At 33.3% G+C, this 72089-nt stretch overlaps 2 protein-coding genes and 1 long non-coding RNA gene across 4 annotated transcripts in view; 2 read left to right on the top strand and 1 right to left on the bottom strand.

The window, feature by feature from the left end:
• LOC128549689 (OTU domain-containing protein 1-like) overlaps positions 1-1126 on the top strand; it is a 14240-nt gene extending 13114 nt beyond the window's left edge. For both annotated transcript variants that reach the window (XM_053526981.1, XM_053526980.1), the window contains exon 2: positions 1-1126. This exon is cut by the window's left edge and continues 1023 nt beyond it. The gene's annotated coding sequence lies outside the window, so the exon portion shown is untranslated.
• Positions 1127-42577: 41451 nt separating this feature from the next.
• On the bottom strand, positions 42578-68782 carry LOC123540534 (uncharacterized). Its single transcript, XR_008367865.1, has 6 exons — positions 68081-68782; positions 55731-55826; positions 54987-55120; positions 53995-54088; positions 51456-51576; positions 42578-45166 (listed from the first exon to the last, which is right to left on the bottom strand). It is a non-coding gene; the product is annotated as an uncharacterized LOC123540534 (long non-coding RNA).
• Positions 68783-69163: 381 nt separating this feature from the next.
• LOC128549329 (uncharacterized) lies at positions 69164-71062 on the top strand. The gene is made up of 3 exons (XM_053525925.1): positions 69164-69178; positions 70125-70314; positions 70719-71062. The coding sequence occupies exons 1-3, from the start codon at positions 69164-69166 to the stop codon at positions 71060-71062; spliced, it is 549 nt and encodes a 182-aa protein (XP_053381900.1).
• The last annotated feature ends 1027 nt before the right edge of the window (positions 71063-72089 follow it).

Below are 72089 nucleotides of genomic sequence, written 5' to 3'. Positions count from 1 at the left end.
ACAACTATGTATAAAAATAGGGGTTTTCGACGGCTTCAGTGCCATTCTGTTAATGACCAACATGGAATATTTGGGTAATATTATTAGCAAAATATCAAGCACTTTACATGGTACCCTATTTTTCTTAAAGTTTAAAGTAACCATGGCAACAGAGATGTTTAAAATAGCTTATTTCTTGCTTTTTATCGTAATTTCTTATAAAAAATATTGAATAAGATTATCTTTCTGGTTGATGTAGCTTTAAAACATATTATTTCTAATGTAAGTTATATTTTCGTGTTATTTGCATTTATTCAAGCGAATTTCACAGCTTAGAATACTTACAGCAGTACCCCTTGTCTGGCATTTTTCATGGAAAAATCGTTCAGCATGCTGCTATTATTCTCATGGATATTGTTGAAATGAAAATAAAAAGCCGAAGTTGTGTTTCTTAAACAGACCAGTGTCAGCGCTATTGAATTTCACATTTAGATACATAGGTCACGGGCTTCGTTTCCATGGTAACATCAATTCAATTCAAGAAACCATAATTTTCTACTGAAATTTGAACAATTTTAGATCTTAGTTTTAGTATATAAGTAACAAATTATCAACGGAACCTGAAAAATAGGCATTACAAATCAAACTGCTAGATTTTATATTTGAAAATGGCCGTAACAAGTAACCTTTCACCCAGCTATATTCCAAAAAACATTGGTTACCATCATCCATTTTCTTACATTCCGCATAACATTTTAATTTAACTACATAAAAGCAGCAAAATATTGATTATTATTCAGAACAAAAGACTCGTAAAAAATATTTCAGCAAATAATGGTTATTTGAAAATAGTTAAAATAAAGAAAATGCACAGAATTACGCACTTTTAAGATAAAAGCTATTAAATTTGCGCGGTAACTGACACGTAACGTCATGACGTCAATGACGTCATTTTAAGGCAACATTGTTTTGAAGCGTTTCTGCGGCATTTTATTCATTATTTCTGCATTATTAAACCATAAAGCATCAGATCGAAGACAGGTTCATGATTTGTTTTCAGAAGAATGAATATACAAACACATTTAGTTTGTCGTAAACGTCGTCGTAAATCGTCACGTTAGCTTCCGGTTGGACATGCGCACACACAAATATGAAGGTAACCTACCTCCTTAAGGCATCAGATGACTCTCATTCATATGATTGTAATAAAGTTAAAATAAACAGTGCTGCGCCTCAAGTTTCATCAGTTTCCATCAATAGCCAGAAGCAGCCAGGGTCAAACACCCAATCACAATATAGGAACTGTCACTCCAGTCAACATATTTGCATTACATGTAACCTTTCATTTTCATCCAAGTCAAACTTAAACAGACATTTGAAAAATAAACATTCTTCAGTAAAAGATATAACAGATCAAAATAAGGAGAGAAAAACAGATAACATGTGAACACTGTGAAACATATTTTTCAACTAAGTCTTCTTTAAATAGTCCTTGAGCCAGACCCAGAAATTTTGTCTAGCGGTACCATCTGAGGGGATTAAAGCTCAATGCTATTTTTGGATAGGTAAACATCTGACAAGTCAGAAACTATGTGATAGCATTGTAGTGGTGGTAGCTTTTTGTGCGTTATTAGCCATCTAGTAACACCACCCAAAAATAGACTTTCATCAAACTCAGGTTATATATAAACAGACTTTCCATTTCAAATTAATGGTTCTCTCTTATTTTTGAATATATTTACTTGGAAATTGATAGACAAACAGCTCAGTTTATGTATTTTATGTATTTAATAGAACTGTTATTAAAATATTGCCACTTTAGCGTTTAGTGATTGCAATTACAGACAAACATAGACCAGTGTTTAAACATAATTAAAGAACACAAATATTGTTTCATAATATGCAGTTAGGAAGGTATTTTGCTCATTCTTGAACTAATATGACATGTTTAAATACATAGAGTATAAGGTAATAGAATTCTACATATTACAAAACCAAGTTGTCTGCCATTGGCTGTTGGGGGCGCTTGTAATTTACGGCATATTTATGTGCGTTACCTAATTGTTTGAAATTAATTAATACTTCTATACATGATATGGAATAGAAAAGTATGAAAATCGTTAAATCAAAGCAATTTCTAAACTAGTTTTGATATGTTAAATTAACAATTAGACAGTTATTCGCAGACCAATAGTTTTTAATATCAAAGCCACCTTGTTGTTATTGTAATTTACTTGACAATACACGTGTAGACGAAAAACACAAAATATGTTGTTTAAACATGATGTTTTACTATCTGATCTGCCTAAAAGGTGCATATTCATACCTACTTCTGTATCAATAATCTTATGCTTAAACAGTAAATATTTTTATGCTGAATAATACCAAATGGTACTTTTTATACAGTAAAATACGTTACCATAAAATCAAGATTTTCATAATATTTCATATAAACATGTTAAAGTCGTTGTTATTTAGTATTATGTTTAGAAAAGAAATGTTTTAACTAATCAATAAAATCATTCTTCGGTTAGATATCAAATGCCATGTAAATTAATAGAATGTAAAAGTGTAATTTACGTTACAATATGTTACCTTAATCAGTAATATGCCGCCGTTATTATTTTCAATTATTATCTTTCTATATCATGTCAAGGTTATTCTTTGTTTTCCATAAACCACATTTTCTATGTATTCAACACACGGGAACATTCTTAGTTATGATTCTTCATCACTGTCTGAATCTTATAAGATATCGTCAATATTGGTACGCGAATAATCTTCATCAGTTTCACTGGTTTCGTTTACAAGTTCGTCAGGAACGATCTTTTTGTCACTCAAGTTGTTCACTAACTGTTGTTCGTCATCAAAGTCCCAGCAATTTTAACATGGATAAACATAGATAAAGGCTATTCTCATGGGCATGTAGTCAAATATACATCTTTAAGAAAAGATCAAGGTTGTTTGATTTTGATATGAATAAGAGTTAAACTACAAAATTATTAATTTAATGTAGAAAAACATGAAGAAATTTATCAAATTTGAGTATATTATGATAAAGTTTTCCTATTATTTGTACAACAGCTAAGCAGATATGTATATTAAACATTTTGTAAATTAATATAAATAAATGAATAAGTAACTGATAGTTGACTGGACTGATATGGTGGCATCAGGGTCATGTCTATGCCGTCAGAACTATTTAGGACGCCGTCTTGGTTGTCATTCTTGTTGACAAACATTTCGTATCTAACCTTGTTGAAGTTCCGATATTTTTAGTGACCATTATACTGCAAATATAAATGACTCTCCGTCTCCAAAACGTCGTCGGAGCACACATGTTGACGTCCCAACATTTAGCTGTCTAAACATAACTTTATTTTGTTGTCATCATTACCCATAAAATATTTCCAATTCTGCGCATGTTTTGGTATTTTTGACCAGAAAACAGACGTGTTGGTGCAGTTCCACGTCGTTTTCTTTCGACAGACTAGATTCTTTTGGAAAAGTATGTATCTGCAATGAAATCTACTATCAAAGCATCACCATCAATGATGTAAGATACGTTTTCAATAGAACGGTATGGTGGCATATTTCTGCATTCACTTAAGCAGAAAGTTTTCGCGAACAGTTTACGTGAAAATCTAAGAGATTTTCACGAAAAGAATCTCTTATTCTAAGTGGAAAAAATTCACGATAGTGCGAACTTCTGCATACGATAACATATACCGAATTAACAGAAATAATAAAGGGAGTTAAAAAATACGTTAATTTTGTAACGCATATGAATGTTATAATAAAATATCTATAGGTTTTAAACACTCTTAGGGGTGGTGGTTGGGGACTAAGGTTGATATAACCCGCTTCATTCCGTAGAGGGGACTATTGGGTTATCTTTATGCAGTTCAGTTCACTATTTTGACACATTGTCTCGTTAACAAGATAATTATTTCACGGAAACCTCCTACTTTCACGAAAATTTATTCCATTTTTCGCAAAAAGTATTGGTTTTTTTTTTCGGGAAAGTTCATAAAATGTTCATGAAAACTGTATGATTCTCGTATGAAGAATGCAGAAATATGCGCAGGTTCCACTTCTTTGTGTGTGGAATTGTCTTCTGAAGTCATGTCTGTTTTCTGTTGTGTAGCTTCAACATATTTAACTCGCATGTGCTGTGTCAAACAACACCTGTAGTATGAAGAATATTGTTTGCTGAAGCTTATGATGCTTCCCTTTTTCTTGGCATGAAGATTGATCGTCTGTTCTATAGTAATTTACACATTCTGTGATGCTGTTGCGGATGATCTAGACACACTGAAGCCACGAACCCTCAAAAGCTTTCCTGCACATGGGTGGGTTACTTTAAGATCCATCATTAGGAGTAGATAGGGGAGCGGTGGTCTAAGGTCTCGGCTCAATCTAGGAATCGTAGGTTCGACAGCCCCACTGGGGTCACAACCATGTCTTTTCTAATCACACCAGTACTGGTTTTCCAGGAAGCAGACTCGAGGGTGATACCAATAAGCTTGAAGCTTTCATCACAATCGAGCTAAAACTAATTAGTATAAACTAACGGATAAGCAGGTAGATACATTGCATTGTTTATATGAAGAAGAAGAAGAAGAAAATCTGTTTATTAAAGTGACATGCGATATATACAATATAGCAAAATATATAAATAACAAAACAAGAATCACCCGGCCCCATGGACCTATAAGTCACTATCGAAATATAATAGTAATAATACAGTGTAAATTTAAGTTAACTATAACGTAAGCATATATATATATTTATGAACAACTTAACTAAGATTATGTAGTGGTAAGTCATACACTAAAACCCTGTGTGATCATTTATACATTTAGATAAATAGATTTACATCTATACAAATATGCTTGAACTAGATATTTTGCAAACTTTCTCACATGGTGTTTTGTCAGAAAAGTCATCTTTTCAATGTCTGACAAGTCTCTAAAAGCAAAATCATGTATTACATCACCAAATAGTTGAGTTCGTAAGTCATTGTATTTTGAACAGTGTAATAAAAAATGCGTCTCATTTTCAACAGTATTGCTTGAACAAAATTTGCAAAGTCGGTCATTGATGGCTTCACCTATATACCTTGATATGATTAAACGCAAATAATAGTGGGCACAACTTGTGCCAGACTCCTATTTTCATATCTAGGTCGTTGACATTTGTGGCCTGTATTAATGCCAGTATATCATGAATAATATCAATAAAGTATATACAGAAGTGTGCCCTTTTCCGTGATGTCTCTCTCTGACACTTTTGAAGTGTTGGTACTTTTGAAAGTACTCTTTGAACGCTGATTGACTTTCAACAGATTTTCAAGGCTTGAATTGTCTGCAAGTTCCTTTACTTGTTTACATAAACATCGGTTGAAGGTCAAATAATTAAGGTTGAATATGTGTGTCATCTGTTAATAAGTAAGTGTCAGGAGATTTCTAACATTTAAACTAAGAATGATTCTGTCCCTATAAAGCCATGGTGTTCAAATGAGTATCAGTTTGTTTTCTACTTGTTTAAGGTCCATTTCTAAAATGTATTTCAGTACATATACATGTATAATTATGTTCTTGAACATTTATAATTGATTTGTACTGATTTTGGTAACACATATTATTGTCACGTAAAATTCGCACAACTATTGAAATGAGATGGTGATTCACTGCATTCTAGTAAATATCTAGTTCAACAACACAAATTATGTATAGTTATTATAAAATGTTATAATTTATTCCCGATCTGTGCAGGGCATTTTCCTCACTTCAGAAATTTCAGTTTTGTACATTTTGGTAACATAAAACTTATACGGAGATTACATCATGGAAAAGTTCCTACCACTGCAGAAAAATAGTTATAAGAAACACTATTCAGTCTGTACTTTCAATTATATTGAAGAATCATAAACACCTTGGTCATTGGGTGATTAGTACAAGTAAAATATCTATAATGTTGGAATAAAATCACTGTTACGTAAATTACACTAATTAAGATGTTAACGGGTACGTGAAAGATATATTATTTTAAAGCACATTCAATTCATTGTTATACATGTATAAGGTTGTTAATAAACTACAGACTGCACTTTTTCTTAATCATTGTGTAGCACTATTTCATCGTCTTAAATGTTTTAGGAAACATATTAAATGTTACGTAAGTTACAAAAGCCCTAACGTTTAAACGGCATTCAGGTAGGAATAAAAAGCATTCGTTATGTACTTTCCGAAAGTCATAATGTTTCCTTGAATCCTTAGGGAAGGCAGGGGGAGATGGTACCTCAAGGTCTAACATCCATCGGAAGAAAATCTAATTATGAGCTATAATTATGCTTATTAATTGTCCATGCTATTAAGATGTTAAACATAATCATTATTTTAATTAACATTTATTAAAAGAAGCAAACCCAAAAATGTCGAAAATTAAGGAAATGTTTTGTTTGTTTTTAAATACTTGTTACAAATACATCAACTATTCAAACTGAAAAGCATATGTTCCATAACTCGTATGCCTACATTGGCTATATTTTAGCTCACCTGAACTTGTATCTAAGTGTAGGCATATATCAAGATGATATCACACCAAAAGCTACCATCGATACATTGCTATCACATATTATCTTACTCCAGGGTTGTATACCTTTCCAAAAATCAGTATAAGAATTAATCCCCCGAGATGGTACCAATCAACCCTTTGGCTCATGTACTAAAAGAGGCACATTAAAACTAACAAATGTCGGGTAAAAAATCTTAGAAAAACTAACTTGTTGAATGGGCATGAATTGACAGTAACTGTTTCAAATCATTCTTATGGTTCCAATGAAAAGCTTTCCGACAATGAACCTTCTTTGAAAAGTAATTATGTCTCCCCCCTTGTGGGGGAGACATATTGTTTTTGCCCTGTCCGTCCGGTCGTCCGTCCGTCCGTACGTCACACTTCATTTCCGAGCAATAACTGGAGAACCATTTGACCTAGAACCTTCAAACTTCATAGGGTTGTAGGGCTGCTGGAGTAGACGACCCCTATTGTTTTTGGGGTCACTCTGTCAAAGGTCAAGGTCACAGGGGCCTGAACATTGAAAACCATTTCCGATCAATAACTACAGAATCACTTGACACAGAATGTTGAAACTTAAGGTATTAGATCACTAATAGTAATGTTTACAAAATGGCCTTTGCTTGGTATATTCTGAAAGGTAACCGTGTTTTGCACTATTTTGCAATTTTTAAACAACTTTTACCGTGCCCTTTTTTATAAATTTTGTATAACTTATGGTATCTCCTCAAGCTCAAGTAGAGACAAATTTCAAAGTGATAGCCACTACCCAAAACGTTTGCAGAGAACTCATTTTACCATTAATTTTAATAAAAGAAACATCAAACTATTGGTAAACACTTATAAAACACAAAATAAAAATGTCAATATCATTTTTTCTATGGTGCCTCGAGTAAAGGGATTTAATGAGACAGAATTCATACTTCAACATTGAAAAAATAAGGTCGAATGCTGTGTTTCTGTTTTGAATTTTGCTTACTCTATTTAAAAATAACCTTAGGGCAGACGCAAAACCTACCTAAATTTCTTCCACAATATATAATCTAAGTGTGAAAGCAAAATAGAGAACTTTCACCGCGTGTAACTCAATATTTTTAAAAATGTGTAACTCTACTCCTTCTGTTTAAGTAGTAAATTCACTTTGAACACCAAGAAATCGCTTATAAGATACATCTTTTTTCATTTTTGTACAAGAAATCAATAATAAGTCTTGAAAGAAGTAAAAAAAACATACTAGAAAAAGGAAAATAAGAAAAAAAATTTTGGTCCCAGTAGGGCTTGAACCTACGCCCCCTAAGAATTGCAGTAAAAGTAGGTTTATGGTAAGAATTGAATACTCTTCAAAAAGGAGGTTCTCTATTAGTGATCTAATACCTTAATAGGATGATTGGTCATGAAGAATAGATGACCCCTATTGATTTTGGGGTCACTCTGTCAAAGGTCAAGGTCACAGGGGCCTGAACATTGAAAACCATTTCCGATTAATAACTAGAGAACCACTTGACCCAGAATGTTGAAACTCAATAGGATGATTGATCATGAAGAGTAGATGACCCCTATTGATTTTGGGGTCACTCCGTCAAAGGTCAAGGTCACAGGGGCCTGAACATTGAAAACCATTTCCGATCAATAACTAGAGAACCGCTTGACCCAGAATGTTGAAACTTCATAGGATGATTGGTCATGAAGAGTAGATGACCCGTATTGTTTTTGGGGTCAAAGGTCAAGGTCACAGGGGCCTGAAAATTGAAAACCATTTCCGATCAATAACTAGAGAACCACTTGACCCAGAATGTTGAAACTTCATAGGATGATTGGTCATGTAGAGTAGATGACCCCTATTGTTTTTGGGGTAACTCTGTGAAAGGTCAAGGTCACAGGGGCCTGAACATTGAAAACCATTTCCGATCAATAACTTTAGTACCACTTGACCCAGAATGTTGAAACTTCATAGGATGATTGTACAGGCAAAGAAGATGACCCCTATTGATTTTGGGGTCACTCCGTTAAAGGTCAAGGTCACATGGGCCTGAACATTGAAAACCATTTCCGATCAGTAACTACAGAACCACTTGACCCAGAATGTTGAAACTTAATATGATGATTGATCATGAAGAATAGATGACCCCTATTGATTTTGGGGTCACTCTGTCAAAGGTCAAGGTCACAGGGGCCTGAACATGGAAAACAATTTCCGATCAATAACTTGAGAACCACTTGACCCAGAATGTTGAAACTTCATAGGATGATTGGTCATGTAGAGTAGATGACCCCTATTGTTTTTGGGGTAACTCTGTGAAAGGTCAAGGTCACAGGGGCCTGAACATTGAAAATCATTTCCGATCAATAACTTTAGTACCACTTGACCCAGAATGTTGAAACTTCATAGGATGATTGTACAGGCAAAGTAGATGACCCCTATTGATTTTGGAGTCACTCCGTTAAAGGTCAAGGTCACAGGGGCCTGGTCATGTAAAATCATTTCTGGAAAATAACTCGAGAACCACTTGACCTAGAATGTTGAAACTTAATAGGATGATTGGACATGCAGAGTAGATGACCCCTATTTATTTTGAGGTCACTTGATCAAAGGTCAAGGTCACAGGAGCCTGAACAGTGACTTGAGAACCACTAGGCCAATAGTGTTGAAATTCAGCGGGATGACTGGACATGTAGATGATCCCTATTGCAGCCAACCATCAGTGTCTCTTTGACAACAAGAACTGGCCATGTGAATTGTTTAAACAGGAGATGTACAAGCACATTCACAAAAGTTAACTTCTTGTTGAATCACCTTAAGAAGGCTCATGGAATGCTGATCTCTGTCTCAAATTTATACTTCAACAGTTCATTTTCGAGTCGGCTAAAGGCTGAAAGCCTTTTGACGAGTCCTTGCTATCCAACGATTCTCTAAATGGACCAAATAACACAGTGAAGGGATGTAATTCCATTAGATTTCTCAAACTTCAAACAGTTCACTGCATGAATGAAGTTAAGTTGTGTCAATTCCCTTTGCTATGACCAATATACGATGTAATCTGTCATATTTATGACTTGTAATTGTGCAATTCTCGAATGTAACTCATTAAGCATAAATGTGCATTTTAAGAATTGCGCAGGCTTACAAAGCTTGGGTAACATCCAGCGAAAGACAAAAAATAGTTCCAGCAGGGCTCCAGATAAGATGCGTATTAGCGTAAATTACGTATAGAAATAATGCAAATACGCATGTCTAATAATTTCTAAGCGTATAAAAACGTATATAAAATTACAGAAACGCACACAATGCTTTTTTAAAAACAAAATCTGAATCGTCTGGATGCGTTAGGTAACATAGCCGATCAGCCTTAATTCTCCCACATTGAATGTAAACACGCATCGTATGATTTCTATAAACTTTGCGTGGGTTGAATTTTGCAGTCAGTAAACGGATAAATTATCGGAAGAAGAAGCTCTTACTGGTTTGTTTAGTTACTAGTGATATTAAAAATGATTTTAATTCTTATTTTTCGAGAAATAAACAAATCGGCGAAACATTAAATTGTATTTTCTTATAGTTTTTGAAATCGAAAGTAGATCGTCTATGTTTGGCGAAACGAAACAACTTTTTTATGAAAAGATTTAAATAAGAGGTAATTTAACCATAAACTTCAATGTCAGATACTGCCAATTGCTGCTAAATGTCTTCGTATCATCACAATTTGTAAAATATATTGTTCAAACTGGAGAAAAGTGTAATCGTATCCGGATATAATATTTTGGGTAAATATCGAGCTGTGTTATGAAATTTTAAGAAAAAAACTAAAAACAAACTGAAACTGGCAGACTATACTGTCAGTACATCAATCATTAGCCGACTCAGGCCATTCAGGCCTTTGATTTTTGGTTGGATTTAACGTCGCACCGACACATGATAGGTCATATGGCGACTTCCAGCTTTGATGGTGGAGGAAGACCCCAGGTGCCCCTCCGTGCATTATTTCATCACGAGCGGGCACCTGGGTAGAACCACCGACCTTCCGTAAGCCAGCTGGATGGCTTGCTCACATGAAGAATTCAACGCCCCGAGTGAGGCTCGATGAGGGGCAAGTGATTTGAAGTCAGCGACCTTAACCACTCGGCCACAGAGGCCCCTTCAACAGTTCAGAACAATTCTTTAGCTGGAAGGAAAATGAGGAAAGAAATAATTATGTATTTTACCAAAAAATAAGAAAATCACAGCAAAACAAAAATCATAAATACCTTCAATACATCTGTAATAGAAGTGGAAAATCCAAACCATATAAACCTAGACTAGGGAAAGGGAGGTTTGGTAAATGTAATAAGAAAGGCTCTTGCAAAATAAATAAAGTTTGTCCTGCACGAATGTTAGTGAAAATTTATAATGATGATAAAGTCAATGTAAAATACATTCACACACACACTCATGCAACATCTGTTAATGAAACAAAGTTCTTGCCCATTCCAAATTCATTGAAATCTGAAATCGGAAGCAAACTTGCACTTGGAATTCCGGAAGATGTAATTCTAAAGCAAATTCATGGAAAAAATTGTAGTTTTGAAAACAGAGAAAAAACAAAGTTTAATAAACATCATTTTGTAAATAAAAGATCTGTGAGAAATATTGCCTCATGAAGAGTAGATGACCCGTATTGTTTTTTAGGTCAAGTGGTTCTCAAGTTACTTTCCAGAAATGATTTTACATGACCAGGCCCCTGTGACCTTGACCTTAATGCTAGATAAAAATCGTGATTTATGTAATGCAACTTCTGTTGATTTACTTGTTAAAAACTATAGTACCAAAGAAAATAATCCCGTGTTACTGTACAAACCATTTAATTCCGACGATGAAGATAAAATTCTTGATTATTCTGATTTCATTCTGGTTTTAATGACGAAGTATCAGAGGCAGATGTTTGAACAGTTTGCACACAGAATTATATGCATTGATTCAACACATGGTACAAACAGTTATGGTTATAAACTTATAACAGTTTTGGTTGTTGATGAATTTAAAAAAGGTTATCCAGCTGCTTTTTGTATTTCTAACAGAGAAACTGAAAACAATTTATCAAAACCTAAAACTTATGTCTGATGATGACATGTCTGTATATAAAGCTGCACGAAGTGTATTTGGAGACAGTATTTCTCATTATCTTTGTATTTGGCATGTAAAGCAGGCTTGGAATAGGAATTACAAGAAAATTCAAAATTTGGAAAATAGAGAGAGAATTAAAGAGGCTTTGTCACATTTAATGTTTTGCAAATCTGTTGAAGAATATTATGAAAGCTTAACAGCATTTATTGAAGATTTCAGTGAAGAGACATTTTTCATTGAGTATTTCAAGAAAATGTATGCATCCAGGCCAGAGAAGTGGTGTCTTGCATTCAGAGATAAGGACCTTCAGTCTGAAATTACAACTAATAACTTTGTAGAAAGCTTCCATAAAACTCTGAAAAGAAAATTTTTTAACAAAGGAAAATATAATAGGAGGCTGGATGACCTTATAAAACATTTAATTGATTTAGAAGAACATTATTTCATGAGGAGAACACAACTAAAAACCTACAGCAATCCACCTCAATCAAATGCAGATGACCAAATACGACACTCAAATAGCCTTAGCATTTCCAATGAAACTATTTCAGCTGTCAATGAAAACACGTTTGTCTTGCAATCCAGTTCTGGCAATACATACACTATTAAAAAAGTATTAAACAGATGTTTATACACTTCATGCTTTACGAAATGCAACCTGTCACCATGTAATAACTTATGTAAACATATGTACACTTGCAGCTGCCCAGACAACAGAAATCAAAGAACTTGCAAGCACATACACAAAATACACTCAACCTTCAGTTCTGCAAATGAAATAGATGATGATGTGGATGAGGTTCCCATTGTTTAAACATCTGAAATAACTCAGTGTGAAAATAATGTGAATTCCTGTTCAAGACAGCTTCAAATATTTCATGAACTTATTGAAAAGCTAACATCAGATATGACATCTCCAGATTTGGCTGGTAGGCTTACTTCTGTAAATGCAGGACTGAGAAATATTCTTGCTGATAATGCAGGTTACCAGCTGGCAAACAGGATTAAAAGGTCCATTCTTCCGCAAAAAAGGAAAATTGCTCCAAACCAGAAGGTTGAAAAGCAACCTAAATTTAAGAAGGTCAGCAAAAAACATAATGAGCCTATTAGTGGAAGAGTAAAGCCATATCCCCTTGTTCAAATGCAGACTCGAACCACTGTTCCACAGCCGGTGTCTGAAAACCCTGACCCTTTTGTGTTTAATGGTGGTATAGGAATTCCAAATAATTTGCAGGGGTAAATAGAATGACCGGAAAGCACCGGATAGCACCGAAACACCGGAAAGCACTCAAATTTCTTATAAAAAACATATAAGGGATGTTCTGGGCGAGTTTTCAATGGTTTAAATCGGTTTATTATTGAAAAAAAGATATAACTTGATGAAATGTTGACCAATTAACTTGCTTGTATCAGGATAGTATGATAATTGACATTTCGCGAGTGCTTTCCGGTTCTGCGATCCTGTTAAATTATGAGAGATTAATAATATTTGAAGGAACTTCGAATGTATAAGAGCAGCAGAAATTCAGATAATTATTTAAAGTTTTATTATATTAATTGATTATAAGCGAATTTATCAATGTCTACATGTGATTTGAGTCGAATCCAACAATTAGCGGGTGGAATTACTGACACTTAAGAAAAAGAATAAAACTAATATAACATACAACTATATATTCCTCTATATGTATTTTCCGATAAGACCACCGTGATGATTGGATTAACGGATTGGTGTTTCGGTGCTATCCGGTGCTTTCCGGTCTTTCTATTCACCGAATTTGCAGTGTCCACCAGATGTGTACAACATGCCTGTTCGTGTACAGTTCCCAAACGGCTCTGTAACTTATTTCAAAGCTGGATCAGGAGTGATGTCTGATTCTGATGTTGGTTCCTGAGTAAGAGATAATCAGTATGCACTATAAATGTTTGTTTTCATGATACTTACCGAATGAAAAATATCGAAGACCGCGATCTAAAAAACAAGAAAAAACAACACGCAATTTGAAAAACAACAGAAAACTGCATTAGTTTTAAAAATGATACATACATAATGAAAATATCGGAAAAACAAGAAGATAAAACAACAGCATTAGTTTTAAAAATGATAGTTACTTAATGAAAAATACAGAAATACGCGATTGAAAAAACAACAGAAAACAACACGCGATCTGAAAAACAACAGAAAACTGCATTAGTTTTAAAGATAATACATACATAATGAAAATATCGGAAAAACAACAAGATAAAACAACAGCATTAGTTTTAAATATGATAGTTACTAAATGAAAAATACAGAAATATCTGATCAGAAAACAGCATGCGATCTGAAAAACAACAGAAAACTGCATTAGTTTTAAACAAAGAACTATAATACACAGAATGGCAACTGGCATGATCTCGTGTCAGAGCTTGAATCGACGTTATCTTAGTAAAAATAAACATCGGCGAGCATGAAGTTACAATTTGCACCTTTAAAACTACATTTAGAATAAATGTAAGCTTCTAAAACAACATTAGTTTAATGTGAAATAGTCTTAAGACACAAAGTACACGTTTCTTGCCATCAAAAAAAGCGTGGTCATATGGTGATAATTAATTTACCGATCAATAATTGCTTTCGCATACAAAATGGTGCGTGGAGAAAGCACCACTTCCGGTAAACGAGATCTCATTCAGTTATCACAGTATGTTGGCGAGATTTGCACTATATGCCTTTCAAGTTGACAATCTATTTATTTTTATAGCTCTTTGTTTTAAAGATGATACATACGTAATGAAATTCTCGGAAAAACAACAAGATAAAGCAGCAGCATTAGTTTTAAATATTATAGTTACTAAATGAAAAATACAGAAAAATGCGATCAAAAAACAACAGAAAACAACACGCAATCTGAAAAACAACAGAACACTGCATAAGTTTTAATGATGATACATACATAATGAAAATATTGGAAAAACAACCAGATAAAACAACAGCATTTGTTATCATAAGAAATAATTCCCAACTGAAATGAATTATGATTATTCAAAGAAAAGTTTTGTTCGTTAATAAAATCACATAAATAATTGTTGGAAAAACCAGCCCATTACTATTTTTAGAACAGGAGTGTTATTTCCCCTTATGCAGTAACCCATTTTCTTCCAATGTTTACCAAATTAATTTGCTACTAAAATTGGACTTATTTCATTGAAATTGGATGAAAACACACACTCATTTATTTGATAACATCAATCTACACTATTTTGGTAAGGGTAAATACATGTTCATGCATTTCTGTTTTCTGTTTTTCATGTCAAAAATAATCAGTATTTTTATACGAAAGTGGGTGGGGTAAGGAATTTACATAATTTATGAGTTGTGTTCAGACTAAACTAGAGCTTCATTTTTTTTAGTCCTCGAGTAGAATAATGTTAATGCATGTTCACCACCATTTCAGACCTAAATTGAGACTTTGTTTCTACAAATTTAATCTGTTAAGAAAATTTAAAGCTTTGAATGTAACAGAGATATTAGACATTAAATAAAACTTTAACAAAAAAAAATGTAAGTTAAAAAGTGGCATAACTCTGTCAAAATTCAAATCGAGAGTTATGAGGATTGTTTTTTCTGGTGTAGACTTACATACGTTATTATTGTGTGGCCAAAAATGTTGGATTTTGTCTCTAAGTTAGGTGTCCGTGCGCTTAATTTATGTCGATAAAAAACCTCCAGTTTTGAGACCCCAACTCCAGCTAAAAAATGGCAAACCTCCAGTTTTGGAATTCTGAACTTATCACATGTATGTAAAGATGATACTTACTTAACGAAAATATCTGAAAAACAACAAGATAAAACAACAGCATTAGTTTTAAAGATAATACTTACCGAATGAAAAATATCGAAGACCGCGATCTAAAAAACAACAGAAAACAGAATTACTTTTAAAGATGATACATACATAATGAAAATATCGGAAAAACAACAAGATAAAACAACAACATTAGTTTTAAAGATGATACTTATCTAATGAAAAATACAGAAAACCGCGATCTAAATAAACAACAGAAAACAACACGCGATCTGAAAAACAACAGAAAACAACAGCATTAGTTTTAAAGATGATACTTACCGAATGAAAAATATTAAAGACCACGATCTTAAAAACAACAGAAAACAAGACCCTTGGTTTTAAAAAAAAGCATAAAAATAATAAAATAGGGAAAAAACAAGATAAAAAAAAAGGGCATTAGTTTTAAAATATTATTTTAAAAATGAAAAAAAGAAATCCCGGCCCAAAAAAAAACCAAAAAACTACACCGATCTAAAAAAAACCAGAAAACTCCCCTTTAGTTTTAAAGTGATACTTACCCAAAAAATTTTATCTAAAAAACAACAAGTTTAAAAACCAACAGCTTTAGTTTTAAAAAAGTTTTTTTAACTTAATAAAAAAAACTGAATACGCGAGGGAAAAAAAAAACAACTGAAAACAACACGCGATCTGAAAAAACACAGAAAACAGAATTGTTTTAAAGATGTTTACATACATAATGAAAAAAAACAAGATAAAACAACAACAAATTTAAAAAATACAAAAAACCCCACGATCTAAAAAAACCGGGAAAACAAAAAGCGATTAAAAAAACAACAGAAAACAACACTTTGGGTTTTTAAAAAATTTAACAAGCAAAAAAATTGTTTTTTAAACCGATAAAAAAAAAAGCTCAAAGAGGAAAGGGGGCGAAAAATCCCTTTCATTTTTTCGGTTTTTTTTCCCTCCTTTTTTGGGGAAATAAAACTTCCCAATTTTAATGTTGAAAATTTAAAAGATTTTGGGAAATTCAAACTAAACCCCATCAGGGGTTTTCACATTGCCAAATTTGAAGAAAGGCTTTACCCTTTGGGAAAAAAGTAATAAGACATGAACATACTTTAATATGATAAAATAAAAAATACTAAAAACCGCGATTTAAGAAAAAAAAAACCGCGATCTGGAAAACACAGAAAAAAAAACTGCATTTTTTAAAGATGATGCATAATAAGGGAAAATTTGGGGAAAAACAAGATAAAAAAACCCGCATTATTTTTAAATTTGGGACTTTTCCTTAAAAAAATAACAAAAATTACATGATAAAAAAAACAACAGAAAAAAACACGCGACAAAAAAAAACAAAAAAACGCTTTTATTTTTAAAAGTGATAATACAAAATAAAAACCCAACAAGATCAAACAACAAGTTTAAAGCAAAAAGCATTTTGTTTTAAATATTATTTTTACAAAATGAAAAATACAAAATCCCGCGAAAAAAAACAACAAAAAACACTTTAAATTTTTAAAAGATGATGCAACATACTAAAAACCAACAAAAATAAAAAAAAACCCTAATAAAAACCCGAAAACCAAAAATCAAAATTTTTTAAAAACCCAGAAAACAACACGCGATCTAAAAAAACAAAAAAAAAAAAAAAAAAAAAAAAAAAAAAAAAAAAAAAAAAAAAAAAAAAAAAAAAAAAAAAAAAAAAAAAAAAAAAAAAAAAAAAAAAAAAAAAAAAAAAAAAAAAAAAAAAAAAAAAAAAAAAAAAAAAAAAAAAAAAAAAAAAAAAAAAAAAAAAAAAAAAAGAAAACAGCATTAGTTTAAAAAGGAACGAGCTGAAAAAAAAATTGTTTTTTTGACCGAAAATAAAAAAGCCAAGGGAAAAGGCGCAAACCCCCTTTCGTTTCTTCTGGTTTTTTTTTCCCCTTTTTTTGAGAAAAAAACTTGCAATTTTATAATTTTGATATTTTAAAGAAACTTAAAATTTCAAACCAACAAAATCATTTTTTTCACATTCCCCAAATTTGAAAAAACGTTTTAAATTTGGAAAAAAATTCAAAGTCCCAAAAACATACGGATAATATGATCAAATAAAAAAATCCTAAAAAACCGCGTTTTAAAAAACAACACCGATCGGGAAAAAACAACAAAAAAACCATGTTTTTTTAAAAAGAGAGGCATACATAATAAAAAATAGGGGGAAAAAAAAGTTTAAAACAACAGATTTTTTAAAAAATTTTATACATTAATTAATGAAATATACAGAAAAAATTAAAAAAAAACAACAAAAAACCCAACACGCAAATCAAAAAAACAACAAAAAAACTGCATTATTTTTAAAAGATGTCCAACATAATGAAAAAAAACAAAAACAAAAAAACAAGAAAAGCAACAAAAATTATTTTTAAAAATTTAATTTACTAAATGAAAAAAAAAAAAAAATACCGATCAAAAAAAAAAAAAAAAACAGCATTGGGTTTTAAAGATGAGCAACAAAAAATTAAAAACAACAAGATAACACAAAAAAATTTAATGAAAAATCCCGGGAAAACCCACGATCAAAATTAAAAAACAGAAAACAACACCATCTGAAAAAAAAAACAAAAAACCCAGCATTATTTTTTAAAGAGGAACATACATAATGAAACAACAAAATAAAACAACAACTAAATGAAAAATACGAAAACCACAAATTAAAAAAACAAAAACAAAAACCCCAAAAAATTTTCTGAAAAAAAACAGAAAAAACGCAGGGGTTTTTAAAAAATAAAGGGAGCTAAAAAAAATTGTTTTGCCCGATAATAAAAAAGCCAAAGGAAAGGGGCGCAAACCCTTTCAGTTTTTTCGGGTTTTTTTTTTTCCCCTTTTTTAAAAGAAATAAAATTTCCCAATAATAAGGGGATAATTAATATTTGGGAAATTCAAATAAACCAATCATTTTTTCACATTCCCCAAATTTGAAAAAACTGCTTTACCTTTAAAAACCCAAGTCATAATACGATAAAATTTACGGAACAAAAGGTTTTCAAATGAAAAACTAAAAACCGCGATTTAAAAAAAAACAACACACGATCGGGAAAAAACAAAGAAAAACGCTTTATTTTTAAAGAGGATGCAAAATAATAAAAAATAGGGAAAAAAAGATAAAACAACAGCATATTTAAAAATTTATAAAAGGGTTACTTAATGAAAAATATACAAAATACATGTAAAAAAACCCAACAGAAAACAACACGCGATGCAAAAAAAAAAACAACAAAAAAACTGCTTTAGTTTTAAAGATGATACAAATAAGGAAAAAAAACAAGACAAAAAAAAAAAATTTAAAAAAAAAGGGCAACAGCTTTATTTTTTAAATAAAATTTTAAACTAAATGAAAAATAAAATTTACGCGATCAAAAAACAACAGAAAACAGCATTAGTTTTAAAGATGATGCATACATAATGAAAACAACAAGATAAAACAATAACTAATGAAAAATACAGAAAACCACGATTTTAAATAAACAACAAAAAAAAACCCCGGGGGGGAAAGGGGGGGGGGGGGGGGAAAAAACAAAAACAAAAACGCATTAGTTTTAAAGATAAACTACATAATGAAAAAAAAACAAGTTTAAAACAACAACAATGAAAAATACAAAAAACCACATCAAAATTTAAAACAGAAAAAAACCCCAAAAACCTAAAAAACAACAGAAAAAACAGCTTGGGTTTTAAAAGGGGGAACGGCGGGAAAAAATTTGTTTTTTGGGACCGATAATAAAAAAGCTCAAGGGGAAAGGGGGGCGCAAACCCTTTCAGTTTCTTTGGTTTTTTTTCTCCTTTTTTGAGAAAAAAAAAATTGAAATATAAAATTTTGAATATTTAAGTATTTTGAAATTCAAACTAACACAATCATTTTTTTTCCACATTCCCAAAATTTTTAAAAAGGGAAAAATTTGTTTTCCCCTTGGAAACAAGTCATAAGTACGATAACATCCGGAACTGGTATCAAATGAAAAAATCTAAAAACCCCGCGATTTAAGAAAACAACACCGACTGGAAAAAACAAAAAAAACGGGCAATTTTTAAAAAAGATGCATACATAATGAAAAAGGGGAAAAAACCAAGATAAAACAACGCAAAGTTTTAAATATGACATTAAATTAAGAAATATACAAAAAATACATGATCAAAAAACAACAAAAAAACAAAAACGGGAAAAATCCCATTATTTTTTAAAGATGATACATAATAAGAAAACAACAAGATCAAACAACAAAAAAAAGGGCAACAGCTTTTATTTTTTAAATATTAAGTTACTAAAGAAAAATACAGAAATACGGGGACAAAAAAAAACCCAGAAAACAGCTTATTTTAAAAAAGATGTTCATACTAATGAAAACAACAAGAAAAACAAAAAACTAAAAAAAAAACGGGAAAACCCGATTTAAATAAAAACAAAAAAAACCCCAAACCGTTTGGAAAAACAAAAAGAAAACAGCTTTGGGTTTTAAAGATGATCCCTACGAATGAAAAAAAACCAAGAAAAAACAACAACTAATAAAAAATCAAAAAAACCACGATCAAAATAAAACAAAAAACATGCATCTAAAAAAAAAACGGGAAAAAACAGCGGGTTTTTTAAAAAAAAACGAGCTAAAAAATTTTTTGTTTCTTGCCCGATAAAAAAAAGCCAAGGGAAAGGGGGCCGAAAACCCCTTTCATTTTTTTCTGGATTTTTTTCTCCTTTTTTGAGAAAAAAAAACTTGCAAAAATATAATGTTGATAAAATTAAAGTATTTTAAAATTAAAAATCAAAACAATCATTGTTTACTTTGCCAAAAGGGAAGAAACGGTTTTATTTGGGGAAAACAATTTCATAAGTAAAAAACAAGGGATACATAATCAAATAAAAAAAACTAAAAAACCGCGATTTAAAAAAACAACACGCGACGGGAAAACAACGGGAAAACGGGATTTTTTTAAAATATGCATAAAAAGAATGAAAATAGGGGGAAAAAACAAGTTTAGAAAAACCCAGCTTTATTTTTTAAATTTATGACATTCTTAATGAAATAACAAAAAATACAGATCAAAAAACAACAGAAAAAAACCCACCTAAGAAAAACAACAAAAAAAGGATTATTTTAAAGGAACAGACATAAAAAAACAACAAGACCCAAACAAAAAGTTTTAAAAAGCAACAGCATTATTTTTAAATATTATATTAAATAAAGGAAAACAACAGAAAACTGCTTTATTTTAAAAGATGAACATACAAAATTGAAAAACCCAAGATAAAACAACAAATAAAGAAACAGCATTATTTTAAATTTTATAGTTACTAAAAAAAAAAATACAGAAATACGCAAATCAAAAAACAACAAAAAACAGCATTTTTTTTTAAAGATGATGTACAAATGAAAACAACAAGATAAAACAAAACAAGAAAAAACAAAAAAACCCCGACTAAAAAAAACAACAGAAAAACAACAGCGATCTAAAAAACAACAGAAAACAGCTTTAGTTTTTAAAAATGAACGATAAAAAAATGTTTTCTTGACCGAAATAAAAAAGCTAAAAAGGGGGGCAAGGGGCGCAAACCCCTTTCGGGTTTCTTCGGGATTTTTTCCCCTTTTTTTTGAAAAATAAAATTTCCCAATTAAAATTTGTTGAGATATTAAGTATTTAAAAATTCAAACCAACAAAATCATTTTTTCCCTTCCCAAAATTTGAAAAAACTCCCTTTGGGCCGGGGGAAACAAGTCGTAAGTAGGGTTGAAGTTTCCGGATACATATGTATAAAAATAAAAAAATATGAAAACCGCGATTTAAGAAAACAAAAACGCATCGGGGAAAAAAACAGAAAACTGCTTTATTTTTAAAAAGATATCTACATAAAAAAAAATATGGAAAAACAAGAAAAAACAACAGCATTATTTTAAAATATACAGTTACTAAAAAATATACAAAAATTTAAAACAAAAAACAACAAAAACAACAACAAAAAAAGCATTGTTTTAAAGATGATCATACAAATAAAAACAACAAAAACAAACAACAAAAAAACAACGAATATTTTTAAATTTTATAGTTACTAAATGAAAAAAAAAAAAAGAAAACGCGATCAAAAAAAAAAACCAAAAACAGCTTTATTTAAAAAGATAAATGCATACTAATGAAAAAAAACAAGATAAAACAAAACTAAAAAAAAATACAAAAAAACCACGACCCCAAAAAAACCCAACAAAAAAACAACACGGGGATCTGAAAAACAACAGAAAAAAGCATTTTTTAAAAAGATGATAATACAAAATGAAAACAAAGATAAAAAAACCCAACTAAAAAAACAGAAAACCACGATCTAAAAAAACGAAAAAAACACGCGATCTGCAAAAAAAACAAAAAAACAACACTTTGGGTTTTAAAAAAAAGGGAACGAGCTAAAAATTTTTTTTTCGGGACCGATAAAAAAAAGCTCAAGAGGAAAGGGGCCCCCAAATTTCCCTTTCGGGTTTCTTCTGGATTTTTTTCCCTTTTTTGAAAATAAAATTTTTGCAAATATAATTTTATATTTTAAGTACTTTGAATTCAAACTCAACACAATTTTGGTTTCACATTCCAAAATTTTAAAGGGAAACGCTTACCCTTTGGAAAAAACAAGTCAAATACGATGAAAAAACCGGGGGAACATAGGATCAAAGAAAAAACTGAAAACCGCGTTTTAAAAAAAACAACACCGTTGGGAAAAAACAGAAAATGCTTTTATTTTAAAGAGGTTTGCATACATAATAAAAATTGGGAAAAACAAGTTTAAAAAAAACAGCTTTATTTTTTTAAATATGACAGTTACTTAATGAAATATAAGAAAAAACATGATCAAAAAAAAAACAAAAAACAAAAACAGAAAACTGCATAGTTTTAAAATAACATACAAATGAAAACAAAAAGATCAAACAAAAAGAAAAAAGCAAAAAGAAATTAGTTTTAAAATTTTATTTCAAATAAAAATAAAAGAAAACGCGATAAAAAAAACAACGGAAAACAAAATTGTTTTAAATTTGATGCATACAAAATTGAAAACAACAAGATAAAAACAATCCAATGAAAAATACAAAAAAACCCACGACCCTAAATAAACAACAAAAAACAACACGCAATCTAAAAAACAACAAAAAACCAGCATTATTTTTTAAAGATGATACTTTACTAAAAAAAACAACAAGATAAAAAAAAAAAACTAATGAAAAATACAGAAAACCACGATTAAACAACAAAAAAAAACATGCGATCTGAAAAAAAACAACGGGAAAACAACAGCTTTTGGGTTTTTTAAAAAAGGGAACGAGTTTGGAAAAAAATTGTTTCTGACCGATAAAAAAAAAGCTCAAGACAAGGGCCCCCGCAAACCCCCTTCATTTTTCTTCGGCTTTTTTTCCCCTTTTTTGAGAAAAAAAATTTGAAATAAAATTGTTGGGATATATTAAGACTTTAAAATTTTAAAAATCAACACAACCCATTTTCACATTCCCAAAAATTTGAAAAACTGCTTTACCCTTTGGAAACAACATAAGTACATAAACATACGGATCCCATATGTATCAAATAAAAAAAATACTAAAAAACCCGATTTAAGAAAAAAAACCGATCTGGAAAACAAAAGAAAACGGCTTTTTTTTTAAAAAGATGTTTGCATACATAAGGGAAAATAGGGGGAAAAAACCAAAGATAAAACCACTTTGGGTTTTAAATAGGACAGTTACTTAAGAAAAAACAGAAATACATGATCAAAAAAAAAAACCCAAAAAAACAACAACAGAAAACTGCTTTGGGTTGAAAGATGTTTACATAATAATAAAACAACAAGATCAAACAACAAGATAAGAAAACAGCATTATTTTTAAATTTTATATTCCCAAATAAAAATACAGAAATACCCCGATAAAAAAAACAAAAAAAAAACAGCATTTTTTTTTAAAGAGGTGCATACATAATGAAAAACAACAAAAATAAAACAATAACAATAAAAAAATACAAAAAACCACGACCCAAAAAAAAACAACAAAAAAACAAAACGCGATCTGAAAAAAAAAACAAAAAAGCATTGGGTTTAAAATAAATAAAACCCATAATGAAAAAAAACCCAAGATAAAAACAACAAATAATAAAAAATACAGAAAACCACGATCAAAAAAACAAAAAAAAAAAACCCAACCGCGTCGGGAAAAAAACAACAGAAAAAAAAAACAGCAAAATTTGGGTTTTAAAATAAACGAGCTAAAAAAAATTGTTTCTTTCCCGGGAAAAAAAAAAAAACTCAAGAGGAAAGGGGCGAAAAACCCCTTTCGGGTTTCTTTGGATTTTTTCCTTTTTTGAAAAAATAAAACTTGCAATATATAATGTGATATAAAAGGGTCTTGAAATTCAAATAAACCACAAATTTTTAAACATTCCCAAAAATTTGAAAAAACTGTTTAGCCTTGGAAAAAATTTCATAAGTACGATGAACATACGGAACATAGTATCAAATAAAAAAAAATTAAAAAACCGCGATTTAAAAAACAACACCATTGGAAAAAAACAGAAAACGGCATTATTTTAAAAAGATGAGGGCAAACATAATGAAAATATGGGAAAAACGATAAAACAACAGCTTTATTTTTAAATATGAAAAGGTTATTTAATGAAATATACAAAAAAACCCTGATAAAAAAAAAAACAACAGAAAAAAAAACACGCGATCAAAAAAAACAACAAAAAAACGGCTTTTTTTTAAAGTGTTACATACATAATAAAAACAACAAGACCCAAAAAACCCAAAAAAAAAGAAACCCAGCTTTATTTTAAAAAAATTATAGGTTTAAACCTAAAGAAAAACCCAGAAATACGCGATCAAAAAAAAACAAAAAAAACACCCATTATTTTTAAAGTGAAAAAACCCTAATGAAAACAAAAAAATTTTAAAACAATAACAAATGAAAAATACAGAAAACCACGTTCTACTAAACAACAAAAAACAACACGGTTTCTGAAAAAAAAAACAAAAAAAGCATTAGTTTAAAGATGATACTCCCAAAAATGAAAACAAAAAAGAAAAAAAAACAACTAATGAAAAAACAAAAAAACCCGATCTAAAAAAAGAAAAAACACGCGTTTTTAAAAAAAAACAGAAAACAACAGCATTGGTTTTAAAAATGAACAAACAAAAAAAATTGTTTTTTTGGAGGGGATAAAAAAAAAGCTAAAGAGGGAAAGGGGGCGCAAATCCTTTCATTTTCTTCGGGTTTTTTTTTCTCCTTTTTGAGAAAGGGAAAATTTTGAAAATAATAATTTTGATATTTTTAATACTTTGAAATTCAAACTCAACCCCAATCATTTTTTCCACTTCCCAAAATTTTGGGAAAAAAATGCTTTACCCTTTGGGAAACAATCATAAGTACATGAACATGGATACTAGTAAAAAATGAAAAATACTAAAAACCCCCCTTTTTAAAGGGAAAACCCAAACGCGATCGGAAAAAAACAACAGAAAACGGGCATTAGTTTTAAAGAGATGTTTGCTTTAAATGGAAAAATAGGGGAAAAACAAGTAAAACAACAGCATTTATTTTTAAATGGACTTTTACTAATAAAATATACAGAAAATACATAAAAAAAAAAACCCCAACAGAAAAAAAACAACAAAAAGGGCTTTAGTTTTAAAGATGATAATACATAATGAAACAACAAAATCAAACAAAAAAATTTAAAGAACAGAAATTGGGGTTTTAAATATTATATTTTACTAAATGAAAAAAAAACAGAAATACGCGATCAAAAAACAACAAAAACAGCATTAGTTTTTTAAAGATATGCATAAAAAATGAAAACAACAAGAAAAACAAAATAAAAATAAAAATACAAAAAACCCACGCTAAATAAACAACAGAAAAAAACCGATCTGAAAAAAAACCGGGAAAACAGCATTAGTTTTAAAAAGAACGAGCAAAAAAATTTTTTCTTGACCGATAAAAAAAAAGTCAAGGAAAGGGGGCGCAAATCCTTTTTCCGTTTCTCTGGTTTTTTTTCCCCTTTTTTTTGAGAAAAAAAACTTGAAAATATATAATTTTGGATTATAAGTATTTTTGAAATTAAAAATAAACACAATAATTTTTTCACATTCCCCTTTTTGGAAAAAAAAAAGAAACGTTTACCCTTGGAAAAAAGGGCCCTAAGTACGATAACATAGGGAATACTTTATTTAAAAAAATTAAAAAAATACTGAAAAACGCGATTTAAAAAAAACAACACGCGTTTGGAAAACAACAGAAAAGGGCATTAGTTTAAAGATAAATCCCAACATAATGAAAAAAAGGGAAAAAACCCAAGTTTAAAACAATGCATTATTTTAAAATATGACATTATTTAATGAAATATACAAAATTTTTACTAAATCAAAAAAAAAACAGAAAACAAAAACCCGATCAGAAAAAACAACAAAAAACCCCCATTATTTAAAGATGATACATCCCAACAATAAAAAACAAAAAAGACCCAAACAAAAAGTTTAAAGCAACACCCATTTTTTTAAAATATTAATTTTACTAAATGAAAAAAACAGAAAACGCGATCAAAAAAAAAACAAAAACCCAGCATTGTTTTAAAATGATGCAAACATAATGAAAACAAAAAGATAAAAAAATAACTAAAAAAAAATTTAACAGAAAACCACGATCAAAATAAAAAACAGAAAAAACAAAAACGATCTAAAAAACAACAGAAAAAAAAGCTTTAATTTTTAAAGAGGAACTTTACATAATGAAAACAACAAGAAAAACCAACAACTAATAAAAAAAATAAAGAAAACCACATCTAAAAACAAAAAACCCAACAGCATCTGAAAAAAAACAGAAAAAACAGCATTGGTTTTTTAAATTTTTTTGAACACTAAAAAAAATTGTTTCTTGCCCGGAAAAAAAAAAAGCCAGAGGCGGGGGGCCAAACCCCCTTTTCCAGTTTTTCTGGTTTTTTTTTTCTCCTTTTTGAGAAATGAAACTTGCAATATATAATGTTGTTTAATTAAGTATTTTGAAATTTCAAACTAAACACAATCATTGTTTACATTCCCAAAAATTTGAAAAAAAACTGCTTACCTTGGAAACAAGTCATAAGTACAAATGAAAATACGGAACATAGGGATCAAATGAAAAATAAAAAAAACCGCGTTTTAAAGGGAAAACAACACGCACCCGGGGAAAAAAACAACAGAAAACTGCATTAGTTTTAAAGATAGGCATACATAATAAAAAATAGGGGAAAAAAAAGTTAAAAAAAAACACTTTATTTTTAAAGATAAAGTTCCCTTAAAAAAATATACAGAAATACATGTTTCAAAAAAAAAACAGAAAAAACACGGTCAGAAAAACAACAAAAACGCATTATTTTAAAAGGGATGAAAAATTTCCCATAATAAAAACAACAAGATCAAACAACAAGATAAGCAACAGAAATTAGTTTTAAATATTATATTTCACTAAATGAAAAATACAGAAATACGCGTAAAAAAACAACAAAAAAACACATTATTTTTAAAAGATGATCATCCAAAATGAAAACAAAAAGATAAAACAATAATAATAAAAAATACAGAAAAACCACGATCAAAATAAAAAACCAAAAAAAACACCGACGAAAAAAAACAGAAAACAGCTTTTATTTAAAGATGATCATACATAAGGAAAAACAACAAGAAAAACAACAACTAATAAAAAAATACAAAAAACCACGATCTAAAAAAACAGAAAACAACACGCATCTGAAAAACAACAGAAAACAACAGCAGGGGTTTTTTAAAAATAAACCCAAGCTGAAAAAAGGGGGGTTTCGGACCGATAATAAAAAAAAGCTAAAGAGGAAAGGGGGCGGAAATCCCTTTCAGTTTTTTTGGGGTTTTTTCCCCTTTTTTTTGAGAAAAAAAAACTTGCAATATATAATTTGATAAAATTAAAGTATTTTAAAATTTAAACCCAAACACAATCAGGGTTTTCACATTCCCAAAATTTTGAAGAAACTGCTTTACCCCGGGAAAAAAGTCAAAAATTACAGGGAAACAAGGGGTTTCATAGTACAAATAAAAAATACTGAAAACCGAGTTTTTTAAGAAAAAACACCGTTTGGGAAAACAACAGAAAACTGCATTATTTTTAAAGAGATGAATACATAATAAAAAAAATGGGAAAAACAAGAAAAACAACAGAAATTAGTTTTAAATATGACAGTTACTTAATGAAATAACAGAAATACTGTCAAAAAACAACAGAAAACAAAAACCAGAAAAACTGCAATTAGTTTTAAAAAAGGATACAACAAATGAAAACACAAGTTTAAACCCAACAAGAAAAAAAAGCAACAGCATTTTTTAAATATTATAGGTCAAATAAAAATACGGGAAAATACGCGATCAAAAAAAAAACGGGAAAACGATTATTTTTAAAGAGGGAGGCATAATAATAAAAAAAACAAGATAAAAAAATAAATAATAAAAAATTTCCGAAAACCACGATCTAAATAAAAAAACCGAAAACAACACAAAAAACTGAAAAACAAGAAAAAACAGCATTGGGTTTTTAAAAAAAAAGGGCTGAAAAAATTGTTTTTTGCCGTAAAAAAAAAAGCTCAAGAGGAAAGGGGGCGCAAATGCCCTTTCAGTTTCTTCTGGTTTTTTTCTCCTTTTTTGAGAAATAAAATTTTGCAAATAAATGTTGATATTTAAGTACTTTGAAATTCAAACTAAAACCCAACTTTGGTTTCACTTTGGCCAAATTTGGAAAAAAAAACTGTTTTTAGCCTTGGGGGAAAAAAAGCGAATACGATAAACTACGGATCATATGTATAAAATGAAAAAAAAATAAAAACCCGCGATTTGGGGAAAACAACACGCGTTTGGAAAAACAACAGAAAACTCCCTTTATTTTAAAAAAAAGAGGGGGCAACATAAAAAAAATTGGGGAAAAAAAAGGAAAAACACAGCAAGTTTTAAATATGACAGTTAATTAATGAAAATACAGAAATAATATCAAAAAAAAAAAGGGGAAAAAAACCAACAAAAAAACTGCATTATTTTTTAAAGGGAGATACTACAAAATGAAAACAACAAGATAAAACAAAAAGATAAAGCAACAGCATTATTTTTTTAACTTTTAAGGATTTACTAAATGAAAAATACAGAAAACCGATCAAAAAACAACAAAAAACCCGGCCTTAGTTTAAAGATGATGCAACATAAGAAAAAAAACAAGTTTAAAAAACAACTAATAAAAATTTCAAAAAAACCACGTTTCTAAAAACACAGAAAACAACACGCAAACAAAAAAAAACAAAAAAAAGCATTAGTTGAAAGATGAACGAGTAAAAAAAATGGTTTTTGCCCGATAAAAAAAAAAGCTCAAGAGGAAAGGGGCGCAAACCCTTTTTCCCGTTTTTTTCGGGTTTTTTTCCCCTTTTTTTGAGAAAAAAAACCTTCCCAAATATAATGTTAAAAATTTTAAGAAATTTGAAATTCAAATCAAAAACAATCATTTTTTCAATTCCCAAATTTAAGAAACTGTTTTACCCTTGGAAAAAAGTCGTAAGTAGGGATGAAACATACGGATACATATGTATAAAATTTTGGAAAAATAAAAAAACCCCGCGTTTTTTTAAAGGGGAAAAACAACACGCGATCTGGAAAAAAACAAAAAAACTGTTTTAGTTTTAAAGATGAGGCATAAATAATAAAAAATATGGGAAAAAAAAAGTAAAAAAAAACAGCATTATTTTTTTAAAAAACCCGTTCCTTAATGAAATTTTACAAAATACATGATCAAAAAAAAACAGAAAAAAAACCCAACAAAAAAATTGCATTTTTTTTAAAGAGGGTTTTACATAAAATGAAACAACAAGACAAACAACAAGAAAAAGCAACAGCTTAGTTTTAAATATTATAGTTACAAAAATTAAAAAATTTCGAAATACGCGTTTCAAAAAAAAACAAAAAAACACCCAATTAGTTTTAAAATATGCATACATAATAAAAAACAACAAGATAAAACAATAACTAATAAAAAAATACAGAAAACCACGATTTTAAATAAACAACAGAAAAAAAACACGGATCTGAAAAACAACAAAAAAACACATTAGTTTTAAAGTATACAACATAATGAAAAAAAACAAGATAAAAAACAACCTAAAATAAAAAAATACAAAAAAAACCACGATCTAAAAAAACCCAGAAAAAAACCGCGATCGAAAAACAACAGAAAACAACACTTGGTTTTTAAAAAAGGGAACGAGCGAAAAAATTGTTTTTGACCGTTTAAAAAAAAAGTAAAGAGCAAGGGGCGAAAACCCCCTTAAAATTTTTTCTGGATTTTTTCTCCTTTTTGAAAAATTTAAAACTGAAATAAAAATTTTGATATTTTTAAGTATTTTGAAATTAAAACCCAACCCACAATCATTTTTTCACATTCCCAAAATTTTGGGGAAAAAAAAATGTTTTACCCTTTAAAAACCCAAGCCCAAATCCCGATGAACAACGGAAAACATAGTTAAATGAAAAATACTAAAAACCCGCGTTTTTAAGAAAACAACACGCGATTAAGGAAAACAACAGAAAAACTGCTTTAGTTTTAAAGAGGATGCATACTAATAAAAAAATTGGGAAAAAAAAACAAGAAAAAAACAACAGCATTTTTTTAAATATGACAGTTACTTAATGAAATTACAGAAATACTGATCAAAAAACAACAAAAAAACAAAAAAGGGAAAACGCATTAGTTTTTAAAGATGAACATACAAAAATGAAAAAACAAGACAAAAAAAAGGAAAAAGCAACAGCTTTTATTTTTAAATTTAAATAGTTACTAAATGAAAAATACAAAAAAAACGCGACCCAAAAAAACAACAAAAACAGCATTATTTTTTAAAGATGATCAAACATAAGAAAACAACAAGTTTAAAAAAAAAAAATAATGAAAAAACAGAAAACCACGATCTAAAAAAAACAACAGAAAACAAAAACCATCAAAAAAACAACAGAAAACAGCTTTAGTTTTAAAGATAAATCCCGCCCAAATGAAAACAACAAGATAAACAACAACTAATGAAAAAATACGAAAATCCCGATCTAAAAAAACCCAACAACGCGATCTAAAAAACCCAACAAAAAAAAACAAAGCATTCGTTTTAAAAATGATGAGCTAAAATTTTTTGTTTTTTTGACCGAAAAAAAAAAAACTAAAAGACATTTCAAAATTTTTAAGATCGGGGCCTTTCCCGGGTTTATTTTTAAAATTTTTATGAATTTTTCCCCTTTTTACAACCCAAGGGAAACCCCCGGGGGTTTGGGTTTAATTTTGCCCCGGGTCAAGATTAAAAACAAATTTGTGGGGTTTCCACTACAAGGGCCAAACAGGCCCCAAATATCTAAGCTCTAGGCCTTCTGGTTTATTTTTAGAAAATTTTGAAGATTTTTCTATGTACAATCAAGTAACCCCATGGGGCGGGTCAATTTGATCCCGGGGGTCATGATTTGAACAAATTTTGTAGAAGTCTACTAGGCAATGCTACATGTCAAATATCTTAAGATCTAGGCCTTCTGGTTTATTTTTAGAAAATTTTTGAAGATTTTCCTATGTAAAATCAAGTGACCCCTTGGGCGGGGTCAATTTTGACCCTGGAGTCACGATTTGAACAAATTTTGTAGAGGTCCACTAGGCAATGCTACAAGACAAATATCTAAGCTCGAGGCCTTCTGGTTTATTTTTAGAAAATTTTTGAAGATTTTCCTATGTAAAATCAAGTGACCCCTGGGGCTGGGTCAATTTTGACCCCGTGGGTCACGATTGAACAAATTTTGTAGAGGTCCACTAGGCAATGCTACATGTCAAATATCTAAGATCTAGGCCTTCTGGTTGATTTTTAGAAAAATTTTGAAGATTTTTTTATGTACATCAAGTGACCCCTGGGGCGGGGTCAATTTTAACCCAGGGGTCATGATCTGAACAAATTTTGTAGAGGTCCACTAGGCAATGCTATGTGTGGAATATCTAAGCTCTAGGCCTTCTGGTTTATTTTTAGAAAATTTTTGAAGATTTTCCTATGTAAAATCAAGTGACCCCTGGGGTGGGGTCAATTTTGACCCCGGGGTCATGATTTGAACAACTTCAGTAGAGGTCCACTAGGCAATGCTACATGTCAAATATCTAAGCTCTAGGGCTTCTGGTTCTTGAGAAGAAGATTTTTTTAAGATTTTCCTATGTAAAATCAAGTAACCCCTGGGGCGGTGTCAATTTTGACCCCGGGGTCATGATTTGAATAAATTTGGTAGAGGTCCACTAGGCAATGCTTCACACCAAATATCTAAGCTCTAGGGCTTCTGGTTTTTAAGAAGAAGATTTTTAAAGTTTTTCCTTTCTGTTGCCATGGCAACCAGAGTTCTGCATGGAATTCAATTCTTTGAATAATTTTTGTAGAGTTCCACCCAAGGAGCATTCCTGTGAAATTTGGATGAAACTGACCTAGCGGTTTATGAGGAGATGTCATTTAAAGCAAAAGTTTACGGACGACGGACAACTGACGCCAGACGGTGACTGATCAGAATAGCTCATCCTGAGCCTTTGGCTCTGGTCAGCTAAAAATACAGAAAACTGCGATCTAAAAAACAACAGAAAACAACACTCAATCTGAAAAACAACAGAAAACAGCATTAGTTTTAAAGATGATACTTACCTAATGAAAATATCTATAAAACAACAAGATAAAACAACAGCAGAAGTTTTAAAGATGATACTTATCTAATGAAAAATACAGAAAACCACAATCTAAAAAACAACAGAAAAGACTACGTGACCTGAAAAACAACAGCAAACAACAGTATTAGTTTTAAAGATGATACTTACCAAACGAAAATATCTGAAAAACAACAAGAGGGCCATAATGGCCCTATATCGCTCACCTGTTATCATTGCACTTGAGGACAAGAAGGTCCTCAGAAAAAATATCTAAGTCCAAAGGACAGGAACAACAAAGGGAAGAAATTTAACCAAAAAGAAAACAAAATTCTAGCAAGGTACAGATATGTCAAAATACACCTAAAAACTGGAGGTACCATCCATGTTGTACCACAGAAAAGTGGTCTCGGTTTTTCCCTACGGCCAATAATAAAAAAGTTACTAAAAATAAGCTATTTATAGTAATGTAAAAGAGAAGTAATTAATAAATTTTTATTGTAAGTGAACAAAAGAAGGATCTGCCAAATAAATCTGTTGACATAAATGAAATTTCAGATCAGTATCTTCATTAGTTACGGAGATATACTAATTTTAATTTGAAATAAAGGGAGGTAATTTGACATAAAATCAGTCCATAGTTATCTACCCTGATTGGCTTAGTCCAACTAATGACAATAATGAAATTTCAAGTAAGTCCTATAAGTACTTACTGATATAAATCCATTTTGATTACAATCAGGGGAGGTAATCAGATATAAAATAACTCTGGAACCTAAAATTGGATCTGATTTGTCATGGAATCCAAGATTTATTGTTGTTGAAGATATTTTGTAAGTTTGTATCTAGTAAAACCATAAATGAAGTCTCTATATTGCTGCAAAAGCCAAAATAGCCAATTTTGGACCTTTAAAGGGCCATAACTCTGGAACCCATGACGGAATCTGGCTAGTTCAAGAAAGGAACCAAGATCTTGTGGTGATATAAGTTGTGTGCAAGTTTGGTTAAAATCAAATCATAAATGAAGCTGCTATTGTGCAGACAAGGTCAAAATAACTAATTTTGGCCCTTTCAGGGGCCATAACTCTGGAACCCATTATGGGATCTGGCCGGTTCAAGAAAGGAACCGAGATCTTGTGGTGACACAAGTTTTGTGCAAGTTTGATTAAATTCAAATCATAAATGAAGCTGCTATTGTGCAGACAAGGTCAAAATAGCTAATTTTGGCCCTTTCAGGGGCCATCACTCTGGAACCCATAATGGAATCTGGCCAGTTCAAGAAAGGAACCAAGATCTTATGGTGACACAAGTTTTGTGTAAGTTTGACTAAATTCAAATCATAAATGAAACTGCTATTGTGCAGACAATGTCAAAATAGCTAATTTTGGCCCTTTCAGGGGCCATAACTCTGGAACCCATAATGGGATCTGGCCAGTTCAAGAAAGGAACCGAGATCTTATGGTGATACAAGTTGTGTGCAAGTTTGGTTAAAATAAAATCATAAATGAAACCACTATCGTGCAGACACGAAATTGTTGACGCACGGACGCACGCACGCACGGACGGACTGACGACGGACGACGGACGAAGGGTGATCACAAAAGCTCACCTTGTCACTATGTGACAGGTGAGCTAACAAGATAAAACAACAGCATTAGTTTTAAAGATGACAGTTACTTAATGAAAAATACAAAAATAGCGATCTCAAAACAACAGAAAACTACATGCGATCTGAAAAACAACAGGAAACAGCATTAGTTTTAAAGATGATACTTACCTAATGAAAATATCTAAACAAGAGGGCCATGATGGCCCTATATCGCTCACCTGTTATCATTGCACTTGAGGACAAGAAGGTCCTCAGAAAAAATATCTAAGTCCGAAGGACAGGAACAACAAAGGGAAGAAATTTAACCAAAAAGAAAAAGAAATCTTACAAGGTATAGATATGTTAAAATACACCTAAATATTGGAGGTACCATCCATGTTGTACCACAGAAAACTGGTCTCGTGTTTTCCCTATGGCCAATAATAAAAAAAGTTACTAAAAATAAGCTATTTATAGTAACGTAAAAGGGAAGTAATTAAAAAAAAAATATTGTAAGTGGACAAAAGAAGGATCTGCCAAATAAATCTGTTGACATAAATGAAATTTCAGATCAGTATCTTCATTAGTTATGGAGATATAACCATTTTAATTTGAAATAAAGGGAGGTAATTTGACATAAAATCAGTCCATAGTTATCTACCCTGATTGTCTCAGTCCAACTAATAACAATAATGAAATTTCAAATAAGTCCTGTAAGTACTTACTGATATAAATCCATTTTGATTACAATCAGGGGAGGTAATCAGATATAAAATAACTCTGGAACCTATGATTGTATCTGATTTGTCATGGAATCCAAGATTTCTTGTTGTTGAAGGTATTTTGGAAGTTTGTATCAAATAAAACCATAAATGAAGTCTCTGTATGGCTGCAAAAGCCAAAATAACCAATTTTGGACCTTCAAGGGGCCATAACTCTGGAATACATGATGGAATCTGGCCAGTTCAAGAAAGGAAGCAAGATCTTGTGGTGATACAAGTTGTGTGCAAGTTTGGTTAAAATCAAATCATAAATGAAGCTGTTATTGTGCAGACAAGGTCAAAATAGCTAATTTTGGCCCTTTCAGTGGCCACAACTCTGGAACCCATTAAGGGATCTGGCCGGTTCAAGAAAGGAACTGAGATCTTATTGCGACACAAGTTTTGTGCAAGTTTGATTAAATTCAAATCATAAATGAAGCTGCTATTGTGCTGACAAGGTCAAAATAGCTAATTCTGGCCCTTTCAGGGGCCATCACTCTGGAACCCATAATGGAATCTGGCCAGTTCAAGAAAAGAACTAAGATCTTATGGTGATACAAGTTGTGTGCCAGCTTGGTAAAAATCAAATCATAAATAAAGCTGCTGTTGTGCAGACAAGGTCAAAACAGCTAATTTTGGCCCTTTCAGAGGCCATAACTCTGGAACCCATAATGGGATCTGGCCAGTTCAAGAAAGGAACCGTGATCTTATGGTGATACAAGTTGTGTGCAAGTTTGGTTAAAATAAAATCATAAATGAAACCACTATCGTGCAGACAAGAAATTGTTGACGGACGCACGAAACGGACGCACGGACACATGACGGACGACGGACGAAGGGTGATCACAAAAGCTCACCTTGTCACTATGTGACAGGTGAGCTAAAAACAACAAGATAAAAAAACAGCAGTAGTTTGAAAGATGATACTTAACTAATGAAAAATATTGAAGAAAGCGATCTAAAAAACAACAGAAAATAGCATTAGTTTTAAAGATAATACATACATAATGAAAATATCGGAAAAACAACAAGATTGCATATGCAGACTGTATGTACATAGTATGTTAACAAGAAACAAAGTCCCATAACTCTGCTATTTTTGTTGTTGAAAGAACCTAACATGCCCCATGCAAGACTACTGTTGTTACTGATCACTTGTGTGAAGTTTCATTAAGTTGTGTCAAGGGGATGAGGAGAGATGTGCGCACAAGATTGTGTCTACGGACAGACAGACAGAAAGACAACCTGAAACCAGTATACCCCCCTTAACAACTTTGTTGTCTGGGGGTACAAAAAGCAATCTGAAAAACAACAGAAAACAACAACATTTGTTTTAAAGATGATACTTATCTAATGAAAAATACTGAAAACCGTTATCTGGAAAACTGTGATCTGAAAAATAGCAGAAAACAACACGCGATCTGAAAAACAACAGCATTAGTTTTAAAGATGATTCTTACCTAATAACAAAAGGGCCATGATGGCCCTATATCGCTCACCTGTTATCATTGCACTTGAGGACAAGAAGGTCCTCAGTCCAAAGGACAGGAACAACAAAGGGAAGAAATTAAACCAAAAAGAAAAAAAAATTCTTACAAGGTACAGATATATGTCAAAATACACCTAAACATTGGAGGTACCATCCATGTTGTACCACAGAAAAGTGGTCTCGGTTTTTCCTTACGGCTAATAATAAAAAAGTTACTGAAAACAAGCTATTTATAGTAACGTAAAAGGGAAGTAATTAAAACAAGGGTGCCAGAATGTCACAATATACGCCCGTCACAGCAAATTTGTTTACACTAGCACCTGTATTTGCAAATGTAATTTTAATTTTCTAGTTGTTTACAATGTTGTTTTTTTTAGAAATTATTGTAATTCTTTTATTTTTCTAAGTCCACAAAAAAAAATCCTTACCAGGTAGAGATACCTTAAAATACACCCAAAATTTGAAAGTAACATCAATGTTGTACCACAGAAAAGTGGTCTTGGTTTTTCCCTACGGTCAATTATAAAAAAGTTACAATGTAAGTTATTTATAGTAACAACTAAGGGAAGTTAATCTTTAAAAAGAAAGAAAAAAAAAAAAAAAAAAAAAAAATCGAAAAAAAAAAATTACAAGTCCACACAAAAATCCTTACCAGGTAGAGATAGCTCAAAATACACCTCAGAATTGGATGTAACATGCATGTTGTACTACAGAAAAGTGGTCTCGATTTTTCCCTAAGACTTGTAATGAAAAAGTTACAATATAAGCTATTTATAGTAACAGCAAAGGGAAGTAATTCAAAAGAAGGGACCAGTGCATGACTCTCCGTCACATGATGGTGTACAACTATGCCAAGTTACATCAAAATCCCTCCATGCATGAAGTAGAAATGCTCCAGACAAAGTCATTCTTGTATCTGACCTTTGGCCTCTAAGTGTGACCTTGACCTTAGACCTAGGGACCTGGTTCTTGCGCATGACACTCTGTCTCATGCTTGTGAACATTTGTGCCAAGTTGTATCAAAATCCCTCAATGCATGAAGAAGAAATGCTCCGGACAAAGTTTTCATTCTTGTATCCTTGACCTCTAAGTGTGACCTTGACCTTACCCCTAGGGACCTGGTTCTTGCGCAAGACACTCCGTCTCATGATGGTGAACAATTGTGCCAAGCTACATCAAAGTCCTTTCATGCATGAAGAAGATATGCTCCGGACAAAGTTTTCATTCTTGTATCCTTTGACCTCTAAGTGTGACCTTGACCTTAGAACTAGGGACCTGGTTCTTGCGCATGACACTCCCTCTCATTATGGTGAACAACTGTGCCAAGCTACATCAAAATCCTTCCATGCATGAAGAAGATATGCTCTGGACAAAGTCATTCTTGAATTTTTCATTCTTGTATCCTTTGGCCTCTAAGTGTGACCTTGACCTTAGACCTAGGGACCTGGTTTTTGCACATGACACTCCGTCTCATGATGATGAACAATTGTGCCAACTTTCATCAAAATCCCTCCATGCATGAAGAAGATATGCTCCGGACAAAGTCATTCTTGAATTTGACCTTTGACCTCTAAGTGTGACCTTAACCTTAGACCTAGGGACCTGGTTCTTGCGCACGACACTCCGTCTCATGATGGTGAACAACTGTGCCAAGTTTCATCAAAATCCCTCCATGCATGTAGAAGATATGCTCCGGACAAGGTCTGTGGACGCCGCCCGCCCGCCCATCCGCCCGCCAGGGGCGTTCCCATAATACGTCCCGTTTTTCAAACGGGCGTATAAAAAATGATTGTAAGTTAACAAAAGAAGGATCTGCCAAATAAATCTGTTGACATAAATGAAATTTCAGATCAGTATCTTCATTAGTTACGGAGATATACCCATTTTAATTTGAAACAAGAGCCATGTTAGACATGGCCAATCCCCCCGCCGGGCATATTATAATTGAAGGCTAAAGTTCCTGGCAAGTTAGTGTCTGAAAGTATTAATTTTGGGGAAAGCTTTGAAGAACCATTTAGTTGTGGTCCGCATCAGAGGTTTTAAAGATGTGGAAGAAAGAATAAGTCAGTGGTGAGGTGGTTTACTGCTAAATTTTATTAATTTTCATGAACAGTATAACTATGATGTTTTACTATATGGCTACTGTAAAAAGAAGGAATGGAAAGCTAACAGGGAACACGAGTGCCAGAATGTCACAATATATGCCCTTCACAGCAAATTTCTTTACTCTAGCAGCTGTATTTGCAAATGGAATTTTGATTTTTTGGTTGTTTAGTAATCATTGTAAGTCTTTTGTTTTTCTAAGTCCACAAAAAACTCCTTACCAGGTAGAGATATCTTAAAATACACCTAAAATTGGAAAGTAACATCCATGTTGTACCACAGAAAAGTGGTCTTGTTTTTTCCCTACGGTCGATTATAAAAATGTTACAATATAAGTTATTTATAGTAACAACTAAGGGAAGTTAATCTTAAAAAAAAAAAAAAAAAAATTGTAAGTGGTCTCGATTTTTCCCTACGACTAGTAATGAAAAAGTTACAATAAAAGCTATTTAAAGTAACAACAAAGGGAGGTAATTCTAAAGAAGGGAACTGCACATGACACTTCGTCTCATGATGGTGTAAAATTGTGCCAAGTTACATCAAAATCCCTCCATGCATGAAGAAGAAATGCTTGGGACAACGTCATTCTTGTACCTGACCTTTGGCCTCTAAGTGTGACCTTGACCTTAGACCTAGGGACCAGGATCTTGCGCATGACATTCTGTCTCGTGGTAGTGAACATTTGTGCCAAGTTATATCAAAATCCCTCTATGCATGAAAAAGAAATGCACCGGACAATTTTTTTAAAGAAAATATGATAAAGGGGAATAACTCAAAAAATAGGCAAGGTAGAGTTATTGTTCTTGCACACTGCACTTCCTCCCAATGTGTTCTATCAGTGTATGAAGTTTGAAGAAAATCCCTCCAGTACTTTTGGAGTTATGCTCCGGACAAAGATCGTTGCGGACGGACGGACGGACGGATGGACGGACGCACGGACAGAGAGCATTTCTAATATCCCCTTCGCCTTTGGCGGGGGGATAAATAAAGGGAGGTAATTTGACATAAAATCAGTCCATAGTTATCTACCCTCATTGGCTCAGTCCAACTAATGACAATAATGAAATTTCAAATAAGTCCTATAAGTACTTACTGATATAAATCCATTTTGATTACAATCAGGGGAGGTAATCAGATATAAAATAACTCTGGAACATACGAATGGATCTGACTTGTCATGGAATCCAAGATTTATTGTTGTTGAAGATATTTTAGAAGTTTGTATCAAATAAAACCATAAATGAAGTCTCTATATGGCTGCAAAAGCCAAAATAGCCAATTTTGGACCTTTAAGGGGCCATAACTCTGGAACCCATTATGGGATCTGGCCGGTTCAAGAAAGGAACTGAGATCTTATGGTGACACAAGTTTTGTGCAAGTTTGATTAAATTCAAATCATAAATGAAGCTGCTATTGTGCAGACAAGGTCAGAATAGCTAATTCTGGCCCTTTCAGGGGCCATAACTCTGGAACCCGTAATGGGATCTGGCCAGTTCAAGAAAGGAACCGTGATCTTATGGTGATACAAGTTGTGTGCAAGTGTGGTTAAAATAAAATCATAAACGAAACCACTATCGTGCAGACACAAAATTGTTGACGCACGGACACACGGACACACAGACGACGGACGATGGACGAAGGGTGATCACAAAACCTCACCTTGTCACTAAGTGACAAGTGAGCTAAAAATACCTGAAAAGCAACAAGATAAAACAACAGCATTAGTTTTAACAGAAAACAACAAGCAATCTGAAAAACAACACGTGATATGAATGATAGTTTTTCACCCCACATGACCCCGATTCGAAACTGACCTAGAAATAATCAAGACAAACTCTGACCAAGTTTCATAAAGATTGGGTCACAAATGTGGCCTCTAGTGTTCACAAGCTTTTCCTTTGATCTGGCCTACTGACCTAGTTTTTGACCCCACATGACCCAGTTTCGTACTTGACCTAGAGATCATCAAGACTAACATTCTGTCCAAGTTTCATAAAGATTGGGTATGACACAAATGTGGTCTCTAGAGTGTTCACAAGCTTTTCCTTTTATCTGGCCTAGTGACCTAGTTTTTGACCCCACATCAACAAGTTTCAAAACTGACCTAGAAATCATCAAGACTAATATTCTGACCAAGTTTCATAAAGATTGGGTCACAAATGTGGTCTCTATAGTGTTCACAAGCTGTTCCTTTGATCTGATTTACTGATCTAGTTTTTGAACCAACATGACCCAGTTTTGAACTTGACCTAGAGATCATCAAGACTTACATTCTGACCAATTTTCATTAAGATTGGGTCAAAAATGTGATCTCTAGAGTGTTCACAAGGTTTTCCTTTGCTCTGACCTACTGACCTAGTTTTTGACCCCACATGACCTAGTTTCGAACTTGACCTAGAGATCAACAAGACTAACATCTGATCAAGTTTCATAAAGATTTGGTCAAAAATGTGGTCTCTAGTGTTCACAAGCTTTTCCTTTGATCTGACCTACTGACCTAGTTTTTGACCCAGTTTCAAACCTGACCTAAAGATCATCAAGACTAACATTCTGACCAAGTTTCATAAAGCTTAAATCACAAATGTGGTCTTTAGAGTGTTCATAAGCTTTTCCTTTGATCTGACCTACTGACCTAGTTTTTGACCCCACATGACCCAGTTTCGAAACTGACCTAGAGATTATCAAGACTAACATTCTGACCAAGTTTCATAAAGATTAGGTCACAAATGTGGCCGGTAGAGTGTTCACAAGGCAAATGTTGACAGACGCCAGACAATGACTGGTCACAATAGCTCACCTTGAGCACTTTATGCTCTGGTGAGCTAAAAAACATCATGCATTGACCTAAAAACAAAACAATAAGCACTTTTATATATACAGGAACTGCAGTTATTCCAGTTTAATGCACAAAAATAAGTTGAGCAAACTTAAGTAGTAAGTAATGTGTTGAAATGTCAACACTAGCTTTAATAATTACAGATTATCTGCATTTCCTGCATAGAAAGTATGCGTAACTCACCCCTCAGTTGATATTTGTACTTGACTGTAAATTTCTTGTTCTTTAGACAGTAAAATGTCTGACTGTGCAACTTTCACACAAAAAGCCACTTTCTTAAAAAACTTTTCTGTTTACACCGTTTGATTTTCTAATAAAAAATTCACTGTCAACTGTTACTGTTTGTGTTTTCTACTCCAGTCATCAAAAACAAACAGAAAGTGGTACAATTTCTCATGTATTTTAAATCAGGGTTGTCAATAAGAACCGGCCGCCGACCGAAATGGACGGTTCAAATGGCATTTGGGCCGGTTCAAATTCGCAAAAAAAAAAAGAAAAAAAAATTCGGGCCTAAAAACATTAACTCGTCGATTATAGTTTTTTTTTCACGATTCTGTCACGAAAATATAATTTGTATAAAGAACTCTCCATCCAGTCTAAAAATCGATATTATTCACGGCCGTTTCCGTTCATAATACACAGCGTGTCATCACGGGCGATGGTTTCATACACTGCCACGTGCCTGTCGATCTTTGACTTGAGTTAAAACACGCAATAAACCAATGACAGCTGTGGATGTAGAATGCGTGACGTTTTTTATCGGCAAAACTATTTAAGCTCCGCCTTTACAAATGATGATATACGTACGTCATAATTGACGAAATCAAAGCTAACGTCAAAGAGACGGAAATCATGTTTCACGGACTGAAATATTATAACAGGCCTTTTCAGCAGTTGCCAGCAGGTCCACCAACTGCTAAAATCTAGTAGACCTGCTCAGACTTCAGTGGACCTCCAATTCCATCACATAAATTGTGATGTTGTAGACGTCATAACTTCATATGACTCAAAGAAACAGGTCTTATTTCTAAAATAATTAAAAATGGAAGACAGTAGCAATCTGTTATCCCGAAAAATAATTATTTTGAAAAGTGTCCCAAAATATGGACACAATAATCATCATCCTCCCGACCCGTGTTGAAAGTGAAAAAAAAAATCAACACATCGGTAATTATTCTGATGATAAACTAAGTAATTGGCCGTTCTCATCATCAGTTAACACCCCCTCAAAGAGCTAAAAGAAGTGTGTCGGTTATTGTGGCATCTGCAGTGGAGATCAAAGCGGTATAGTTTCCCCGAGATTGTCATGGTATTACGTCATGTTTTCGCGCCATGTGACACATCACTGTCTGATCATACTTTCTCGATTCCTTTAATTGTTGAGAAGAAATCAGTAAAAAAGTTTTTTCTTTAGTTTTTTTAAAAGCGACTGTGCAATATCCCGAATAAACTGACATGTAAATGTGTCAAACCGTGAACGATGATAGTGGATGTCCTACCTCTGTGACCTATTTGCCATCAAGAAATTTACATTATTGTTTGAGAAGAATATCTAACAACAACAAAGTGTTGTGTCAAAAAAAATATGTACAAAGAATCATTTAAAACTTATTAAAAACCGCAACGACATCATACTGCTTCATTTTAAAAGCACATTTCTATTTACGTTCATGAGGTCACGTAACTTATTCTGCCGCGCTAACAGAAATCTGTTTGCCAAAAATCGTTTTACTCCATGTATTTAAATTGCTGCCGCTTTTTCATTATTTAAGATTTTTTAATTGTGTTTTTTGTACTTTCTGGTCAAAAGTCTGAATTTTATTACCATAGTATGTACCGTTTATTTACTTTAAGAAGGAAATAAATGATCAAGATCGCGCTGTTTGAAATTTTACAAAACATTATATGAAAATTTTATCGTTTTTAAAGAATTTTGCCTACATTCCTGTAGATATCTTATTAAAATTGTTATAGAATTCAAACTGTATTAGTTCTCAAGCGGTGTTGAAAATTTGAAGCGATTATATTAAAAAATGAATGAACTACGCGCGTTTTTTGTGTCAAAAGTAACCCCGATGTAAATTAGATATTACGATAGGGCGCACGTTCTTGTGGAATGGAAAATTACCAGCATGACGTTTTGATATTTTTACGATTCGCGGGTAAATTCCAGTCAATCCAGGTAATTTTGCCCGATGTAATTTCTCAATTTGGTAAAGTTACCACGTAAAAACCACTCGCCCGATCGGTTGAGTAGTCCATTCGTGCGATCCTGACTTTAACTCGCCAATGCTTATAACTGTAGAATGCCGTACTTAAGGCAAAATCAACTTTCGTTTTGTGAATTCGCCGATATGGGTACGATTTCCCCCCTATTTTTCACTTTTAAGGGTTTTATTTTACTTGCAGACCGTGACTGAAAATTGGTTGACCGTCGGTCTACCCAACTTTTGATAGTGGACCTGTCGATATTTTGGTTGCGTCGGTCCAACGGTCCACCGCTAAGGTCGAGGCCCGAAATTTAATATCAGAGATCTACGTGAAAATATATTCATCAGTTATCGTAGTGTCAAAGTTATATTTTGTAGCAAAAATTTCGGAAGAAAGAGTGATGGGACATCCGCGATAATTTCCAAGAATTTTGAAATCATGAGTGTCGATGGTCCCGATTTAAAAGAAAAGACAACAAAAAACAAAACAAAGAAATTATCCACAAGCTCCTTTACATTTAATAATCCAAAATCGCTCATAACTAATCGTGTAAACAACAATTTTCGGATATTTTCACACCTATCGAGTCTGTCGAGTGCTGTTTATTGCATTGTATAACAAAGCCAGGTGTTGATTATAATGTGACAACTGAGACAGATATTTAATTTCTATAAAAAAATTATTAATCACAATCGAATTTAGATCAGAAAATATATATTGGCTTTTACCTTTTTTCTATAAATTTTTGAAATCGAAAGTACAGTAGTTGTCGCGGTATCAGCTGGCCGATTTTTGATAAATATTTCTCTTAAATCATTTTAATAAGAGGAAATGTCATGGTAAATTTTTATATCAGATACTGTCAAATGCTGTTAAACTGTCTTTGCACCATCATAATTTGTCAAACACATCCTTTAATCTGGAGATTTGGTCCCGGACATACAATTTTGGATATCTGGATTTTGATCAATAAAAAATCGAGGCTAGGGGTTTTGGATAAGGATAGGTGGGATAAGAATCAAACAGTTAATTTTCTATGCCTAAACTTGTGTTACTTCTAACTCTGTACATTTTGTTTTGATGGTTCTAACAGTGACATTTTTTGTCACGCCAAATCGTAAAAATTCATCTGGGGAATCTTCTTCCCCACAAAAGAAATATGAGTAGGCCTACAGGTTTAATACTCAGTAGAGTTTTGAATTTAGATATACAGTAGTTCAATAACTATTTGATTTTGCAAAGAAGTATAACAAAGAGTTGGAGTGTGGTGACAAGTTAGATATTATCATTTCAGGACTTGAAAATGCATTAATGAACGTGTAAACTCATTTTTATTATTATCTCCAAATTTACCAGGTGAGCTCATAAAAATGTGAAAATAAAGGTATATTGTATTTAAAAAATGCAGTGGAAAATATGTTCTTAAATGCTTCCAAAATGCAGGAAATGAAGTGCTGAATTTCAAAATTTTCCGGGGGGGCATGCCCCCGGACCCCCATAGCTGGCCGCCTACATTTCTATTTCAGCCTGTTCAACAAAAACTTATTGACAACCCTGTATTTTGTTAATCCACTAATTTAAATTGCACTATTCATATAGTCTCTGTTCTCCGAATGTCAAAGTAAGTGATTTCCTAACACCCCAGAAATATCATTCTGATAATACACAATTATAACTTGCTCAAAAATCCATACACTGGTTTTAACTGAATACTGATGTCCACTCAAAAAACCATGCATTGCTTCATAACCGGCTGTTCAAATCTTCTAAAAATCCACATACAACCACTCACAATGGTTTACAACTGAATGTTCATATCTCCTGTTTGCTGGCCGAGTAGATCACTTATCAGAACTGCTGGTAATCACAACATTATTGCTGGACTCCACTCCGTTAGATGAACTGCATTTAGTTCTATATTTCATTTGGAAAGCAGAATTGAAAGTGGTTCATGGAGTAGGGTTGTCTTCAGTCCACTGTGTTGGTAAGAAATCACGCATCCTGAAAGAAGCATAAAATATTCACAATACTTACAATCATGCAAGAGAAACTAAATTTTACCAGATATAGCAACATAATTATTCAAGGTTCTAGGCAGGTGTATGTACATTTTAACAATTTATTGCAACATGCATATAACTCATTTCAGTTAACTGCGACAATTAATTATTCATAAGAATGATTAGTTTTAGGTTTAACACCATTTCTTCAAAAATATTTCAGTTATAATGCAGACTGTTAACCTAACCTGTTTCCTGCCATTGATTCTGTACCAGTTCAAACCTGATCTCTGCAAGTAACTGCCAACTTCCCTACATGAATTGGAGGTAGAAGACACTGATGTCTTTTACCAACATAATATGTTTTCCATAATAATTTGGTAAAAGACATCAATGTTTTACATATTATGTCCCCGAGATCCGTAGATCTGCGCTCAACCTACTGAGCTAAGCAGGCCGGCTCTGCTTTTGAAAATGCGAAAAATATATACAGAAAGAAACTTATTTTAAGACAATTACAACAATAAAAACAAGAGCTCCACCAAGCGTGGCAATATACGCCCGAAGGGTTACATCATAGGATGGGAGCAAAATTTAAAGAACTTGACTGCTGTAGCCCAAAGGACTGGAACAACAAAAGGAAAACTTCAAAAAACAAATCTAAGTCCACAAAAAAATTATTCAAAGTCCACAAAAAAATCCTTATCAAGTATAGGTATGTAAAAATACACCTAACAAGAGCTCGTCAAACACGAAATGCCCCTCTTGATGCATTCAGTAAATGCACAAGGAACAGAAATTATTTGCTCACTGTAAACAAAAGTTCTACTGTTCTGGCCTGGTTCAATGTGAGCTTGACCTTTGACCTATTGACCTCAAAATCAAGAGGGTTTATCTGTTGGTCATGATCAACCTCCCTATAAGACTTCGTGATCCTAGGCCCAAACTTCTCAAGGTATCAACTGGAAAGGGTTTAACTGTTCTGGGTCAATGTGACCTTGACCTTTGGCCTACTGACCTCGAATTCTGTAAGGGTCATCTACTGGTCATGACCAACCTCCCTATCAAGTTTCATGATCCTAGGCCCAAGCATTCTCGAGTTATTGTCTGGAAATGGTTTAAATGTTCCGGGTCACTGCAACCTTGATCTTTGACCTACTGAACTCAGAATCAATTTGAGTCATCTGCTGGTCATGACCAATCTCCCTTTTCCTGATCCTAGGCCCATTTGCGTTCTTGAGTTATTGCCCGGAAACCATTTTACTGTTCCTGGTCAATGTAACCTTGACCTTTGACTTACTGATCTCAAAATCAACCGTGGTCATCTGCTGGTGATGATCAACCTCCCTATCAACTTCCATGAGCCTAGGCCCAAGCAATCTTGAGTAATCATCCGGAAACCGTCTTACTGTTCCGGGTCACTGTGACCATGATTTTTGACATACTAACTTCAAAATCAATAGGGGTCACCTGCTGGTCATGACCAACCTCCCTATCAACTTTCATGATCCTAGGCCCAAGCTTTCTTGAGTTACCATCCGGAAACCGTTTTACTGTTCAGGGTCACTGTGACCTTGACCTTTGATATACAGATCTCAAAATCAATAGGGGTCATCTGCTGGTGATGACCAACCTTCCTACCAACTTTCATGATCCTAGGCCCATGTGTTCTTGAGTTATCATCCGGAAACGGATACGTCTACATACCAACCAACCGACTGACAGACCGACCAACATCTGCAAAACAATATACCCCTTCTTTGAAGGGGGGCATGGATACGTCTACATACCGACCAACTGACTGACAGACCGACCAACATCTGCAAAACAATATACCCCTTCTTTGAAGGGGGGCATAAAAATTGGAGGTACCATCCCTGTTGTACCACAGAAAAGTGGTCTCGGTTTTTCCCTACAGCCAATAATAAAAAAAGTTTCAAAATAAGCTACTTATATCAACATAAAAGGGAAGTAATTCAAAACTAGATGCCCATGGGAAACATGTCGAGCCCGTCAGCTGTCAAAAGGACTGGGAGTTGCACACGACACTAAGTCGCATTGAGGCAAACATTTATGCAAAATAAAAAAAAAGATTGCAAAAAGTTACAATATAAGTTATTTGTAGTAACAACAAAGGGAAGTAAATCTAAAAAAAAAAAAAAAAAAAAAAAAAAATTTATAAGTCCACACAAAAATCCTTACCAGTAGAGATAGGTCAAAATACACCTCAAAATTGGATGTAACATGCATGTTGTACTACAGAAAAGTGGTCCTGATTTTTCCCTACGACCAGTAATAAAAAAGTTACAATATAAGCAATTTATAGTAACAACAAAGGGAAGTTATTCTAGGTTCTTGCGCATGACACTCCGTCTCATGATGGTGAACAATTGTGGCAAGTTACATCAAAATCCCTCTATGCATGAAAAAGAAATGCTACGGACAAAGTCATTCTTGTATTTGACCTTTGACCTCTAAGTGTGACCTTGACCTTAGACCTAAGGACCTGGTTCATGCGCACGACACTCCATCTCATGGTGGTGAACATTTGTGCCAAGTTACATCAAAATCCCTCCATGCATGAAAAAGAAATGCTCCGGACAAAGTTGTCATTCTTGTATCCTTTGACCTCTAAGTGTGACCTTGACCTTAGACCAAGGGACCTGATTCTTGTGCATGACACTCCGTCTCATGATGGTGAACAATTGTGCCAAGTTACATCAAAATCCCTCCATGCATGAAGAAGCAATGCGCCTGACAAAGTCGTTATTGAATTTGACCTTTGACCTCTAAGTGTGACCTTGACCTTTTAGATAGGAACCCGGGGTTTGCGCATGACACTCCGTCTCACTGAGGTTAACATTCACGCCAAATATAAACAAGATTACTCCATGCAAGTCAAAGTTATGATCCGGACAAACAAATCCAGACGGACGCACGCACATACACCGAACAGCCATTTGGACAACTATGTCTTCGCTTCTGCAAGCGGGCTCGACAACAAGACCTATCACTAATAGTGACAAATGCCCCCCCCCCCCCCCCGCAGTGCCTTGACCTTTGACCTGGACCTTTGACCTGGTGACCCCAAAGTCAGTAGGGGTCGTGTACTCAATAAGTACTATCAGCATGTTAAGTTTGAAGGTCCTAGGTGCAGTGGTTCGTGAGTAAAGTGCCTTCATGCAAAAAGTTAACATTGTGACGAACGAACGAACAAACAGATGGACAGTTGAAAACTAAAATGCCTCCCTTCGGGGGCATAAAAACAATTGAAAGTGAACAACAAGGAGCTGCGTTCAATAAACGCTTGATGCCCCCGGTGGCATCCTTGTCGATACAAAGCAACACAAGTCCAAAACGAGGTCAAGGTCAAACTGAGGTCAGGTGATGTTTGAAGATGAGGAATGGTCACAGGTTACATCTGTATTAGTATCAATTCATTCTTGTGAGCGGTATTAATGCTAGACGAAACGGTCCCATTTGGTTAACCAAGAGATGGCCCATATAAAGCAGCCTAAGTCCAAAATGAGGTCAAGGTCAAGGTCAAACTGAGGTCAGGTGATGTTTGAAGATGAGGAATGGTCACAAGTTACATCTGTATTAGTATCAATTCATTCTTGTAAGCGGTATTGATGCTAGATGAAACGGTCCCATTTGGTTAACCAAGAGATGGCCCATATAAAGCAACCTAAGTCCAAATGAGGTCAAGGTCAAGGACAAACTGAGGTCAGAGGATGTCTGAATATGAGGAATGGTCACAGGTTACATCTGCATAAGTATCAAGTCATTCTAGTAAGGGGTATTGATGCTAGACGAAACGGTCCCATTTGGTTAACCTCGTACGGACGGACGGACGGACGAACGGACGGACGGACAGACAGGACGATCACTATATGCCTCCCGCATCAGTAGATGCCGAGGGCATAAAAAAGAGATCTGCCAAATAAAAACAACAACACTGCAATGCAGAGCAATACACACAAAGCAGTCATATATGACCTTTGACCCTTAAGTGTGACCTTGACCTTGAAGCGAGTCATCCAGAACATGCGCTCTGCATGTTGCCTCAGTGTGGTGAACATTTCTGCCAAGTTTCTTTGAAATCCTTCCAGCAGTTCAAGAGTTACAGAGCAGACACAAAACAAACTGATATGTCTTTTGACCCCTAAGTGTGACCTTGACCTGGAAGTGAGTCATCCGGAACATGCGCTCTGCACGTCGTCTTGGTGTGGTGAACATTTGTGTCAAGTTTCTTTGAAATCCTTCAAGGGGTTCAAGAGTTACAGAGCAGACACGAAACAAATTGATATGACCTTTGACTCCTAAGTGTGACCTTGACCTTGAAGCGAGACATCCAAAACATGCGCTCTGCACGTCGTCTCGGTATGGTGAACATTTCTGTCAAGTTTCCTTGAAATCCTTCCAGGGGTTCAAGAGTTACAGAGCGGACATGAAACTGCTAACGGACAGACAGACACCAGCGTCATAACATAATACGTCCCTTTGGGCGTATAACAAGAGGGTCATGATGACTCTGGATCGCTCACCTGAGTAATATGAGCTACATGTTTCAAATGTCAAACTGATGATAAAATATTAAGAAAGTCAGTAGGTCACATTCATGGTCAAAGAAATTCAGTTTAAGGATTTGTGTACAAAACTGTGTATGTCATCAAAATTAGAAAGTAGGTCAGCAAGTCAAGGTCACAGTCAAGTGACATCATATTACTTGGGGTCATCAGGTAATTATAATTAAACAGACAATTCATCATACCAAATATCAAAAGCCTAGGTTGTATGGTTTCAGACAAGAAAATTTTTAAAGCTTTTTCCTATATGTCTATATAAAACTTGGGACCCCCAGGGCAGGGCCTTTTCACCCTAGGGGTACAATTTGAACAATTTTGGTTGAGGACCATAGGACAATGCTACAAACCAATTATCAAAGGTCTAAGTGTTGTGGTTTCAGACAAGAAGACTTTTAAACTTTTTTTCCTATATAAGTCTAAGTAAAACTTGGGACCCCCGGGGCGGGCCATATTTGACCCTAGGGGGATAATTTGAACAATCTTGAAAGAGGACCACTAGATGATGCTACATACCAAATATCAAAGCCCTAGGCCATGTGGTTTTGTACAAGAAGATTTTCAAAGTTTTCCCTATATAAGTCTATATAAACCATGTGACCCCCGGGGCGGGGCCGTATTTGATCCTAGGGGGATAATTTGAACAATTTTGGTAGAGGACCACTAGATGATGCTACACACCTGATATCAAAGCCCAAAGCCCTAGGCCCTGTGGTTTTGGACAAGAAGATTTTTTAATTTTTTCCTTTCGGTTGTCATGGCTTTGAAAGGGGGCCACCCAAGGATCATTCCTGTGAAATTTGGTGTAATTCTGCCCAGTGGTTTTCAAGAAGAAGATTTTTTTAGAAATTGTTGACAGACGACGGACATCAAGTGGTCACAATAGCTCACCTTGTCACTTCGTGACAGGTGAGCTAACAAGAGCTGTCAATAAGACACACTTTGATAGTAACAGAGATATTTGACTTTACCAAAAACTTTAACTACGCCGAAGCGAGTGCAATAGCTCTACTTTTTCTGAAATTTGAGCTAAAAAGGGCAATAATTCAGCCAGAATAGTTGACAGAGTTATGTTAACCTGCCTACAGATACAAGCAAGTATTCAAAGTTCAAATAGTTTTGATTAACATGGACTTGTACAAAAAACGATCCAAAAAGGGTCATAATTCAGCCAAAATAATTGACGAGTTATGTACTCTTGCCTACAGATGTAAATCATGATGAAAAATAAGCATTAAAAGTTTCATAGCCACACGTCAAATAGTTTTGACAAAACATGGACTTGTATGAAAAATGTATGTGCTCTTGCTTACAAAAAGAGACTGTTATGATAAACCAGTGATAATCAATTCAAAGCCATAAAATTATGTCAAATAGTTTACACCAGATATGAACTGGTACGAAAAACTTTACCAAAATTTTTAAGTTAAAAGGGGCCATAATTCAGGCAAAATCTTTGATGGAATTATATACCCTTCCCTAAAACTGGACATGGTGATGGTACACAAGTGTTGAAAGTTTGAAAGCTTTATTTCAAAAAGTTTTGTCAAAATGTGGACTGGTACAAAAAACTTAACCAAGGTAGGATGCAGACGCCGATACCATGGTGAGTAGGATAGCTCTACTTATTCTTCAAATAGTCGAGCTAAAAATAAGAAGATATTTAATGAAAAGGCACTTTAAAAGATTTTGTAAGTCTCAGACCTTTCGGCTTTCCATTTTTTGTCTACACTGGCACCCATACAGCATTTCCAACATGTTCACCAACAGCGTATGCTCACGAGAATTTCCTTGTTGTACATGTTTCTTCCCTATTTGCGTATGCCTGGAATCAGCAAAGAACTTTTTAGGCAAAAATGGCAGTTTATGTTTTCAGGTGACAAGATTCATACATAACAATATGTATTGAAAATTTTATAGCAAGGTGCTAAGATATTTTAGCTGGGTGATGCTCAAGCTGACCTAGCCTGGGGATAACCCTAATATATTAAATAATTTCTAAGTTCTCAAAATTAATGTGAATTTTATGATCAGTAACTAAAGTTTTGATATTAATTTATTCATCTATGATACCTATGCCTACATAATTCTGATGTATTAAAATATCTATGCCTACATAACTCATGACTTGTATTTAAATACAGTTACCATAAAGTTCAAAGGCCATACTCTTTTTCTATGGTAGAGTTTACAGGCCTTTTCCTGTTGGAATACTTCCAAATCATGCAGTTTACCCAAAAAATTGACTTTATATCCATTTTTTTTATTCCCCTTTGCCCAAAGAGCAAGTAATGACATTGTACATTAAAATGTGTGCACAATGGCACATTTCTGTTACAAAATGCATGCTAGGTTAAAACAAGAAGCTGCATTCAATAAACGCTTGATGCCCCCGGTGGCATCCTTGTCGATAAAAAGCAACCTAAGTCCAAAACAAGGTCAAGTTCAAGGTCAAGGTCAAACTGAGGTCAGGTGATGTCTGAAGATGAGGAATGGTCACAGGTTACATCTGCATTAGTATCAAGTCATTCTAGTAAGGAGTATTGACACTAGACGAAACGGTCCCATTTGGTTAACAGCGTTCAACACTAACGGTGTCCCGGGATCCCGAGGACACTAAAAATCCGCAAGGGATCCTAAAGTTCGCAATTTCGGTGTTCCGTCGGGACTCTTGATTTTCAGATAAAATATGATTCTAAAAAAATGAAATTCCCTAGTCTTGTTCGCGCAAACATCGGTCTTTTGCTAAGCCAGGGCGTTCAGTTGACCCGAGGTCCCGGGTTTTGACCCGCGAAAATCGAGAAAAACTCGTATTTTACCCACATAAATTACGGCACGTGCGTCGGCTTGACTCGCGGAAATTTACTTAGATGCGTTCCAAGTTCGATAGTTCTGCCCCCTGTCAATCAAAATCCCAGTGAATTTCAATATTGTTCGCCGGCACAAGCGGAAATATGGCAGTAGGCGGAGCGTCGTATGTTAATTAGCTACCGACAGATGTCAGTCACGCCACGCGCCAAATGACACGTGCTTATCTCGCGGTTTGTATTTTGTACAATATGCCTTGTCATTATCAAAGGTGTTTATTGATCAATGTTTACAAGTTAATTGATAAACAATGCAGCCTTAGATTATCGTGTTTGTACCATTATTTTGTGTGCTCGATACGATTACATGAGCCGGTCGGCCGTTACGGTCTATAACAAATTTATTATCATTGCCGAGGCTTTGTTTGGGCAAAACAAATTAAATAAGCAGAAATTATACGTGGTATGATGAGAAAATAAAGTTAAAACAGTTATCTTTTCAAGAACTTTAACTGTTACTTTTGTTTTTCGTATTTGTCACTCGTTTTCTAGACCGACATTTTCGAACATTTTTATCATTTCTTACAAGATTTTTCTAGTACAAACTAAAATAAAAAGCCAATAAAACGTCTGCATTTACGAAAAATATGATCACTGTTGCCAAAGCAGCTCTTATTTAGAAGAATTTGCTGATAATAAAAGCATGCAAACACTAAACCCCACCCACTTTTAGGCAATGTGCAAAATAAAACAACTAAAATATGAAATGTTTAAGAAAGTCTGTTATGACCAATGTACTAGTTTTAGATAAAGTCTGTGGGAGTTGCATTAATAAGGCCTAAAAAATCTTTGTATCTGGTAACATGCTCAAAAAATTAGGGTAGGTAGGTCGGAACATTTTTTTTTTTTGAATTTTTTTTTTATTTAAGGGAGACTTTTCGGAATTTTTTTTTATTTAAAAAAAATGGTTACAAATAAGGGGGTTATAAGGGGGAATGAACTAGGCGGCATACATTTAGACGAACTACAACAAATGGCAGAGGAGTGCGATGGTAGTGAAGATGAGGGGGAAGAGGACTTGGACAGAAATGACATTATTCTTTTACAGCAAAAGTCATACAAGCTATTGTTGTCATTGATGTAAAATGGAAATGAAGTGGAAATAAAATACAATTAGTACTGTAAACAGTTGTGTTTGTTAGATTTTAGTTTTTTCATGTTCTTACCACATTTTGTTATCAGGGACTCCTAATTTTCAGCAGGGATTCCTAAATTTCCCAGCAGGTATTCCTTCGGGATGCCTGGCAAAAAAGTTAGTGTCGAACGCTGGTTAACCTCGTACAGCCGGACGAACGAACGAACAATCACTATATGCCTGCCGCATCAGTAGATGCCGGGGGCATAAAAATATACACTGCAAAAATAATTATGCTTACCAAGTTGCTGAACTAACTGCAACTCTTCCTCAACAATTGTATCTCAACACAGCTCACATCACACTCCACAAACTCTTTTTGATCCAGTGTAGGCCTAAAGTAGAAAAAACCATTTTTACAAGTTTTTGTGTGAGATTTGAGTAAGAATGTAAACTTTCTCAATTCAAATTAATTTAAACAAGAGCACCGCCTTGTGGGTGCAGACGCTCATCTGATTTTTTTGTCTCTGTATAATAGAAATATTGATCTACCCATGATTTTCTAAGTCCAAAAGGGGCAATAATTTTTGCCAAATGCAATACAGAGTCACGGTTCTTGCTGTGTAGTGTCAGCTTTTAATGGCAACTAATGCTCCAAGATTTAAAGCAATGGCTTTGACCGTAAAGGAGAAAAGTTAAACCTAAACGCAAAACTTAACCAAATAATCTGATATTTTTAAGTCCAAAAGGGGCCATAATTCTCGCAAAAAGCAATGCAGTGTTACAGTATCTGCTGCACAGTGTCAGCTTTTAATAGCGACTAAATGCTCCAAGTTTTAAAGCAATAGCTTTGACCATAAAGGAGAAAAGTTGACCTAAACACAAAACTTAACCAAGAAATCTGATATTTTCCAAGTCCGAAAGGGGCCAGAGTCAGCTTTTGATGGTGAACAAGTGTTGCAAGTTTGAAAGCAATAGCTTTGATAGTTTAGGAGAAAAGTTGACCTCAACATAAAACTTAACCAGGCAATGCCAACGTCGATCAAGTGATGACAATAACTAAATTTTTTTTTTTCAAAAAATCATATGAGCTAAAAACGAAACTGTATTTTTCTAAATGTTTTTTATCATTCTCAGGGATTAAATTGTGACTTTTAAGTTAAACATTAATATTTTGTAATAATATAATAATACTGAGCGTCAATGCTGTCGTCTATCAAGAAAGGAAGCACTTATTTCAAGTTGAAAGTAAAGTAATATGAGGCAGATGAAAAGATTGTTAAAGTCTAAAACCTTTTAGCTTTGCCTTTAACCAATTATGTGTCCATTTTTTGTCCATGTTGGACCAGGAATGGCATATCCAACATGTTCAACAACAGCGGATGCTCACAAGAACTTTGTACACATCTTTTCCCATTTGTGCATGCCTGAAATCAGCAAAAGTTTTTATGCAAGAATGGCAGTTTATGTTTTTAGATGATAAGATTTTTCATGAACAGACTCAATCAAACCGAGTCTGCTATTATTCTTCTTGGTTGCATTCTTTGCTTCCAAAGGATCTTTTTACAGATTTTATTGTACATGACAATATGCATTTAAAATTTATTGCAAGGCACTAAGATATTTTAGCTGGCTGATGCTCCAGCTGAAATGGCCTGGTGAAACCCTAACATTGAATAATTTCTAAGTTCTTCAAATAGCCAAAAATGACATCACAAAATTAATGTCAATTTTATGATCAATAACTGAAGTTTTGATGTTGATTTTATTTATTCTATAAAACCTAAGCCTAGAATACTGATGCATTTAAATAACACAAAAGTTCATCGCCCAGGTTTTTCTTCTATGATATTATATTATTAATAATCAGAGTTTCAGACCATGCTGTTTTCCAAAAAAAAAACCTGAAGTAATATCAGCTTTTTATTCCCCAAGTAATGATATTGTAGGTTAAAATATGTGTGTTCAGTGGCACATTCCTGCTAAAAAAAATGCATACTAGGTAAAAATATACATTACAAACATAATAATGCTTACCAAGTTGTGCAACTTGGAATGCAACTCTTCCTCAACAATGGTATCTCAACACAGCACACACACACACACCACAATCTCTTTGATCCAGTTGATGGTCTGCAAATAATTAAATGGCTTACAGTGTAAATTATGCATGAGACTGTGATAAAGGAAAGACATTTATGAATTTATAAAACATTCACTTGCTCAAAATATTACCAAACTGTCAAGATACAATGAGCCAAAAGTTTAACAAAAAATAAATAAACTGGATAGTTTATAATAACTGGATAGTTTATGAGTCCAATGAACATATTAGTAAAATTATCTAACCTGTATTATAATCCAATAATTTTCAAATCATTTTAATATAATCAATGCACAAATCACAAGTTTGCAGTTACAAAAAGCTACAGGCAATGATCAGATAATCTGCAATGCCTAATCCAATGAAATTAAAGCAAAGAGAGGGAAATGTCTGACCTTGGGTCATTACACCTGAATGCACACAAATTATAGGTTACAACACACTAAATAGCTGTTCTTCTTTATTCTATATAAAAGTGACATATTTCCAATGACTGCAGCACACATTATGACCCATTTTAAAGGCACTGACCTCCAGATTTGGCTAAAAATTATCTTTCTTTCAAATTTAAGTTTGGTCATATTATGAACATTAGAATATGAGTTAGTGTTTCTAAAATGGAAGTCGCTATTCTTACAGTCCCGTAGGAATAGCCTCGCAGGCTATTCTTACGGCTCTTCCGTAAGAATAGTGAAAAGCACGCCGGTGGCTATTCCTACGGCTGTACTGTATTACAATACATTGTACTGAAGTCATTCAACTGATATATTTTCAACCAATTTCGGAAATGACGCGTAATCACACTTGGTCATTGTGTTACAAATAAAATGTCAAAATTGATGCAAATATGTCAAGCTGTTGTGTTACAAAATTCTAGTATAAAATCAAACTAAAGGGTAACTGGAACAACTGATATGGGGACTGGAATGCGGCATTTATCTTATCTTATGCTGTCGTCCAATCGAAGTATATGCCGTAGGTTATTCTGCTATTACTCACACACTTACGCCTTACAGTTTACTCGTCCTTTCAGTGAAAATCTGGGAAAGCATTTGTTGAATTTTTTGTTGAAAACAAAAGTTCTGCCATGAAATTATTGCCTGCATTTGTTTTTAAATGGAAAATATCTACATTAATGTTACTTTTCGCCTTGTGAAAATGGCTAAATCTAGGATTGTCTTACCCAGAGAGAAAGATGTCGTCTTTTACATGATATTTGCCTTGTTGATTCAGAGTATTTAGAACAATAAAATTAGGACATATTTTAATGAAAATAGCAAGTCGAAACTGTAAACTGTTGCCTGAAAATACTTGTTTATGATATTGCTTTGTTCTTCACCATTTAAATGCGTGTTAAACCTAGATGATTTTCTGCAGTTTTATCTAAAAGTTCGGAATACTAAATGTAACTTTGTTGTCGGCCTTTTTTTTAAATTTCATTGTTATTTTAATTTAAAAACATTGTATTTTTCACACATCAGTTTTAAGATTAAATTAATTAAACTAATTTTTGGAGTTTAAACAACAATTTCGTTTGAAACATTCTCTGCGTTCAAGAAGAATGTTTGTTTCTGTATGTAGAAATCTGACATTATAAACAATAATTATAATTATGGCTCTACAAGATTAAGAAAAGTGTCGGCTTTCCATTTTTTTTTCCATTTTATTTATTCAAATCCAACAAAAATCGGTCCTTTGATAAAGATTTGAAGTTACGTGGTAAAATATTTCTTCAGGGAAGTGAGCTCGAGTTAATTCATAATAATTAAGCATATCACCACAAGCAGTCGCATGCATTTTCCTTCAGAATCCCTTTAGATCAATCTCTGATCATCTAATTATCGCTGCTTAACATGTGACTGGTAAACCCTTTGAACAAAAAGTGTTATAGCTCCATGATTAACATGAGGTAATATGCTAATTACACGCTAATCGATAGTGGCGAAAACAAAATATCGATCGCTCAAGACTGGTCTATATTTACAGGTATGGACGACAGCATAATACAGATAAATGTATTGCTTTATACGGAGTGTCTACTCCCGGTATTAGACCTTCCTGAGGGCAATAAACTGTTTATAGTGGTAAGAGATTTGTACTGTTGTGAAAAATTTGCATGTATATACACGAAACATAGATCAATAATTCTCTAACTGGTTTAGTTGAAAACACTTTTAAAACATTCTTTAGTGTTTCAATACTAATAACGTATGTATTTACATAGATACATCTGTACAACCAATAATCTGTCAGACGTTTTCTGACAAATTTCAGTTAAATAAGTATTTTACACTTACGATAAATAACGGAGAGCCGTAGGAATAGCCATCGGAGGGCTTTTCACTATTCTTACGGGAGAGCCGTAAGAATAGCCTGCGAGGCTATTCCTACAGGACAGTAAGAATAGCCGCTTCCTTCTAAAATATTATAAAAAAGGACATCGGACATTATGCTAGGGATTTTGCCCTAAGTTCAATGCTATTTCTTCACTTCAATAGCTGATAGTTTTATATAATAGCTTCAAATACTGGTAAGTAAGTTATATTCCTATCAAACTGTCACAAAAGATAGTTTTAATTGCATAATCGTTTTCTTGAAATTCGAACAGTTTGTAACTAAGGTTCATATTTTTGAAAAATTTAAAATGTGTATTTTTAGTTAAAATAAGCATTGCCATTTAAGGTATGTCTACTATGAAATATTTTAACACAATAAAAAAACTTATACCATGCAGATTATCAGTGTTACTGACATTTTTGAAAATAAACGAAACGGAAAAAATAAAAGTGGAACAAAACATTTGGTCCCTAACTGTACTTCAGTTATTTCCACCAGAGTGCCCATGATAACTGATGCATTGATCATAGCCTATTGTTTGTTTTCTATACATCTATTGCTATACTGTATTTATACACATGTACAATACTGACCGGGCATTATGTGGAGGATTATTATTGAATACATGCAGTGATGTAGCTGGCCATACACTGGCATAGTTGGCCTTTTTCAGTTGAAACGGAGGGGTGCAGGAGATTGCCTATTCCACTGTGGGTTCAGGGATGCCTTACTTTTAGCATTTTATATTTGATTCAGTGGTGCAGAACTTCACTAGCTAGTATCAACATTTATATAGATATTCTTGGGGTGTCTGTGTTAGTTCTTTGAGGTCCTTACTAGTATTTCGGTTGGCTTCAAAATAAGTTTCAGACGTGTGAGCGAACTGATGTTAATTCTGGGGGTGTCAGTGTTAGTTCTGGGCATATAAAGGACAGTGTCTACTTGTAGCAGTGAGCACAATGCCCAACTTTATAGTGCTGCCTCACTGGAATATCACGCCGTAGACACGTGGCATGGTACCCCACCCAGTCACATTATACTGACACCAGGCTGACCAGTCCTAGCACTATCCCCTTAATGCTGAGCGCCGAGCGAGGAAGCTGCTAGTACCATTTTTTACGTCTTTGGTATGATTCAACTGGAGGCCAGTCCCTTTATATGTCAGTAATTAAAATTTTCTTGAAAAATATTGTCAGTGCATATATATGCTGAATAAAAATCAAAAGAAAACTGTATGAGTTATGTTTAATGCAAGAAAAATATTTTCAGTCAAACACACAAACTGCAAAATCAGCTAACAAGAGGGCCATGATGGCCCTGTATCGCTCACCTGAGTACCGTTGCTCAAAATGATATGATCAAGTTTTGACATAGAGCACATAGGCATTAAATACAAATAATTATACAATATGTACTTCTTTTAAAAGTGACTTGTGGCTACATTTAATTGGAATGTTTTAACAACATATTTCTGTATGCTAGTTCATTTATTTTATTATATACAACTTGATCAATGATGTTGTGTGATTCATGGACAAAGTGGCAAAAGCTTGTTACAAGGGCTGCCAACCTACACAGTGTCATATAAAAAAGCAGGTATTTCTTTTAGCACCCATATCTCTCAAATAACATGAAAAATGCTTTATCTTGAACATTATGTAAGCTTAAGCCTAAGATTGTAGTGTCCGTAGATCACTAAACCCTGAAACAAAAATGAACTGCAAGAGATTTCTTTTGCAATAACATGTTCAAGAATTTAATGTATTTTATTGAAAAGGTGTTTATACATAAAAACAAGTCCTTTTTAAAAAACTTGATGTCATTTTTTTAAGTTTTGAAGTATATATTAACATACTAAGAAGCAAATGATGCATTAATGCTGATTTATTTAAATACTAAGCAGAATATATAAGTCTTAGATGATAAATATGATATATTTAGTTGAAAACAATAGAACATATAGGGGAACAACATTTCCTAACTCTTATTTACAAAATTACTCGACTTTGAAAATATTATCTATGGACACTACGGTCTACTGACAAATTTGAACCGGTCGCCATTAAAAAATGTAGAAAGCTAAGGTTTCAAGCTCTACTATTTTCATTCATTGCCAGAATCTGAAACAGAAAATGGTAGAAACATATCAATAGCTCGTACATGTTTATAGAAAGACATGCTTAAAATTGCTATCTACGGACACTACCAAACAGTGTACTTCGATTATTAGTTCCTGAAGCTTATCTAGAGTTTTGGCAAGTAATTGTTTGTATCTATTGTAAGGATACATAATCACTTGTGTCATAAATAATGAATATAAACATGATTTGTCAAAGATATTGCTTTTACATCTTCACAAACTCCACAAATGTAATACCTGAAAAAGCATAACAATGACAACATTTCCCGAAAAGATGCTACCCATGAAAATATTAAATATGATAATGAATGGCATCAACAAAATGTTACCCGATATGTATAATTATACATTGGTTACCTTAAAATTGGTTTCTTTTCACATACTTCTTTACCACACATGTTCAGTTTTTGGCTTGTTTAAAATGACACAGCATAACATAAAAAAAATGGCCCTTTTAGCTTACTTTATGCATAATATCTTTAAAACGGTGAGCCGAAACCTGATAGTGTTATACATGCTAAGAAAGCTGGGAACAAGCTCTAAACAATGCCACTCATTATATTATATTTACTTTTTATTGTAAAGAGATGCAAGCACATAACATCAGCTCATTCTACTTTCCCTATCTGATCTTGTTTTAGCTGTAAAGCATTATAATGCTTAAACAAAATTCCCAAAATAATTTTGATTTTGAAAATCTGATAAAAGAAAGATAATTTTCTATATCTGAAATAAATTTGTGCATTCTAAAAAGAGTTTTAATTACCCTTTCAATGATTTTCATTGCTTAAGCTAATTTGAGTCTTTCGAATGAGAGACAATGTTAAGATCGAGAGAATGTCTCTCAATCCAGGGGATATCTCCGACCTGATGAAGTTATGCTCTGGACACAAATGATGGATGGATGGATGGGCAGACGGACGTGCACAAACACCATAATATGTAATTTTTTTCAGGAGCATTACATAATTATATATAGAGACACGATTCTGCAAATATATAAAGCAAACTAGTGTTTCATTGAGAACAAAATTGACCAAAGATGATTCCGAATAATTTTTTTTCAACATTTACAGTATGGCTGCCTCTACAGAGACAGCCTTACTCATATTGGACTATACGACAGTATCAATTAGCTTGTCTACACATATCGATAATCTATACATATTTAATTTAAGTAAATATATTTTTCCATAATTTCTACACATATCGATAATCTATACATATTTAATTTATGTTATATAATTAGAGCTTATTATATAAATTTACAGATTGAACGTTTGAAACTGTTGAAATAATACTTGGACTGAAATTAATTCATTTACTTATGGTATGCTGCATAAATGAATCTACAGTACAACTGAAAATTACAATTGGCTTAATTAGTCATTTTTTTATATTTTTTTGTACTGGTACTGATGATAAACCCGGACAGGTGATAAATTCGACCACCTTGGAAATATTCAATTGCAATCAGTTATTTATAAAATTGAACACACCTAATAGTTTCCACTTACAACACCAACTGGTGTAAACAAAAACAAAATTAGTAAATATTCTGTACGAATAAATGACTTACATTTTTTTGTATAAAAAATATTTATCCAAAATTACTGGGGAATAGGGTGTTTTTTGCGCATGCTCACTGCCGAAACATGAAGGCCTGACATAGGGTCGCACTTTTCATTACTTGATCAGGAATGACTGTTGCAGCTTTTTGAGAAAGTTTCAATATAATAATACGAAGAAAATTTTGCAAATGACAAAGTGGTCGAATTTATCATCAGTCAACGTTCATAATATGAATGTATTTGTTTAGGTTGGCGTGGCCCTTATAGACAGGGACCCTCACCCTGTATTCATGAATCTTGCAACATCAAGCCGTAATAATGAAATGAATGAACTGGCACGCAGAAAAGTGCCATTCAAATATTCCAAATTTAAATGTAAACACAAAGTCACCGCATCCGAATGTTCAAATGAAGTAAGTATAATTATACTTTTGTTGAGCACTACCACACTAATGCATCAGGCTCCACCACAATCCGATAATATTACAAGAAACGCGGCAATGCCACGAAACCAGGTTTTCAACACTTTTCATAAGAATAAACAAGAGTGCCAGAATGTCACAATATACGCCCGTCACAGCAAATTTCTTTACTCTAGCACCTGTATTTGCAGATGTAATTTTAATTTTGTGGTTGTTTAGTAATCATTGTAATTCTTTTGTTTTTCTAAGTCCACAAAAAAACTCCTTACCAGGTAGAGATACATTAAAATACACCTAAAATTAGAAAGTAACAACTATGTTGTACCACAGAAAAGTGGTCTTGGTTTTTCCCTATGGTCAGTTATAAAAAAGTTACAATATAAGTTATTTATAGTAACAACTAAGGGAAGTTAATCTTTAAAAAAAAAAAAAAAAAAAAAAAAAAAAATACAAAAAAAAAATTTGTAAGTCCACACAGAAATCCTTACCAGGTAGAGATTGGTCAAAATACACCTCAAAATTGGATGTAACATGCATGTTGTACTACAGAAAAGTGGTCTCGATTTTTCCCTACGTCTAGTAATGAAAAAGTTACAATATAAGCTATTTATAGTAACAACAAAGGGAAGTAATTCTAAAGAAGGGAACTGCGCTAGACACTTCGTCTCATGATGGTGTATAATTGTGCCAAGTTACATCAAAATCCCTCTATGCATGAAGAAGATATGCTCCGGACAAAGTTTTCATTCTTGTATCCTTTGACCTCTAAGTGTGACCTTGACGTTAGACCTAGGGACCTGGTTCTTGCGCATGACACTCCGTCTCATGATGGTGAACAATTGTGCCAACTTTCATCAAAATCCCTCCATGCATGTAGAAGATATGCTAACCCTAACCCTAACCTAACCCTAACCCTATTTTTAGTAACAATGACCTTGACCTTGATCCCAGAAACCCCAAAATCAATCCCAAGCTACAACTTTATATAAGTTTTCTATATACCAAGTTTCATCACGATAGCTCATTCCTAAGTTAAGTTATTGACCGGAAACCCTTTTTCTATTTTAAGTAACAGTGACCTTGACCCCAGAAGCCCCAAAATCAATCCCAGCCTTTGTCTTGATATAAGCTACATACATACCAAGTTTTATTCAAATATCTTTACCGAAACAAAAGTTATTGACCGGAAACACCAGTTTGACGCCGCCGCCGCCCGCCCGCCCGACATCTACCCCAATCTAATAACTCAGGTTTTCGTTGAAAACCTGATTAATAATACAAAATTAATTCAGAATTAACAGTTCTGTCAGTTCTGTATTCACTATATTATTCAAGAATTTTAAAGGTGAACTTACGTTTTTAAAGGTGTAGCACTGTTGAAACAAAACTGCATGTCCCTTTTTACTAAAGGCTGTGGCTAGTGAACCGTCACCGGTGCAGCAAACCCGAGGTCTAGTGCACCGTCACCGGTGCAGTAGACCTGAGGTCTAGCGCACCGTCATTTTTGTTATATATAAAATATAGCCTTTCTTTGAAGTATAATTATAACATTTTGTCACCAGTAATATGTATGACCATTATTAAATGAATGAAGTAAGATAAACCTTGATTTACCTTTTAATTATTTACCGATTTACCTAGCTCAATCTTCACTCTTCGGCAACATTATTTCAGATTCACTATCTCATGACCAGAACTGCCACCACAAAAGACAAACACGCCCAATCCAATCATTAAATAACTTTAACAAGCAATCCAACAACGCCTACATTTGTAGACCTTCATTCATTGTCTTGATTTAATCTTTATTGCCTTTCACAGTTTTAATCATGGATTTCGTGAGATGCAGCTATTGTAATCAATAATATAACAAATATTACACAACTGTTCTAGATATTGTTCTCTGCGGGTTAATAACCAAAATGAATACCTACATACCATACCTGCGCACATGCAAAAGTATCATACCATACCTGCGCTCGTGCACAGGTATCATACCATACCTCAGCACGTGAAATGAATGTTAGATGAGTTCAAACTGTAAATGTTTATTTAATGCCATGTTATTGTCCGTAAGTATTGACCGGACACTCAAGAATATTCCGTATATTTTCCGTAAATTGATTCTCGGTGTCTGAAGTTAAATACCGATATAAATATTGCGTATATATTTCTTTATAATTTTCATAATGTCACATGTGCAAATAGCTGTGTCGACAAGACGTTTAGCTGCTAAACTGCATTTTTGGTTCAACTCCTGCATACTGACCATTTCCCCCCAAATTTTATCGGTAGAAATATTGCCATATTTATCGGATCAAACATTATGGTCTATAAACGTTATGGGAAATGTTGAATAAAACATATTTAAAAGTATCTTAGATAAAGACAATCTCACCAGCGTTTCCTGAAAATGAATACTAGATCTACAAGAGAAAACAATCAGATTTCGTGAAATATGTTACACAGATATTGTTAGAGTAAAAGTAACATCAATAACAACATTACATTGAATTAAAAAAATGGTCAGGTGATTTTGAACTCGTGGTATCGTGCGTGGCAGTCAGATAGCTACCACTATGCCACCGTGCCATTAGTTATTTATATTGGTTATTTTAGGATACAAATATTTCGTAAAATAATGGAAACCCCCGAAAATACTGGTGAAGATTAATGAGTGCCAGGTCAATACTTACGGAAAATAGACAATACCTGTGTCAAGTAGCATTTACAAATGTATACTTCTTTTTTAAATATTGTATATTTTGACCTTTGAATCACGATCGTCATGTTTTCATCTACAAGATACATTCACGGCTCAGTACTTAACAGAGAGGAGTAGAAGAAGAAGATAATCATTTTAATTATTGTTGTTAGATGATGATGATGATGATAACGACCACGACCATGACGAAACCGTAAATGTGGAGTCTGAAACTAAGTTTATCATGAAAAATGTTTTATAAACATGCAACCGAAGTGTGAAGTTGTGCATTAAAAGGTAAAAAAAAAAACTCCCAACAAATAATTGGTGAACAAAAATGCATTTACATTGGCAAATTAGCAGAACTTTCATAAACCTTTTTAATATCATTTTACGTATTTCAATTTACCTGCTGAAGTTAAAGTAATTCCCAATATAATTTATTTTCTGACTGGGAGAAGGAAAGACTTATAAATAAATGAATAAATAAATAAAAACTGACAAATTAAAATGACGTTGTGCAAGTCAGTTACTTACCTCTTAGATCGGTGTTCATGAGATGAAAATACCCGCGCTCGTGCGGTAACACCTCGAGCGCTACGCGCTCTCAGTGTCACGATTCGCACGAGCGTGGGTATTTTCATTGCATGAACACCTACTACTCGGTTAGTAACCTATACTTGAAATTATAAACAGTTTTCACCGTGCATGTACATTATAAAATATTTGCTTGCAAGATATCAATATTTCCGAATTTACAGTCCCATGAGTCATTGACATAATAAATCTGAAATTAAGATCGCATTTCAATTCGATATGTATATTACATATATACCCAAATACAGACAATAATTATTTTTATTTATTCGACTTAAATTGACAAAAATATATGAAAATTTAAAAAAAAAAATCAAAGAAATTCATTCTGTCATTCGGAAATATCTTTGTAAATGACGACTACTAACGTTGCCGAAGAACGAAGATCAGCGCTTGAGATAAAGCAATAAATTAACAAGTAAGTCAAGGTTTATAAATTCATTCTTTTAATTATGTTCTTGCTTATTACTTGTGAAAATATCTTTTAATTAAACTTTACATAAAGGCTATGTTTTATATATATTAAAAATGATGGTGCACTAAACCTCGGGTCTGCTGCACCAGTGACAGTGCACTAGACCACGGGTCTGCTGCACCGGTGACGGTTCACTAGCCACTGCCTTTACTTAAATAATATCTTAAGATAGCTGTATTATTTTTAAGGTAGCATTCCACAGACAGCAATCTGCATACATTTTAAGGTATTGATATTAATTTTTAAAGTAGCAGTCCTAAGGTAGTGAGTTTTATATATTTTAAGATAATTTAATGGAAGTGGCTATTCCTACGGTCCCGTAAGAATAGCCTCACAGGCTATTCCTACGGCTCTCCCGTAAGAATAGTGAAATAGCCCGCAGGTGGCTATTCCTACGGCTCTAAAGACAATTTTATATGTCCACCTTGTATTGCATTGTACTGAATTAATTCAACTGGTATATTTTCGAACAAATTGTTTACTTATAATGTTTTGTTCCATCCTCATTACTTTCATTTCACAAAATGAATACATTATTTCAAGAGAATTTCTACTGGGGTGACAGAAATCTAATCAAATTAGCGTAATCTAGACATAAAATGTAAACTAATAATTATTTTTAAAAATCCTTTTAAGCTTTTATTAAAAATATAAATCTACGTGTGCATGTCAATTTTCAAGAAAAAAATATTTACATTTAGGGTGGTTTTGAAGCGAAAAAACGTATACGGGTCTAGATTTCGCCCGATTCTACATGCGCGGAAATCTCAAGTGACAGGTAAAATCAAGACATAAAATTTAAGGTGATATTTTTTCTTTTTAAATCTTTTTATGCTTTTATTAAGAATATATTTCTAAGTTTGCATGTCAATTTTCAAGAAATTTTTTTTATATATAAGGTGGTCTTGAACCGAAAAACGTATACGGGTGTTGATTTCGCCAGATTCTCTTTTATTAATAATTTTTCAAAATCCTTTCAAGCTTTAAACAGGAATATAAAATTACATTTGTATGTCAATATTCAAGAAAAAATATTTATATTTAGGGTGGTTTTGAAGCGAAAAATGTATACGGGTAAAAGCTTAAAAGGGTTTTAAAAATTATTCATTACTTTATGACTTTATGACTTGATTTTGCATGTCGATGACCATCTGGCAAAATCAACACCCGTATATACTTTTCGTTTCTAATTAATACTTAGAATAAGTATTTTTTTCTTGAAAATTGGCATGCACACGTAGAAATATACTCTTAATAAAAGCTTAAAAGGATTTTAAAAAGTATTCAACACTTCAGATTTTATGTCTTGATTTTGCCTTTCACTTGAGATTTCTTCGCATATAATTTCTGTCCAAGTCAACACCCTCAAACGTTTTTCTTGAATAAAAGCTTAAAATGATTCTTTAAAAAAATCATCACTTTAAATTTTATATCTTGATTTTGCCTGTCACTTAAAATTTCTGCGAATACAGTAGAATCTGGCGAAATCAACACCCGTATATGTTTTTTGTTTCAAAACCACCTTATATATAACTATTTTTACTTGAAAATTGACATGCAAAGTTCTCTCTCGATGTGATACTAAAAAGTAAACAATTTGTTCGAAAATATACCATTTGAATTAATTCAGTACAAGATGGACATACAAAACTGTCTTTAGAGCCGTAGGAATAGCCACCTGCAGGCTATTTCACTATTCTTACGGGAGAGCCGTAGGAATAGCCACTTCCTAATTTAATAGGAAACGAAAATAAAGTAAAATAAGGTGTCATGCATCCTTAGCCAGCACTACAGACAGTAGTCGAACTAATCCGACGTATACAGTTTGTTTTATATTGTGACGGTCAAGTCAAAAATTAAAAGGCCGCCACTGCTTGTCTATACAGACAGCGACTGAGTGAAACACTATCTTTTGGTTCAGCCTGTGCTGGAAAAAAAACCAAGAATATATGACATTATATATTTCTTGTGAAAATGTAGTGGTGCCTTAAACATGTTTTACTCAGCTCAGGTTTACGGTAGATCTAGTTAACTTACCGAGACAAACACCTGTAAAATTTATCAGATTTGCTCCTGTTTACAAGAAAATGGCGGCCTTTTCAAAAACTCCCCTTTCAGTTATCTCCCCTTACTGTTCAGTTTTAAACAAATAAGGCTTAAGCAACTACTGAAATAGTTTTTGAGGATTTTTCAGAGATTATGCTTACGCATCCATTACGAAAAAATAAAAGATTGGCCTATATAAACTAAAAATAATGTTTGCAAATGTCATGTCACGTGGTACGAGCGGCTAGGTGCACGTTTCGGGACAGTGCGAAAACTTTTGACTGTCTACACCGTTTTCTCGATGTGAACTCGTAGTGGTTTGTGGAATGAAACAACTACTGTACGTTTATTTTTATTGAACAGAGAACCAAGATCTAGGTAGATCTACGTAGGAAGAAAACTTAAGAACATAAACAAAAAAGTCAGGAACCTGATAAAATTAGGGCCTATGAACAGCAAACGTGGAAAATGTACATTTCTCGCTGTTATATATCTAAATAGCCTACTGTAGTTAGATCTAAATGAACAATTACAAATAAAAAAAAAACTCACCAGATAGATCTACGTCTAAGAATATGTTACTTCGCGCAAAAAAATAAAAACACTTGTTAGGCCTATTCGTGCAGAAAGCATATGTGACCAATCAAAATGTATTCTCTCTTACAAAACAACTTTATTTAGATCTAGACTCTACACGGATAAACGCATGACTGGGCACGAGCGTGTTGCACGAAATTTTGATGGGATCACTAGCTGTAAGTACATATACGTATACATGATACAAATGTAAAACAGCCAAAACCCGACAGGAGGGTGGAGGACAAGGGCGTCTTCAGAGCGGGGTGCGAACGCACCGCCTTTTCGTTCGGGCAAAGTTTGCAAACTGCATTCCATTAATATACCTTTTAAGCCATTTCTAGTATGTTTTTTGTATTTCTTCCGGCCGCTTCAACCGCCAATTTGCATATGTTTACTTAAATTACTTTGTAAGTTGTCGCATATGCAAACTGGATGAATGCAAACAGTTAAATAATTACTTTACTAAGATTGCAAATTGTGTGCTCCTCCTTCGATATGGCGAGCATACACGTTTGATAGACTAAAACTATGATTTTAGACATTTTAGTCAAACTTCTCGTTCGCTCGCAAAACTTTATTTCAGTAGTATTTATAAACGCTTAAGGGGTTGCAAACCAAAAGCACTACCTCCATCGCAATACCTGCCACCGGCGAAGCAGAGGAGGCCCATTAAAATCAGGAAATTCACAGACTGTGTTACGACAAACGTTCTTGAAAATCAAATGGTTAATAATTCACGTGGTTCATTAGTAAGAAACTGTAAAACTGAGCAGTTAAGAAACTCTTTCTTTTTGAAAATGCCATCTGGAAGATTATATTATGTGTGCAAACTTAAGCCGGTGTAACATCAAATTTTGACCTCGTTGAAAATTGACCCCATGGGTCATTTTTCAACGGATTTATGATCAATTTTCAACGTTGAAAATTGACCCTTCCCGTTATTTAATGACCCACCCACGCGTAAAAAATTGACCCTCGTTGAAAACTGATCAAGTATAGGCAGGTCATATTTCAACGTTGAAAACTGATCCCAATAATCTTACGCAATATGCCTATAACCATACAAATGAAAGAATAATCTTAATTTTGACTAAAATGACTTCTCTTTAAAGCTGAAGTTTATATTATGAAAATTAGAGTTCAATTTTTGGTTTCTAATAATAGCTATCTCAAAGTGTCAAATCAACAAAAGAAAAGATGCTGGTTTGGGAAGCAAACCTGAATTATAACTTTCCAGCAATATCTGGAAACTATGCCACTATGAAGGATTACTTGTTAAACATGTTACATATAGATGAATCTGAAGTTTAGTGTTACTGAGATAAATCTGAAGTTTACTGAAAAAAAAAAGGAATAAACAAAACTTTAATTTTCTCATGCGATATCACAGCATATAGCCTAAAGTTGAATATTGAAGGAATTTTATGATAATAATGGTTGTTATTTCTCTAAATAGAAAATCACCACAAACACAGCTGCAATCATCAAAGGTGGATCTGTTCTGGCAGTGGATCAGTCTATAATAAGGGAGATAGATACCATCGGCAACTATGGGGCAGTCCGAAACAAGCCAACAAAGATTAATGGAAGGACCAGAAAAATGGTACATATCCCTACCAGGAACCTTCATCCAGACCGTGTCAGAGGTAATTATCAAATTCATTACCTTAAAGAACTCATACTTTACTAAGTTTTAAAGACAATACTGCAGGCCTTAGGTCATTATCTCTTTTAATAACAGTGAAAGTAAGCAGAATGGCCGATTAAGGCAAATGGCTGCTAAAAATAGGTGGTTGCTGAGTTTGACTTTAATGAGACACTTCATGCACATTTACAGTTTAAAGGGCATTGCTTTTTGCCAGTTTTAGTGTATTGCAATGAGAAGTATGTTAGTTATGAAATGTATACACCATGTTTAATTGGTAAATTTTCATTGAATAAAAAAACTGTATGAAAAAATGGTTATTTAATGATGATCTGTAATGTCTAGCAAGTTGACAGCAAAATCATTCTCTTTAACAATGACAAAAATGATCTTTTGTTATTTCAGAGGTAGAGAAATGCCTGGGACCCACTGAAACTACAGCACCTTCAACTCCTACCGCATCTGCAACAACATCTACGAGAACAACTCCTGAAATCCTGACAACTGCACATACACCTACCTCTGAACCTCAAGATTCACCACCTACCACATCTGCAACAACATCTACAAGAACAACTGCTGAAGTCAAGACAACCTCACATACACCTAGATCTACCTTGAACCTCAAGATTCACCACCTACCATCTGCAACAACATCTACACCAACAACTCCTGAAATCAAGACAACCTCACATACACTAGATCTACATCTGAAACTCAGAAGCACCTGTATCCACTTCACTGACTGATCAAGACATACACCACCAGCTGCAATCCCATTACAGACAGTCAGCACTCACTCAAATAAAGCCCCAGTGCAGCTGGTTAAGGGAAAAAGGAAATTAGACATGTTATTGCTGCCCACTGAAGTGTCGGCCGACGAATTATGTAAAAAGTGCTTTAAGCGAGGGAGAAGTGGCATGCGGTGGGTTGAGTGCGGGATATGTGAACAGTGGTATCATGCAACATGCATGGAGATAGGAAGGACACAGTACATGAAAATTCAAAGGAACGAAACGACTTGGGAATGTTGTTGATACTGTTATAAATAGTTCAGTGTTAGGTTCTCTGATCATTGCAAATTTTGCACCAGTTTACTGAATATATTGCTGATTAATCTTCTATATATGAATAAAAATTGAAATATTTGGTATACAAAAAAATGACCTTTTCAAAATATCTGAAAGCAAAATGGACAACTCTTTTATTGACAGTGTTTCAATGATTTTAGGAATTCCCCAATGATAGTTATGATTCAAACATTTCCACAGCTTAATAAATTCAATACAATATTGTATATCTTTTTATACTGTCAACATTTTGAAAGAGGCTATACTGAACTTTCTTGACATGAAAGAAATTTTAAACTAACTCCTTTAAAATTTTACCATCAATATTTTCACTCAATTTAGGTGATAATTGTAAATGAGAAAGCCAAACAAAAAACAGTTTATATATATATCTGAAGTTATAAACCCCACACAATAACTTATTATGATTTTTCATCATTTAAACATTTCAATACCTAAACATTTTGTATAATGTTTACTGACAATTTTTTGGAGCATGAGGACCATGACAATTAAACAATATTAAACATGCTGTTGTTTGAATACCAAGTGGGGAGTAATACCATTACTTTCTTTACCACAATAATAAACATCTTATAGTTAGTTTGCGGTAGTGTTAAGAATCATGAAATAACATGCTAAGTTATTAGTTACGCTAAGTATTTTTAATTTTTCTTAGAAAAGCAATGATTGTGATAGTTCAATC

Source organism: Mercenaria mercenaria, chromosome 16, assembly GCF_021730395.1.
Source record: "Mercenaria mercenaria strain notata chromosome 16, MADL_Memer_1, whole genome shotgun sequence".
NCBI classification, from domain to species: domain Eukaryota; kingdom Metazoa; phylum Mollusca; class Bivalvia; order Venerida; family Veneridae; genus Mercenaria; species Mercenaria mercenaria.
This window is presented reverse-complemented; position numbering and strand designations above follow the sequence as displayed.

What these genes read in the sequence shown, in the direction of transcription:
- LOC128549329 (XM_053525925.1), top strand. An exon ending in TCATCCAGACCGTGTCAGAG is followed by an intron (nt 70,315 to 70,718) that starts GTAATTATCAAA and finishes TTGTTATTTCAG; the next exon opens with AGGTAGAGAAATGCCTGGGA.